Consider the following 68,930-nt stretch of genomic DNA (forward strand, 5'->3'; position numbering starts at 1 on the left):
TTTTTTTTTCCTCGCGAACATAAAAATAACCATCATTGGAGACTGGTGATTGACAGATAAATTGGTCTCGATAAAGGCCAAAGAAGACATTCTGCTCCTGCAGGAATATTTCCCTTTAAGGGCTCACATAAAGCAGGGGACTTAAAACGGAATGAGGAATAAATTCTGTGGGGGAGCGAGTCGATGACTTTTCTCTTCGAATTTGGAAAATCCGGAGTCCCTTGACAAACTGCCCCCATCATATTTTTATTTTAAAGCCTTTCCTATTTTTCGAGAGGGAAATCCTCTGCAAGGCTACAAGGGCAGCCTTGTGCATTATTTTTTTTATTTTTTAAATTTTTTCTCGAGCCCTGTGAATTGAGGTGCAGGATTTTATCCTGGCTCAGCTGAGGGGGTAAGTTTGGAGGGGCTGGGGGGGGTGTCTCCTGACAGCATCACTCCTTCTTGCCTGTTTATCCCTGAATCTGCCTTAATCTCTTTTCTCCTCCTGCTCGCATTTCCCATCCAACTTACTGAGGAGGTGGGGGGGGGGGGGGAGGGAATAAAAAAAAATTGAAGAGGTTTCTGCCGTGTCCGTCCGTGGGACTTGCACAGACTGTAGAGAACGGCTGTCACTGGTGAATGCTGCATCACTGGAGACACCCTGCCCACCCCCCTTGCCTGCCTGCCTCTCCCAGGGAGGAACCCCCATCGCTTTCTGAGCCCACACTTTTTCTTCTTCTTGCAAATTTTGACCATTTCCCTCCATGTCCCCCTGCCAGCCCTAGAAAACCCGAGGTGATGGAGAGCCCTGGAGAACCCAGACTCAAAAATCCATATTTTTGTGGGGTTCGGTTTCTAAAAAAACCCATGAGAGATTAGTTTTGGTTAGGTATCTTAATTTTTTTTTTTTTCTTCCAGAGAAATCGCCTAACTCCCTTCTTTCAGACTCCAATGGGCGTGAGCTATTTACCTACCTGTCTTTCCTTACAAAGGAAAGGTTATTCTCTCAAAATGCAGGCAGGCTATCACCGATTTTTTAACGCTCCCAACTTCTTCAATCGATTTGGTGCAAAAAGAAAAGTTTCCCGGCGTTAACAAAAAACAAAAAAACAAAAAAAAAAAAAAGAGAGAAAAAAAATAAGAAGAATCATGTGCCCAACACATTGTTGCTTCCTCCTGATACGCAAAAGCTCTCTCATCCTCAGCTATGTAGCTGAAACTCAGTCCTACGGTTTTATTTAATGAACGACACATTTATGAACAATCAAATGATCCTCGTAAAAATTTTATTGAAGGACATAAAAACATCCACGACTACTTGCCGAATAATGCAGCCTTTCACTGCAAAAGCTCAGTCTTTCCTCTTTTTTTTTTTTTTTTTTTTTTTTGGGGGGGGGGGTGTGTGGTGGCATTATTATTTCCCCCTCCTCTTTTCAAAGATGCTCCTCGTACTATACATTATTTTTTTTTCCCCCCTCCTGAAGACATTTATTTCTTAAAGCAGGACTAGATGTGCCTGTGCCCCACAGATTTCTCAGCTGCTGAGCAGCCTGACGATGAGACAGCGCTGCAAAAGATGACAAAAGCCCCCTTTGCTTTTAGGTTAAAAGCTTCCCCCCCCCCCCCCCCCCCCCCAGCTCCTTTCTCCAAGTGGGGAACCCACCTCCACCACACTTCTCCCCTCTCCCCTTCCCACCGATATTCAATTTAATGTATCCATTAGAGGCTAGAAGCTGCAGAAGCAAAGGACAGAGACAAATTACGTCAAGAAATAGTTCCTGGACTACCTTCCACAATTACCTTCCACCTTCCTCAGCACCAGGGCAAATCTCCCCCCCCCCAACCCACGGGCAGAGCATCCCCGGGCTGAGGACCGGCCGAGCCTCCCTCCTCCCCATCTCCGCCCCATTTCCATCAGTTTTAGGAAAAGCCGGGTCGCGTTATTAAAAAAAAAAAAAAAAAAAAAAAAAAAAAAAAAAAGGGAAAAAAAAAAAAAAAAAGACCTGCGGATTGATCCACGCTATATTTTTGGGTAAATACAATCACGTGAGGGCGGGCAGCCAATGGCACACTGGGAAAGGCTGAAAAAATAATTACCTGCCCTGATTGTTCTATGAGAAGATAAAAAGTACACATACAGTTCATACAATAATCTTATGAATGTAAAAGAGGGGGGAACCATGTCGGCTTCTGGCCCCATAAGCAACTACTATGTTGACTCCTTGATAAGCCACGAAAACGAAGAGCTCTTGGCCTCCAGGTTCCCCAGCACTGCCTCCCACCCGGCTGCTGCCCGACCGTCAGGATTAGTCCCGGACTGTGCCGACTTTCCGTCCTGCAGTTTCGCCCCCAAGCCGGCCGTTTTTACCACCTCCTGGGCTCCCGTCCACTCCCAATCCTCCGTGGGCTACCACCCCTACGCTCCCCAGGCACCCGTGGGGGCCGAGCCCAGGTACATGCGGACTTGGCTGGAGCCCCTCGCCGGGGCCGTCTCCTTCCCGGCCTTCGCCCCCGGTGCTCGCCCCTACGGCCTGAAGCCCGACGCCTTTCCCGGGCGACGGGCGGAGTGTGGCCCCGCCGACGGCCGCGGCTACGCGGACTACATGTACGCGGCTCCGGGGGAGCTGAGAGACAGAGCAGCGCAGACAATTCCTTCCCCGGAGTCCGAAGCCATCGCTTCCAGCAAACACAAAGAAGAAAAGCACGAATTAGACCCTAGTAAGTCGAAGTCATTCTTGTTTACGACCGGGGAGGCATTACGGCTTCCAGGACCCTACTCAATAAAATGAAATTACCTTAGAGAGCCCGACCCTAAAACTCCAGATACGCAGGAAGATCTGGGGGTTTGAGCGAGTCCGCCTAGCAGAGCCGGAGAGCGAATATCTGTACTTTGTTTTGGGCTCTTTAGTCTTTCTTTCTTCCTTTCTCCCCCCCTCCCTTTTCTTTTTTCTTTTTTCTTTCTTTTTTTTTTTTTTTTTTTTTTTTTTTTTTGCGAGGGCGGGGGGGACTGTTGGCTTCTTTGATCAAATATTCATCACCTTCCACCGGGGGGAATTAAAAAAAAAAAAAATAAAAAAAAAAATAGAGAAGGAGAGTGCGTGTGTGAGAGGGAGCGAGAGGGGGGTAGGCAGAGGGAGAAGCCTCTTCGCTTTCAAATATTTCCACTTTCAAAGAACAAGGAAGAGTTGTAGCTGGCTGGAAATGAACGTATTGATGTGGGGTTTTTTTGGGGGGGAGGGGAAAGGAATATCTCTGGGTAAATGCAGAGGTGTCTCTTTATCTATTTTAAAAATCAATAAAAGCTCCACCGGTGCAATTATTCATAAAATGCTCCAACACGTGGGAATAAATGAAAAGGTGGGTGCCCTGGGCGGGGGGCCGGGGTGTGTGTGTGTGTGTGTAGGGGAGAAGGAAGGAGGAAAATTGGAATTGTAAAGGCATAAACTAAGTGTGTGGAGGTAGCTGAGGGCAAAAGGCAGCGAGCGCAGGACATTGGACCATACACTTGAAGAAACATCTTCTGCAGCCCAAGTGAGAGAGGGAGGGGGGGGAGAAACTCAAAAAAAAACCCCCCAAAACCAACCCCAGCCCAGCCATCAGGAAACCTTGAGCATTGGTTCAAGGAGTCAGGTAACCGCCACCATCACCCTCACCTCCAGCCTGCAGCGCAGGGAGCCTGGACCCCAGCTCTGCAGAGGGGACCAGCTCCTGGGGGGATGCAGGCAGGAGGTCAGCTCAGCTCCCGGAATTTAAAAAAAACCAACCAAACAACAACAACAAAAACCCCCAACCAAAAAAACCCCCAACCCCAAACCCAACCCAACCCACCCAACCCAACCCCTCCATGCCAAACCCTCTCGGAGAGGAGCTCAGCATCCGCGGGGGATGATGCGAGTGCACCCGCCGGGGTACCGCACACCCCCGCAACCCCTCGGCCGTGCCCTGGGTTTGGTGGGACACCCCCCCCCCAACCTCCTCGGCCTAAGATGTGGGTGATTTCCGAGCGATAAAGCTGGGTGACAGCAGATGGGGAGCACCTTGGTGCCTCGGTATCTCCCTCTCTATCTGGAAAGGCGCTCACACCTCTATTTATGACAGGCGGGCTGGTGCCAGGCACCCTCGTGATAAAAATAAGTCGAGGAATCAGGGGGCGAAAGTCTCCTTTTGCTGGCAGGCAGCTGCCTAAAACGGGCAGAAGGGGAAAAAAACCCTTCTCCCAAGGAAGGGAGCGATGGGTTTGCTCCCCTGACCAAGCTGTGGCAGCAGCGGGGAAGGTCTTTTAGGCTAGGGGAGGGAGAGGGGGGAAAAAAAAAAAAAAAAAAAAAAAAAAAACCAATTTCTGGGAGCCAGTGGGACATCTCGAGTGTCATCCTTAAGATATTAAAAAAACAAACTCGACTTTCCAGGTCTGGGAAAGCTTCTAGGGAAAGTATTGGAGAGCTGAGGTTGTAAAAAGAGTTTATGGGCCTATGAAATGGTGGGAATTTTGACTTTTTATGACTATGTTCTTAGATTACTGCTAGTAGCAGTCATGTGGATAATTATTATTTTAAACCCATTGCTACAGTTTTATTTACTGAAACTTTTATGTGAGAACAGCAGCAAAAGAGAAGGAAATGACCCCTCCAAAATAAACAGATTAAACTCTTCTGAAGGTCACTTAAAATATTTAGGTAAGATCTGCTAATTAAACAGGTTTCTTTCTATAGATACACCAGGGCGTGGAGGGAGGGAGGGAAGAAAGGCCAGCTGTATACATTGACTTTTTTTTACCCCCCCCAAAAATATAAAAATCTTCTTTCTCAGACAATCCCGTCGCAAATTGGATTCATGCGCGCTCCACGAGGAAGAAAAGATGTCCTTACACAAAGTATCAGACCCTGGAACTGGAAAAAGAGTTTTTATTCAATATGTACCTTACACGGGACCGGAGGTACGAAGTAGCCAGAGTCCTTAATCTCACTGAACGCCAAGTCAAAATCTGGTTTCAGAACAGGCGAATGAAAATGAAGAAAATGAATAAAGAAAAAACCGATAAAGAACAGCAATAAAGTTGGCAAAGTCCAGTCAATGAGAAACGAGGGTGGAGAGGAAAAAAAAAAAAAAAAAAAAAAGAGGAAAAAAAAAAAAGAAAGAAAAAAAAGAGGCTGTTTTTGGGGGTTGAAATGTTTCTGACTTTGAATGTGCGGATGAATGTTTAGCATTATAGGCAAACACAGCAAGCGTTTTGGGACACGAGTCTTTTCTAAAATGCAACTAAATAAAAGAAAGATGTTTGGGGGGTTTGTTTTCTCTTCCTTTCTTCTTCCTTGTTTTTTATTTTGTCCTCCTCAGAAAACAAACACAAGAAGTACTTGAATTTTTTTTTTTTAGTATTTTATTTCATAAATTAAACTTATCCAGTATTTTTATTTTTTAATTCCGCGAGCTCGTGAGTGAATATTTTGTACAAAAGAGAGGAAAAAGAGAAAAAAAAAAAAAAAAAAAAGACTGAAGGGAATATGGCTCAATGATGTTCTGTCATGGTGTTGAACGTTTCTGCTGTACTTATTTGTGTATTTTATTCTCGTCTCAGAACCGTTCTGTAATATTGTTATGTTCGCTATTGTAGAGCAGCTCTATGTAAATATACCTAACGTCACGGGAAAAAAAAAAAAAAAAAAAAAAAGAAAAAAAAAAAAAGAAAAGAAAAAACCCACAGTATGTAGGTGTCTTTTTATTTAAAGCCCTTTGCAGAGGAACAATCCCGGGGCTTTGCCAGGCGGTGCCGGTGCCGGTGCCGGTGCCGCAGCCTCGGCGGGGCGGACCCGAGCATCCCCCGCAGCCGGAGGAGAGCGGAGATTTCTGCTTCCTTCCCCAGCACTTTGCTATTTCAGAGTACCATAATAAAAAGGCGCTGAGGTAAGGGTTATATGTGCCATCAATTTTTAGATTGGGATAATTAATTGTACTAATTTATGACCCCAGGCAATCGAAGGATATGTAAAAAGACTAAATATGGATGCTGGGAATAGAGGAGCTGGCAAAGGCATCCGCTCTCTGCCATCCACTCAGGGGGAGTTTCTGCCTTATCGATGGCTTGCCAAAACTTGGAGGGTTGCTGGAAGTGCTGCTTCTCGCAAGGCAGCCCAGAAGGAGGGGGAAAAAAAAGAAAAATAAAAAATGTCTGGGTTGGAGAAGGGCTGGGGGGAAAGAGAGAGCAGGGGAATAAAGAAATAAATGTGTGCTGGCGATGTGGCAGCCTGCAAATTTTCGGGTTAAAAGAAAAAAAAAAAAAAAAAAAAAGGCAGACACCCCCCCCCCCCCCCCCTTAGCCCTACACGGGGTAGATTATTTAAAAAAAACAAAAAAAAACCAACACCAAAACAAAACAGGGGGGGAAAAAAAAGGGTTGTTGGTTGCGGAAAGGTCAAACCCCACGGTCCTGCCAGGGGAGATGGGTCTGGTGCTGCGGTGGCTTGTGCAGAGGCGAGAAACCAGGGAGCCGGGGGTAGCAATGGCTCCTTCCCTGGGCGCTTTCCAGGCTGCTGAATGAGAAACAAGAGGCAGGAGATTGTATAAAAAATGAGCAGCGAGGGATGTTTAATCATAAAAACTTGTTATAGGTCCCTTTCTTTAATGAAATGAGTGGAGCAGCGTTTTAATCTTTCTAATCAAAACCAGATCAGGCGAGCGAGATACGTTTGTCGCCCTCGTCCCAGTTCCTCCGAAATAAAAAAATCTGGAAGCGATTACTTCTGCTGATCTCATAAAATATTGCTCTTTAATATTTCTTGCTGAAGCATTTGGAGGTTTCTTTTCCTTCCCCTGATTTGGGTCCTCGCTTTTAAAGCGGGGTCTCTTTTTGTCACCGGAGGGGGACAGGCGCACCGCGGTCTATCAGCGGAGACATCCCTGGAACAGGGGAAGCTAAAAAGCCCTTTTACAATCCCAGTTTTGTGCTAGCTCTGTTTGGAGGAAAAAAAAAAACAACACAAAAACAACAAAACCTTAACGAGCGCAATGAAATGGTCAGGTTAGAAAACATTTTAGCAGAGCAAAAGATTTATGGACCAAAAAAAAAAAAAAAAAAAAAGAAGAAGAAGAAGAAGGGGGAAATCTTTCTACCTAAGTCATGTCAATTCATTATTTTTTTTTGAAATTATTATTATTATTTTGTCTCCCGTCTGCTTCTCTCCCTTCATTCATCCCTCCTCAAATAAAGGATAAAATCCTGCGGGGTCGGGAAGCGGCTCGCCCACGTCCTCTTCGCGAGAGGAGAGAAATCATCCCCGTTTTATCATTATTAATTAAGAGGAAAAAAAGACGGGGGTGGGGGGGGAAGAACCCGATCATCATTTGGACAGGACTTTGGAGGCAGTTTCGGACCCGGCTCTCTGGAGGGGCTTGTCAGGAGCGTTTAGCGATGTTGAAAAGACATGATGTATGGAAGTTCATCTTGGCCCCCCTTTCATTCAAGCGGATCTCATTTCCAGTGCGACCACAGCCTGTTCCCTCCCCCCCCCCGACCCCCCCCCTTCCCTCTCCAGCTCCCCCCCCCCCACCCCAGCCCCTCTCCCTCCCTCCCCAGCCCCTCTCCCTCCCTGCCGCAGTCATCCCTCCGGCCAGACCCCCCATTAGAGCCGGCGGGCAGCGCAGGAGATGCCCCTTTGTCTCCACCGAGCTGCTGGTTGGGGTTTTCTTTTGTTGGTGGTGGGTTGGGTTGGGTTAAAATCCTGCCGCAGTTTTAGTTCATGTGCAAGGCCCCCGGTATCCTCAAACATCCCCCCCCCTCCTCCCCGTCCCCCGGTGAAGGGTTACACCAGTTATAAAATGCCATTTGGCCCTGCTGGGAGGCTGCGCTGGTGCGGCTCAGCCATTGAATTTCTCCTCCACAGCAGCCAGCGCAGGAAAAAAAAACAAAAAACCCACCCCAGTGTGGCTCAAAATAAATAATAATAATTTAAAAAAAAATAAAAAATAATAATATGCGGCTCGCACCCAGCAGCACACCCTGTGGCCAGCCTTTCCCCGGATTAATGTATCAAAATGCTCCAATTTCGGCATTCTTTGACATATGGCGCGTGTGTGCAGACGCATACTGATACAGCTATTGTGTGCCGGCGCTTGTGAACATGCACATGTGTTTCTGCCCGGGGAGAGATGCGCTTAAAACCCTCGGAGATAAATATATAGATATATAGAGAGGCATGTATATAAGGTTCTGGGGGTGGATTTCTTTATTTTTTTTTTTTTTTCCCCTTCGGGTGCGTGTGTGGGGTGTGTGTGCCTGGTTTCAAATCTGCCCTTTTGTAAGGCACACAAAACCGACAGGACCTTCCAGCTGTCCATAGGTACATTTCCGCAGCCAAAAAAATGCCACTTTTACAACTCTGTTTGTCTCCCTGCTATGCGGGGCTGAATAGGACCGAACAAAACAGGACCCTAGATCTGGCTAGACGTCTGGCTTTAATTGCTTTATGGTTTAAATAAGGTGGGTGCTCTTCTCTTTGAAACCGGATTATTGGAATGTTTTGTCTACAAGCTACAAACAACAGACCCCCCTCGGATGAGGGGAGGTTTAAAAAAAAAAAAAAAAAAAAGAGAAAAAAAAAAGAAAATCAAACCCCAACTCCAAGCCAAAACTGATAAAAGCTTGGGGGGGGTGGGGAGGTAGGGAAGGGGGTGGGTGGGTGGGGGGGGTGGCACATCTGGTGGGTTTGTTTGGTCCTGCGAGCGTGTGCTGCTTTTTTTGTTGTTATTTTTATGGGTGAGAAAAGAGGGAAATGGGGGGGGGGGGGGGGGGGGGGAAGGAGGGGGGGGAGCGGGGGAAGGAATGGTTTTTTTTTCCAAAAATCCTGCCCGCGCTGGAGTGTTTATGGAGGGGGTGGCCGCACCGCGCTGCTGGAGGGTCGCCGCAGCCCCCCCCCCCCCTTTCCCCCCTTATCGGTTATAACGCGCAGCCCGGTAATCCGCGGGGGCCGGTCCATCCATATATCCCCCCCCCAAAAAAAGCCCGAGGCGCAGCGCCCCGGCACGGCCGCGAGATGGCGCTGTTGCCCAATGTTAGCGCGGAGCCGCGCGCAGCGGGGAGCGCCCCGCACCCGCGGCACCCCCCGCGCCCGCGGAAGAGGCTCCGCGCCCGGGGATGGAAAAAGGAGGGAGGGGGGTGGTCGCGGAGCTGCCTAGCTTCACCCCACCACCACCACCACCCAGCACCATGCTGACCCCCCCCACCTCTCCCGCCGCGAAATAGTTTTTTTTTTTTTTTAATATATTTTTTCCCGCGGGGAGCGCGGAGCAGCGCTCGGGGCTGACATCTGACGGCGCGGGGAGCGCATAAATGCATAAAAATGCTTGCACAGAGAAATTGCCTGTTTTGAAGTGGTTATGGGTTTGTTGGTTTTTTTTTTTTCCCCTCTCTTTCTTTCTCTTTATTTACGCACGTCACGTATCTCTCCAAAGCCTCCTCATTTTGGGGTGGGGAAGGAGGGAATGACATTTTTCAGTGAAGGTCAGGGCAAAGGGAGAAGGGGGGGGGGCGCCCCAGGAATAAAATAAACTCCGGGAGGGTACAATGAAACACCTAAAAGTACAATACAACCACACCGATAAAGCTACATTCAAGCGCATGCACCCGCAGGACGCATCACCCCCCACCCATCCCCACACCTAAACACGGCCAAAACAGTAAAGACAAAGAGCAGCACTTTCCCCAGACACTAAATGTCAAGATATTTTCCTTCAAAAGAAGCAGGCGATTGCATATATCTTATTTCATGAAATCTAGAAGAGGGTGCTGGGTCTTTTCTTTCGCAGCCGCTGAAGGCAAATATTTATTTCCCAGCCTAAGGTACGATTCTAAAAGACTTGCTGCACCTTTGCTTACTGCATCCAGGGATAATGATTGGAAAAACGCAGCCGCTTTTCCCAATCCCAGCCCGAACTGCCCAGATCCGAGAACTTTAAATTATTTTTTTTATTATTTTTTTTTTTTTTTTTCACTTTAATTTGCAAGGCTGCCTCTATTGCAATGGGCAGGCACTGGGATTTTAAAAACAGAAATGCTATTGATTAGAGGAGGAAAACGAGCACCTCGACTATTAGCTGTTAATTAAGGAGCCTCTGTCCCTAGTTGCTCTTTTCTTCATTTTTTTGGGGGGGTTGTTTCTCTAGGGAATGGGTAATCTGGGGAAGGGGGGATGAGGTGGGTGAGTTCTCCTGTAAAAATGAAAATGCTCATCGTGCCGTCCTTGAGATTATGCGGGTATAAAGACTATTTCTTCACAGCAACCGTAGCTTGATTTTTAAAAATATTTTCACAATAGGCGATGGAAAAAATCAGTGTTTTCCTGCCTAGTTCATTGTCTGCTTACGGGGAGGAAAAGCCCACCACATGTAGCCTTTCTAAATGGAAAAATACACGCTCCATGTATGAAAATCTAATAAAGGTGGACTGGGTGACTACTGGGTGTTTTCCTCTTCTTGGGAAGGTGTCTGAAAAAAAAAAAAAGAAAAAAATTTAAAAATACAGTTTGAACCTCACCAGAGGTTTGAGCCACCCTACGCCTCAAAAAAAATCGAGAATGTGCCTCTTACTGGATAGAAAAACACACCTCAAAACAGCTTGGCGAGCGTAGCTGAAACGATATTTTTCTCCTTCTACACTTGAAATCGGTGAGAATCACCCAGGTCTGTTCTGAAAATAATTAGGCTGCTGCTTTTTTTTTTTTTTTTTTTTTTTTTTTTTTTGGGGGGGGTGTGTGTGTGTGTGAAAGAACACGAGGGAAAGATTTGAAGGTCTGGAGACTTTGGAGGGAAACACGGGGACTGTTAATAAAATTGTGTCATTTAGGGGGTTTGATATTTTTTTTTTGCGGCTCTACAGAAAACATTCATTTGCGAAGTGTTGGTGTCGTATCCCCCTTCCCCCCGAAAAATTAACACGAATTCCGGTGATCTGATGTGATATTATTATTATTATTTTTTTTTTAATGAGTTGAGTTCCTTCATCCAGTCGTAAAAATGAAGTGTCCGAAGTGAAAGGTTGCAGAGAGTGGTCACTTACAGCGCAAAAAGTGGGGGCGAGGGGCACAAATACCACTTGCGACAGGAAAAAAACGGGAAAAGCGCTATGTTGGAGAGCGAAACAATACAAATAAAGGTCGATGGTTATTTTTTACAGGCATGCACAAACGGGAGTACATACTTTCTGTCTCACTTTGCCTCTCTCTCACCCAAAGTAGCTCTCTTTAAGCAATGGTCTACTTTATTCCCTTGGAAGAACGCTTCCCTGTTATTTCCAGCCGTGGATTTTCAGTGGTCGGTTTGAAAGGAAGCAAGGGAGGGAGGGGAGAAAAATAAATAATTCCCCATAATTTTCTGCCTTTATTTTCTTTAAAGAAGGACAGCAAGAAGCAGCCAATCAATACGGAGACGCTTCCCTCGCCCGCTCGCTCCCGTTTTGCTTTTGTTTGCTTGTTTGATTCCGATCTTCCAACCACCATCACCACAATAACAACAACACACGCGCACCCCCCCCCCAAAAAAAAAAAAAAGGGAGGAAAAAAAAAAAACCCACAACAAAAAAAAGGAGGAAATCTGGGCTCAGCGACTCCAAACACACCAGAACCCCCCTTCTCTTGCTGCCCCCCTCTAGGTGGGACTGAGCCCACCCTCGCAGCCCCCCCCCCCCCTTTCCCCGAACCCCAACACAATGACACCAACAACACCGGGGCACCCCCCATCATCCTTCCTGGCAAACGGGGGATCCCATGGGGAGGGCGGGGGCGATGCTGAGCACTAGAATAAGCTCACCCCGATTTTTTTTTTTTTTTTTTTTTTTTTTTTTGGGGGGAGGGGAAGGGGGGGGTGTGCGATGGGGAGGGCAAGGGGGGTGCTGCTTGGGCTCCCTTTACCTGTTGAGGTTACCTAGGCTGACCTCCCAGCGCATGTATTTGCTGCCATCAGTGAAGAGGCTGCTGCTGGGAAAAAAAAAAAAAAAAAGGGGGGGGGGGGGTGTTGGATATTAATGCGCACCTTCACCCTCCTCCACGCATTAGGTGTGGGTGCCCCCCCCCCCCCCCCTCTCCGGAGGGTTGTGTGTGTCTGTGTCCCCCGGCATACACCACCTTCCCTCCATTTCCCTCCCCCCCCCTCCCCGCCCTGCGCCCCCCCCCCCAAAAAAAAAAAAAAAAAAAAAAAAAAGCGCCCCAAAACGCTGTCATTTGGCTGGCAGGCTGTCTCAGCGTGGCGGAGGGATGTGTACATATCGCGTGTGAGGGGAGAGAGGAGGGAAAAAAAAAAAAAAAAAAAAAAAGAAGAAGGAAAAAAAAAAAAAAAAAGCCACACCACCGGGATTTTGAGGAATTTGCCTGTGGTGTTAAAGGGAAGGAGCAGAGTTACAGAGAAATTGAGAGAGAGAGCTCTACCTACCGACAGATTACAAGAGAAGTCAAGAGCACCGAGAACCAACCGTACAGACACACAGAGGCACCATGAAACGCCTTTGAGATCGCATTAAAAAAAAAAAAAAAGCCACTAAAAAGCAGGACTTGAGACAGTCCAGGGACAATCTCGCACTAATCTAGAATTAAAGCCGTCTTTTTTTTTTTTTTTTAAAAGCTTTTTTTTCTCCTTTTTTTTTTTTTTTTTTTTTTTTTTTTTTTTTGCATGCGAGGGTCATGAGTTCCTACTTTGTAAATCCTCTCTTTTCCAAGTACAAAGGCGGTGAATCGCTGGAGCCAACTTACTACGACTGCAGATTTCCACAAAGTGTTAGCAGGAGCCATGCTCTCGTGTATGGTCCGGGCACTACTGCTCCCACCTTCCAGCACCCTTCACACCACGTCCAAGAGTTTTTCCACCACGGAACCTCCAGCATCTCCAACTCTGGATACCAGCAAAACCCATGCGCCTTGGCGTGTCACGGAGACGCTTCTAAATTCTATGGATATGAAGCTCTACCGAGGCAATCGCTTTATGGTGCTCAGCAAGAGACGACTGTTGTACAATATCCTGACTGTAAATCGTCTTCCAACAGTAACTCTAGCGAGGGACAAGGGCATTTAAATCAAAATTCGTCTCCCAGTCTCATGTTCCCATGGATGAGACCTCACGGTTAGGACCTTTTTTTCCTCCTCCTTGAATGTTTTCCTTTATTTTTTTCTCTCTTTCTCTCTCTCTCTCTCTCTCTCTCCCCTCTCTCTGTCTGTCTGTCTATCTCTATATATATATGTATGCATATACAAGCACAAACATATGTATAGATATATAAACATGCACATACACACGTATGCATACATATATATATACGTAAAAATATAAATATAAGAGGCATAGACGTAAAATATGAAAGAAATGAGCAGTTTTGTGCTAATGTTTCTTCTTTTTAGGAAGACCTTTGAAAGCAAACAAGACAGCAGTTACTAGAGAGCCAGCAAGGTGATTCCCTGCAAAAGGCTTAAATCACAATAAAGTAAAACTTGTTTTTTATTGCTTGCCTTGAGGATAGGCAATAAGATACAGCTCCCACGAGGTTATTTGCATGTTGATAATACACTGCTCTTTAAAATGTCATATAGCCTTTCATAACCGCTTGGAGATGAAGCCTGAAAGGTGGGAACTTGTATAAGTATTACTAATACTTTACATCTGTTTCTTAAAGCCTAGAGATAAAAGTTTAAACAGAAAAGGAAACTTAGCTCAGAGCTATGGGGTGGGGTGGAGGAGAACAGTCTGCTGTCCTGGGTTTTTTTTTTAAAAAAAAAAAAAAAAAAGGGGGTGGGAAATTCAAAATAATTTCGGCTGAATGGAACTTTGCTCATGTGAAGTCCAGATAATTGCACAGAAACCGAAATACTTCAAAGTACAAGTTTCCCCCACCTAAGGACCAAGGTTGTCTAGAAGCCTTGTTAATTCAAAACATGTGAAGGTTAGTGTTAATTTTAAGGACAATCAGAGGCCCAAAGTTTTCCCCTCTACCCCCACCAAAATTTTAACCACAGGGAAAAAAAGGAAAATAGAAAGGAGTTCTGGCTAATGTAGAGAGGATGTGGCCCAGAGGCTGGGAGATAGACGCAGAGGAAAACACGTTATTTATCTAAGCTTTGACCTAGAGGTAGTCTCAAGGATGCAATCATTTCAAACTGGAGCGTTTTTTTCTTTCTTTTTTTTTTTTTCTTTCAAATACATTGTTTTTCTCATCAAGAAAGGACCGTGCAGAAGGAAGTGCAGGGGCTGAGCTGCACATACCTCAGTCCTCTTTCTCTGTCTCTTTTTTTTTTTTTTTGGCTATTGCTGCAAACGTCCATCTCGAATTGTTTTAAATACAATCTCTGTGTTTGCACAGGCAAATAACCATCTCTGTCTGTGTGTGCTTTACAGACACAGACCCCTAACCGAAAGGACAGGGAGAGGGGATTGAATAGAAAACTCAGATTCTCAGGGTGGAAATATTAGCAAATAGGAGGACCCTCTATTTTGGGGAACAACATTTGGAAAAGGAATCAAGAGTTGGGCATTTTGAGGAAAAGAAAGAAAGACAGAGAGAGAAAGAAAGAGAGAGAATCAGAGAAAGAAGGAAGGAAGGAAGGAAGGAAGGAAGGAAGGAAGGAAGGAAGGAAGGAAGGAAGGAAGGAAGGAAAGAAAGAAAAGAAAGAAGGAAAACAGGAAAGAAAAGAGAGGAAGGAAAGAAAAGAAAGAGAAGGAGGAAAGAAAGAGAAGGAAGAAAGAAAGAAGGAAAGAAAAAGGCATGGGGAGAAGGAGGAAGGCTAGAGAGGTTTTTCTGGTGAACAATGCACCTTTCATAGGAAAATATATATTTTTTAATAAAATGGAGCTGCCCATCAGGACTCACCATCCAGAATCACCTTTTAGGAAACTGGAAAGGTCTCTTTTGTGAATGAGCTTGACACACACCTCCCTGCACCCAGCCAAGCAGCCAGAGCTGAACACTCCCCAGGAAGAGCCAGGGAAGGGCAGCTGGCTCTCAGTATTAACAGCAATATCAGCCCTATGATTATTAATAATAACCCAGCGACTTGCTTTTAGTGCCTTTAATATGCAAAGGGTTGAAAGGGACTTTTTTTTTTTTCTTTTTTTCTTTTTTTCTTTTTGGGGGTGGTGGTGGTAGCAGTTTCTCTAGGAAAATTGAGGCGAGGGGAACTGGGGGGTTGGGGTGGTGGGGTGGGGGAGAGCAAGAACCTCCAAAGAAGGGAGAATTAAGAAGTTATTTGATGTTTGTGTCCTACAGCTCCCGGAAGACGCAGTGGCAGACAAACTTACAGCCGGTACCAGACCCTGGAGTTAGAAAAGGAGTTCCTCTTCAACCCGTATTTGACACGGAAGCGGCGGATTGAGGTCTCTCACGCCCTGGGACTGACCGAGAGACAAGTGAAGATCTGGTTCCAGAACAGGAGGATGAAGTGGAAAAAAGAAAACAATAAAGATAAGCTGCCGGGGGCCAGGGACGAGGAGAAAACGGAAGAAGAAGGGAATGAAGAAGAGGAAAAAGAAGAGGAGGAAAAAGAAGAAAGCAAGGACTGAGTTCTCAGCCCCTTGAAGTCTCGTTTTATGGCAGATGATAAATCGAGATGTTTACGACGGTCATTTGCTTTTATAGAGTATAGAATGGAGAGGCTCACACAGCAGTAACTACCTGTCAAACAGTTGTAGCCTTTTTTATTGTCATAGAAACTTCCCCTAGTTTTTTTCCTCCTCCTTTTTTTTTTTTTTTTAATAGCTGAGTTTTTAGTTCAATAAATACATAGTTGGCTTGACTGCAAGTGCAGAGAAAAAAAAAAAAAAATTAAATGATCCAGCAAAGCAAACCCACCCCCAACCCAGAGCAGCCCTAAACCAAGCCTGGAAGCAAATGTCACTGCTCGTCCCTTGCTACCTCCGCTCCTGCCTGCGAAGCTGCACACACACGGATGGGTGCAGAATATGTATTTATTTGAACAACTTTGACTTTGCCTTTTTTTTAAAAAAAAAAAAAAAAAAAAAAAAAAGCTTGGTTTTGCCTCTCCCGAATGACCCTAGGGGAAATGCGAGGGTGCTTCCAGCTTCCTTAGCTTGTTTGTGTAGTGTCTGTCTATCTGTGGAGATCTCCATTCCTACCAGCCATTTATCAATTCCCTCGGAGGGGCCATTCCTGCAGCCCCTGCCAGATAAGAAGAGGAGCTTGGAGGGTGAGCATACCTGGTAGCGCCCGCAAACACACGCACCCCCCCAAGAGACACCCCCGCAGCCCCCCATTTCTATAGGATTGAGGCTTGTATATACCTTGATAGGCCAAAATACGCAACCCACCCCCTTCCTTATTTCTATAGGCGCTGTTTACCCTTTGCCTGTGTGAGCACTCGAAATTCTTCATGTACTACCTAAAGGGAAAACCTGCAATAATTATCAAATCTATTATCAACAAGGGGCTTACGTATCCTAAATTTTACCTGGTCAGAATTTATTTAAGAGAGAGAGAGAGCTGTGTTTTTGCCCTGATGCAAGCTACTAAGTAGCATAAAATAATAATAAAAATACAATAAAAAAACCCACCCCAACCAACCTTGTATTGTACTTTATCACTACCTATAGAAGGAGTCATGCTTTGAAAGTATTTGTAATGCGGTTTTATTGTCGTTTGTTGCTGCTTATTTTCTTGGAAAAAAAAAATAATAAAAAAAAAATCCCAACAACTGAAACTGCCTAGTTGAGAACGCACAGTATTGTATTATTTTATTGTGCTTATAAAGTAGTGTAGAACTAAATTGCACTGAATGTATAGTTATCTATTTGTCTTGACTTATCTGTTAATGCAACATGCTCGAAACAAAAAAAAAAAAAAAATCGTCATTTGTTTTATGTAAAAGCATAGTTCTGCGTGTTCAAACTCTGAATGTAGCAATTACCGCCAGAAAAAGAAAAAGAAAAAGAAAAAAAAAAAAAACACATTTCTGGACACCGTGGATTTGTATTGTATACGTGAGACATTACGTAAATAATAATAATTATAATTATAATAATAATAATAAAAGATTTTAAAAGGACTGCGTTGCCTACAGTGCTATGTCTGTATTTAAAAGCACCCACACTTACACATCCTTCAGAGTGGGCTCTGACTAATACTTCATCCTTCAAATCATCTTTGGCAGGCTTCAAAAACCAAGGCTCATCTTTATTTGGGAGGAAATCAGAACATCTTGGCTCAACCATCAGCAGCGGAGGTGGATCGGGCAGGGGGAGGATTCCCCCTCCTGCCTCCCTGGCCGGAGCCTGAGCCGGGTATTTCACTGCTGCAATGGCAAATGCTCATTAAAAATGGCAATGGTGCTGCTAATTGTCTGACTGAAGCTTGTAGGTCCGCCAAAAAAATAATAATAAAATAAAATATTGCAATGACTCCAGCACTGTTAAGTCTTTCTTTGCTACGGGAAAGGTTTCTTGGTGGGGTGGGAAGGAGGGGGGGAATAAAGTGCATCAAGGGCGTGCGGTTGGATTTTTACTTCTCCCAGCTGGGAAATGCCATTTGAGAGGTCTGGAAAGTGCAAAACCCTGGTCCTGCCTGGCTCTGAGGTCCAGAAAAACCCCTCTCCTTGCTCGGGCTGGGCCGGCAATCAGGGAAAAGCCGTTTTTTCCCCCATTCCTGGGTACAATCCGGTGCTCGCAGGCGATCGTTAGCGAGAGATTGAGAGGCTGGAGAGGCGTTAGGTGTGCGTTAAAACCTGCTTGGACCCCGCGGTAGAGGGCTGGACTCTGGGGCAACACAGTTCCCGATAGGAAAACTGCACGAAATACGGGGGGGGGGGGGGGGGGGAACAAAAAAGAAAAAAAAAAGTAGTTGGCAAGAAAGCAATTTATTTATTTATATTCCCCCCCTCCCCAGGCTCAAAGTGCCTTTTACTCTCCCCTCAAATTCATAGTTTCTTCCCCATGGATACCATCCCTAACGTAACACACCCTATTATTATTATTATTATTATTATTATTATTATTATTATTATTATTATTATTATCATTATAATATGTTATTACATTTTATTATATTTTACTGTATTTTCAGCAAAACCCGGCGGTAATGCCTTCATCTCTCTCTCCTGCTTCTCGGATGGGAGATGAACTTTCTAAGTATTTCTCTTACCACCAGCCTCATTTCGTTGAACGAGGTCTATTGATCTGTAAAACCGGGTCTATCTCTCTCTCTCTTTTTTTTTTTTTTTCCCCCCTCCTGCTGATAAATGGACTACATCATCTAGAGCCCAGGGATGCAGAAGTAGACGGGATGTTTACCCAGATATTGTAGATAAGGAAGCACAAGGCTCCTCACACGCAGCCTGATGCTCTGAGCTATGTCTGGAGGCTCCTCTGTGGGCTTCAGACATTCTTAACCCAAAACCCACCAAGCTTAAAGGATTTAAATGCCTCAGGGCTTGAAATTGCTGGATTCTGCCCTGGAGGGCTGGGGGGGGTGGGAAAAAAAAAAAAAAAAGAAAAAAAAAAAGAAAAAAAAGAGAAATACCGAAGTTGTGCGGCGCGCAGGAAAAAGGGACTCGGGTGGGTGCAGCCACATCCACTTCTTCACCCCTTTTTCACCCCATATTCGCAGCGCGGGTCGCACCCCCCTGTAATGCCAGTGCGAAATGGAGCTGGGGGGGGGGGGGAGAAATCCACCGCAAATGGCATCAGTGGGGTCGGATCCTGCCCGCGGATGGGGCTGAGCGTCTGCGTGTGCAACGCGTGTGCGCAGCTCCCGTGGGTGCCCACTCCCGAATTGCACAAAATACCGATACAGGCAGATTTGCCCTCGCTGTAGAGCCTGTAATATCCTCGTTAACCGGCGTTAATCTCCCAAGAAATACATAAAACCCCCCAATAAGGTTTATTCTAGACTTTTCCATGTCGAGGGCAGGCGCGGAAGGTAAGCAGTTTTATTAGTCATAAACCAGAGTGGTTTATTCTAACACAGCTTTTTTCTTGGGGGATATTTATCCAGCGTTTACAGCAAGGGATTTATTTTTATTTTCCTCCCCCTCGTTGACTATCATAGGCTGGATGTGTGCTCATTCATTCCAGCGATGAAAAAATCCGCAGAAATCAGTGAAAATAAAATATTTTCTCTTATGTTACTTAAAAAAAAAAAAAAAAAAAAATCGCGATAAAGGCTTTGCATGGAAAACATCCTCCCAAGGAGGGGGGAAGGAGAGGGAGAACTTATCAAAGTGTTTAAAAATAATAATAATAAAAAAAAAAGAAGCTGCATCCGCACTCTATCCATCATATTTAAACCTACAAATCTAAGTAGTTTTATCCGAACGAATACTACAGAATGACATTTATCTATCAAAAGGGTCTGGAGTTAAATTATTGAAACTACAGCCGCAGCAGTTCGTTTTGGGGTAAATGTTTATGTTCTGTAGTCAACACAAGAGTGTCGCATCTTCAGATGACATCCAGTTATTTCTGTAATCACTCCATCATTTCAAGAGAAAAAGAGAAGAGACCATTTTATGGGGGAAAGTAATTTGAAAGAAGATTCGCTCTCCACAAAGTGGCTTATTCAGAAATGATCATAGCTTCGGTATTACTGAAATTAGACTCATCTACCCGCCTGAAGTAAGAAATATCGTCCTATTCCAGGCTTTTTATTAGCCAATCAAATTTCCTTTGGATCTCCATTTGTGATTTGTGAAAAATATAATTCCTCGAAAAGCTGAGTTTGAGCATATTGCTTATTTTCCCTTAATTTATTATTCTAATCACAGCCGCCGCCGTGCCATAATGCAGCCATTAGGCGAAAAAATTCGTTTAGATTTTATACTCCGAAATGGGCACGGATTATATTTGAGAGACAACGAATTTCTCGGGCATTAAATTTTTTTTTTGCGCGGATGGAGGCGAGGAAGGAGGGAGGGGAGAAAGATGCGCGGGGGCGGAGGTGGGGGAAACTTTGTGAGCCAGACTTGTTCAAAAAAAAGACAATTCTGCCCCATTTTTTTTTTTTTTTAAAGCTCATCCTATTTTTGCCTCCCAGATTTACACACCCCCCCCTCAAATTCACAGCTCTTTTATCCTTCCCCCCCCCCTCCCCGAAAATACCGTCGCTAATTTGGGGAGAAGGGAGCCGGTTTTATAGAGGGGAGGGTTGATGGAAGGAGCGAAACGATCGTCCGAAAAATCTTCCTTAGGAAATGTGCGCCCAGGTTACTTTCTGCCTGCCAGGATCAAAATTTCCTCTTCACATTATGGAATTTATTATCTTGTCTGCTCTCTGGAAAATGGGATCTCCATTGTGCTCGGGAAGCTGTTGTGGTCGTAGTTTCCCCCCTCGTAACTTTTAACTACCTGTTATAAAATTTATTGGTGGTTTGTAAAGTGAATAAAGTAATTTCCCTTCCATCCGGTTGTATTACAACCTTTGTGTTGTTTGGGCAGACAGACACGCATCCAGCCAGGGGGAGAAAAAATAAATAAATTAAAGAGGCAAAGAGTGAGACTCCCCCTTTCGCACCCCCCCCCCCTTTTTTTTATTTTCCTCAATTAAAATTAAATTAAGGCGCGGAAATACCTGGGAAAAAAAAATAAATAATGGTGCTGTCCCTTGAAATGTGCGGGTACAGGGAGAAATGGGTAGGAAAAAATTGCGGGAAAACATTTTATCTTCCTAATTTTTCTGGCTGCAGGAGTGCTGTGCGTGCATGGCCCTGGGAGCTTAAATTTGGGGTTGCAGGGTGGGGAGGGGGAAAAAAAAAATTAAAAAAAATATATATATCTCTTTCTATAAGGAGAAGAGGAGCAGAAAGGCGGCTCCTTGCAGGGTTTTAATGTGGAGGAGCCCATCTGAGCAGGCTGGGCTTTGCGGTTGCCTATTTACACCAGTTTGTGGTTCGCGTGGTGCCTCCAAAGCAGGCCTCTACACGGCAAAAAAATGTCGCTCCCTTTCCAAATCAATATTTCCCAGCCGTCTACACCGACCACCCCCCCCCTCCCGCCCATGGCTTGGGGAAAAAAAAAAAAAAAAAAAAAAAAAAAGAAAAGAAAAGAAAAGAAAAGGAAAGGAAAAATCAAAGGGCTAAAAAAAAAATAATATAATTCCGCCTTTTATCAAGTATCGCATCCCCGACACCGTGGCTTGGTAAAACAAAAGGCTGGGGGGCTTGCTGGAGGAAAAATAACATAGGGAAAAAAAAAAGATTTAAGTCCTTTAAAAACATGTATGTAGGTGTCCCAACAGTAAATCATAAAGCTGGGTGGGTTTAGGGAATTTAGTAAAGGGGATGCAAGAGTTTCTGGGTCAATACCGTGCCTTTGGCTCAAGTTTTGGGTGGAATTTGGGCAGTTCCAGGTGCCCCCCGGGGTTGGATTGGGCAGACGGGGCTCTGCGGGTTGCGCAGGGTTGGAGGGGGGGGGAGAATGAGGAGGGATTTTTTGGGGGGACACACACAGGTTTTTTGCCCTGGAAAGGTTTCATTTGCAGCAGACACACCCTTTGCAGCGATGGTCTGGGAGGGAAATCCGGGGTGGTCAGAAATAACCATTTTCCCTATTTTTTTCCTCGAGCATATTGTCCTGTATTATTAATTAACTGCTTTTAAAATTAACATGCGCTCATCATTTAATGTATTTATTTGTCAAATCCAGTGTGCTCCATTTTTTTCCTCCACTGCCTTTCTTCCTCGATGTTTTCCTATTCCCCCCCCCAATTAATTACCATCACAGAGACTAATAACGCCCAGCGCTAAAGGCCAAATCTCCTTAGTTTAAAAAAAAAAAAAAAAAAGCTGAGAATTAACCCGAGCAGCTAATAATCATCAAATTAACCCGAATCTATCTTTAAAAGAAGAAGAAGAAAAAAAATCCGCCCTCCTTTCTATTAACGCGGTGGCTAAAAAGATAAAAAAAAGGGGGGGGGCAGTGGAAGGGGGGGGGGGCGTAGAGGGGAAAAAAAAAAAATAATCCTAATATTAAAGCAGAATTGTATAAACATGGCGACAGACGAGAGCATTTGCACTCGTCACAAAAAAATGCAACGCATTCCTGGTTGTTTGCAGAAAATTTACAGCTGAGCAATAAAAGTTTACGACTGAATCACAAGTTGGATTGGCCACAGGAAGTCATGTGGACTCCATCCATGAACGTGAACTTTTTATTGTGGTTTCTCTTATGACTCTTTCGCAGTAGTCTTTCCTTTAACAGTCCAAGCAGTGCCAGGGGTAGGATGGTATTTTTCCCCCCCTTAATTATTAGCGTGATGATGATGATGATTTTTTTTTTTGGCTAAAAAAAAAAAAATAATATAATCTAATTTTTTTTTTTTTTTTTTTTTTTTTTTTACCCCCCCTCCCTCGTCTCCTTGGGGTTGGAATTCTTGGTTGCTTTGGGCATTTTGGCATTAATGAGTTTACTGCTGCGTCTGGTCGCCGCCTCCTATTCCCCACCCCTAGGGGCAAAACGCAATGCATTTCCTTTGCAGGATGCGATGATGAGGGGGCACAAGCAGTTGTAAATACCTTTTTTTTTTTTTTTTTTAAGCCCAAAAAAAACCCCAGAGAGAGACAGATTCCTCCTTCAGCTTCCCCCATCCCTTGCCCAACCAGAGAAGAACTGTTTTGCTTTTGTTTCCATCTTTTTTTCCCCCCCTTTTTTTTTTTCCCCTCTTTTTTTTTTTTTAATTTTTTTTTTTTTTTTAATGTTTCTGTGGAGCTGAGCTGCAGCGTCAGTGGATCAGAAAGAGGGAGAGACAGAGAAAAAAGAGAGAGAGAGTGAGAGAGAGGGAGAGGGGGAGACAGGAGCCTCTGGTAAGTGTTCCCTTATTGGTTAAAATGTGTAACTAATGATCCATAGCCCGGGTGTTAAGGATAATGATGCATCGTTGTGCGAGCGAGGGGTGTAGCTTGGATATGAGGGAAAGCTGGTGCGGGGCGGCAGAAATGCAGTTAATTCTGGGGGGGTGGGGGGGTGGGGGTGGTGTGGAAAAAAAAAAAAAAAAAAAAGGATTTGCTATTGCTGATGTCATATTCGGGGTGCGGGGAGGCAGGTCGGGGGGCGCCGGGGGATGGGGAAGGGGGGGGGGTGTGTGTTGGGGGGGGGGCGCGTTGGATGGAGAGGGGAAGAAGAAAAAAAAAAATAAAAATACATATAGATGGAAAAATTAATCCTCCTAACTTTTCCTTAAAAAAATAAAAAAAAGGGGGGGGAAGCGCATGCGCGGAGGGGCCGGCCCGGCGCAACCCGGGTGGGGCGTCCAAGGCTGCTGGTAGTGCCGTATTTAATGAGCTGCGCGCTTAATTGTGTGCGCGAGGCCCGGCCTTGCACGCCCATTCTCCCCCCCTTCCCCCCCGCAATAACCACCCCCCCCTCCAATAACCACCCCCCCCAATAACCACCACCCCCCCATCCCTTCCCCCCCCACACCCCAATCCCTGGGGCCGCCGGCCGCGGCCTGCGCCTCTTCCGCGGGGTTGCGCGGTTCGTTCCCGGGGCAATAATTAATATTAAGCGCGAGGTGATTAACAATCAACTCTTTGTATCCCAAGAGCTTCTTCTTTTTATTCGGGTTTTTTTTGCAACCGGGTCGGGTGTAAAGTTCTCCGGAAAAGGGGCTTGCATTGAATTCTGTTGAATTTTATGGAATTTTATGGAATTTCCTTGAATTTCCCCCCTTCCAAAAGGAGCAATTGAAACAAACTCCATGTAGTAAAAAATTAATAACAACAATAACTTACAGGAGCGCTCTGGTTTTCCTGCGAAGTGGTTAACACCATGTTGGCTTTTATATTTTATTTGCATGCAAGTCCCTCCCCTTTCCCTTTTTTTTTTTTTTTATTTTTTATTTTTTTTCCCCTTTCCTCCAGCAACTTTAATTCAGGTTTAACGGGTGAGATTTAAAGCGTGACCCTTCCCCTGCTAACCTCCCCATCTACCTATCCATCCACCTACCTCCCCACCTATCCATCCATCATCTAATCTTATCTATCTCCCTGTATATACCGGTGCCGTGTAAAGAGATATATATATATGTATATAATGCAGTGACTTCATTTCCTCTCGAGGTTGTATTTCTTCTCCTTTCTTGAGAAATCCTCCGTGGTTTTAATAATAATGATAATAAGGAGCGTGTGTACGAGCAGAGATTTGCTGCTGGTGATGCCAGCCTGTGCACGTATAGGGCTGGATGTATACATATATAGGGGCGGACATTAAATAAACCCTCTGGGGGGATGGGTGGCAGAGGCGATGACAATTTTCTGGCTTATTATAAGCGATTTTGGGGGTTTCCCCAGTGTGTGGTCAGCGGGGCCGTCTGAGGGAGGGGGGATTTTAGGGAGGAAAAGGGGGAGCTGGAGGCCGGGGGTCTCCTCGCTTTCTGCCTTGCTGCTTTTTTTTTTTTTGTGTGTGTGTGTGTGTGTGTGGTTGTTGTTTTCTGGTGGTTTTTAAATAAAAATGGCCTCCTCGATTTTAATTTCCAGCGGGCGCTGGCAGAGATTAATTAGCGAAAGCGGTTTGTTAAGTTCTGGGCTGGGTTCTGGTGGCGGTGTGTTAAATTTAATTAGGGGGAAAGAAAGAAAAAAAAAAAAAAAAAGATATGGGGATATGAGGGGGGAGGGAAAAAAAAAAAAAAAAAAAAAGGCCAAGTTGCCCAAGTTGGTTTCCTTTTTCTTTTGAGAAATCTGGTAAATCCTTGCGCCTGCCTTTGGGGCTGGAAATTATCGGCTGAACAAAACCGAGGGCAGCGATTCCCTTTTCCCTGCAAAGGGAATTGTTTCATTTGGGTTTTGCCTTTGAGACAACACGCGTTTCCCCCATTTATTTTTATTTTCCAGGCATGAAATAAATAGAAGGTTCGGGGATGGGATACGGGGGGGGGGGGTGGAAAAGAGGGGAAAAAGACGGTTTTGCCTTCGTTTTGTTCGCTGGGAAAATCCCGTGGTGTGGAGGCTCTGCCTGGACCGCGGCTAGTCGTAAAGACATTTTATGAGCAAACAATGAGTGTTTATTGGAACCACATGATTACAGAAATGGGATCTTTTATTGTTTTCAGACTGAAATCCGTCTGCTCTCCCTCCCCGAGCCCCGGGTCCCCGCTCCCCGGGCTGGCTCCCGTTACCGCCGGGATGCTCCCACCGCCGCCCCGCATTAAACCTCCTTCCGCCAGGCCTGGAACCCCCCCAAACCAACTTTAAAATAGATTGATTTTCTTTTTTTTTTTTTTTTTTTTTCCCTTGACGTATTGACATCCTTCAGACACTCGCAATGCTGCGAAACATTTTTAGGCTGTAGTGCTGGAATAACGGAATGATTTATATTCTCCGAGGTTTGGTGGTTTGGTTTTTTTGTTTTGTTTTGTTGTTTTTGTTTTTTTAATCCCAGTTTTAAACCCGAGGAAATAAATTGCTGCTTGTATCTGTAACATCAGGGATTATAGGAAAATTGCCACGTGTTATTGACATGGACTTTCAGGAAATAATACATTTTCTTCGACAGATGTAGTCGGTGGAGGGAAAAAAAAAAAAAAAAAGAAGAAGAAATCAGGATCCTACAGAAATGTTTAAATGGAAATTCCGCTGTCCCAAATGCTTCCTAATTTATTTATAGGGGCGTTTTATTCCGACGTGTTGAGTAGGAGCGTATGAAGGACGTAAATACAATCTGTGCAACAAGAGGAATTTACATTTTATTTGAAGGCGTACACATTTTGCACATATACACCCGACCATAAACCCATTTGATACGATCTTCCCCGCGCGTGGGCGTTTATCTCAGCTTCTATAAAAGCGTGTTACGATCAAATATATATAAATACAGAGCGTGAACCTGTGGGTGGTTTATTATGCCAAATCCGCCGTGTTGTAAGAGCCTGGAAAAACTCTGTAACTACAAAGAAATGATTAGAAAAAAGCGATTTCCCAACTTGTCGTGTGAAGGAATTTCGGTTTGGGGAACGAATTAACCAAACCCACCAGAAATAATATATGATATATATTAGCAAACGACACCGGCGTTAGGTGGGAGCGATGAACGTGGTGATGCTCAGATCGATTTGCGATGGGGGGTCCGTATCTTTGTAGTTATTTCCCCAATAAATGAATTATTTTTTTGGGGGGGTGGGGGGGGGTTTAAGTGCTTGTATTTCTAGCCAGAGCTTTGTGCAGCAAAGGAGTTTGTGGGGGGTTTTTTTTTTTTGGTGGTGGTTTGTGGTTGTTGGTTTTTTTTTTTTTTTCTTCGAGAGAAATTTGCGGAGCTCGGCGTGCGGAGGAGAAGAAAAGGCGAGGGGAGATTAAAAAATTAGTCATAGAGGAGGAAACACGCTTTGGGGAAAGATGATGCGTAACATTGGGGGATCAAGAATTTTATTTTTGGAGGAGATAGTTGGGGATCTTGTTACTATTGTTGGCGGGCGCTTAATCCCTGCAGCTTGCCCTCTCCGGAGGGAAAAAAAAAAAGGAGAAAAAAGAGTGAAAAAAATTTTCAATTTTCAGTGTTAGTGTTTGAGTTTAGGGCTAAAAAAACCTCCAACAACAGTTTAAAAAAAAAAAGGCCTTTACCCATCGGGTTTGAAGTGGCAGCGGGGAGTTGAAGTGTAGACTCGGGAATTGGGAGGCAAAGCGAGAAAATCGGGGTAGAAGCACCCCAAAATTTGAAGAGGGTGATTTTTGGGGGGGGGGGGGGCTAAGGGGGGGGTGTGTGACCTCCAGCCTCGGAGGGGGAAAAAGACGCTGGGGAGGAGGAAGGCGAAAAGCAGACCGTCTTCCCCCCCCCCCCCCCTTTTTCTCCCCAGACACAAACACAATAAAAGGCAGAAATCCCCGAAATTGCGGGTGTCTGGACGCAGTCTGCAGGGGACAGGCTGCTCGGGTCGCCTTTGTCGCATGGGGACACACCTTGCTGTAAAAGTCTTTGTCCCCAGACTAAAGACCCCGCGTTTCAATGGGGGGCGGGGAGGGGGAAAATAAAAAAAAAAAAAAAGGGGGGGGGGCCGGGGAGACTGGGAGCAAGGCAAAAAAAAAAAAAAAAGAAAAAAAAGAAAAAAGAAAACCCACTTAAAAAACCAACAAAAAAGCCTAACACCCACCCACCCCCCCCTAAAATCACCCGCCAGACAAGGTCCAGGGGGACGGGGGTTTGTCCCACAGGTGGGGCCCCCCCGTCTCCTCCTCCCCCCCCCCCCCCCCCCTTTTTGAGTGTTTAAATTTCTCCCGTTTTTGTTTACTTGTTTTGTATACTGCCACCAAGTGACAGAAACTTGCAATTTTTTGCAATTTGGTGCCTTTCCGCTTCCCCCCCCCCCCCCCCCCCAGCCCGTCTGTGTGTGTAATTGCGGGGGGGGGGGGTGGGTGGGGGGAGACGGGTTGGGGAGGGGGGAGAGGACCCCCCCCCCCCCCCCCCCAATTGGGAGAGGGCGGAAAGCCCTGCCAAGGCTTCTCCTGCCATAAAAAAAAAAAAAAAAAAGGGAAAAAGAAAAAAAAAACCAAAAATCACTTTGCAAAGAAGTTTTAGTACCTTTAACATTGAGACCTGTGTCCCCCCCCCAGGCCCCCTCCCACCCAAAAACTTCCCCAAGTTTCCCAAAACCATTTGAAACTCCTCACTTTCTGCTAATTCAAGACAGTTTGGGGGGGTTTTTTTGGTTGTTTTTTTTTTTTTTCTTTTATTCCTTTCGTTCCGTGTTACCGGGGTTTAAATCATCCCCACGTACGTGAACTCATAAAAATAGATAAGGCATGTCAACTCGGGAACGGTATTTTCCCCCTGAAAATATGAGTGTATTTAAGCAAATCCTGAAATATTAAATTGTTGCTCGATTAAAGACGATGTAAATGTATAAATTCAACAAAGTGCTCAAGAGGTTGTCTCCAAATATATAGTTTAATTCTGCCTAAGTGATCGCCTCTAAAAAAAACCATCATTAAGGCAACTATTATTGTTTCCTGAATTATTTTTTTTTTTTCCGAGCCACCTATGATTAAATTCCTGCCTTCATATCTGTAAAGAATAAAGGATAAAACTGCCTATAGTTAATGACAACAATTTTTCACTCCTGAGTTATCCTGGCAGAACGTAATAACATCCCACTCCTTTTTTATTTTTAATCTCTACACCCAACAGAAGTAATTGCACCTCTGCATATATGTACCTATAGATAGCCATATAGACACACACGTCTGTGCAGCAAAATGTCGCCTTTTATAATTTTACGCCATAAAGTCTTGCCCGCGACGAGTGTGACGTCATGAGCGCCACTGTTTGGGTGTTGGGTTTGGTTTTTTTTTTAATTTTAGGGATTTTAGGGAATATTTCCACTCCATCAGGAAAACAGACCCACTTTTTTTTTTTTTTTTTTAATATTAATTAAAAGCTGGAAGGCAGATTTATTTTTCTTTTTTCCGGGGAAGTTGCTACCTGCTACCTGAGCAGGTTTTACCCCGGTTTTAGGGCAAAAAAAAGTATTTCCCCGGATCCGGTTGAATTAAAACCCCCCGTTTATCCCCACTTTTAGCCAAGGAACCACCAGGAATGTTTCCTCAGCCGCCAGACACCTCCCTATAAACAAAGCACCACTCCGCGATTTCACATCCCCTAAAATATGAGGCTTTTTTTTTTTTTTTTTCTCCCTTTTTTGGGGGGTTCCCCTTCTAGCGCTGATGAGATTTATTCCGAAGTGCATTTATTCAGCAAGTTTAATTTAATGAGGGTGTTTTGCAGGGGAAGGGGGGGGTTCTCCCCCTGCTTTTTTTTAGCTGCTGTTAACTTTTTGCAACGTGGTTACTTGGTAATTTAAGACCCAGCGAAGTCCCGTTTCCGCGGGGAGATTTCGGTGCTGCCTTCTTTTGTTGGGCTGAGATTCGCCAATAAATCTGGGAAGGAGAAAAATAATGAAATAAATCACACCACCACCACCACCACCCCCCCTTATTAAAAAAGAATATTGGAGAATTCAAAGCCTCCTCCCGTCGCCATATCCACGCGGGGTAAAAATCTAAAGAAACGCTGAAAAGTGTCAGAAAGCGCTTTCAAGCCTCGACAGAAAGAAGAGGGATAAATTTCAGAAGTAGGAACAGATTAATTTCTCTTCCCCACACACCTCCCGGTTTCCTGGTTAGCAGACATGTGTTTTGACAATTGCCAGAATTCTCTCTCTCCTCTTTTTTTTTTTTTTTTTTTTTTTTTTTACCTTCCAACCCCTGGAAACGTGTGCAGCAACTGAGAGGTTTTGCAAAGGAGAAAACGCTTTCGGGGCCCCCCCCCCATTATTATTATTATTTTTATTTTTTTTTTTTCCGGCGCTGTGCGGTGCAACTTGAAGGGACTTGCCCTGAACTTTTAGTGCACTTTCCTAAAGCAACAAGAGAATAAAATAAAGGCAACAAGAACACGTTTAAGGCCATTTCCCTCCACCATGCTGGGGGAGAAAAAAAAAAAAAGAAAGAAAGAAAAAGAAAAAAAAAAGAAAAAAGAAAGAAAAAAAGAAAAAATCAATAGGAAAAAGCAAAGAAATTACTCGTCTGGGCAACTCTACGGGCGATGCACGGGGTGGTAAATACTCTTTTTCATTCACCTAGAGCGAAAAAAAGGGTTTTGCGGAGGTTTGCATTGAAAAAAATACCAGAAACGGCGCTGGTTGTATTTTTTCCAGCCCTTCTTAGAAAGATATGGGGGGGAAATGGGTGTTTTCGCTAATTAGGGCTCTGAGCATCTTGGTGCAGAAGATGCCTTTTAATTAGGAAATAAAGCTCCTAAATAGGCCACCCTCTTCCAAACGCGGTGTCTGCAGCGCCGGAATAAAACTTTAAATACTCTATGAAGCTCTGAATAGAAGTATTCAGGGGAAGGAGAGATTTCATCTTCTTCTTCTTCTTTTTTTTTTTTTTTTTTTTTTTTTAATTAAGAGCTGCCCAGACTCTGACTCCGAGGTTGTAATTACAGAGAATAGAGACGGCTCCAAAACAATGCGAGCCATTTCAGGCTGGGGAAGAGGTAAATAAACCTCCACATAAACCTCCAAGAATTTGTTGTTGTTATCCTGTTGCCCCCCTTTTTTTGGGGGGGTGGTGGTGGTGTGCGTGTGTTGTTATCTCTATTTTATTTGTTATTATTTTTTTTTAAGCGTTATTTACAGCAAAAAGCAATATTTGCCTAGGAAAACCCTGTTGTAAAGAGCAGGAATAAATTCCCAGCGAAAGACCCAAATAAATAATTAGGACTCACGTGTGCCATAAATGTCAAGTTAAAAAAAAAAAAAAAAAAAAGCCAAAGGGGAAGGGGGGGGGGGGCAGCCAGAGAGCCCAGATACAAGGTGAAATCAGTTTAAATAAAAAGGCTTTTAATGGCATCGCTTGTATTTACCTCTAAGAGCTTCGAGTATTTAATCAAATGTGAGCGCGCAGCCTTATGGCCAGATGTCAGTGGTGTGCGTGGGTGTGCGTGTGCCTTACACACGCATAGGTGTGGGCATTGGGGGGCTGTGATAAGACTAAGGGTGCTTCCCCCCTTGGTGCATCCCAAAAGAGACATTTTTGCAGCAGTTTACAGCAAAAAACATCCTCACGCTGCTTGAATAATTTTAATTTTTATGTGGGCGTGTGGGGGTGGCATATAGTGACCGAGCACCTCCCAACCCCCGACCACAACACGCGTGGGTGGGTGGGGGTGGCCTGGCTCTTGCCCCACGCTGGGATCAACCCTAAGTAGGCAACGTGGCTGGAAAGAAAGGCTCAAACACCCCCCCACCCCCCCAAAAAACACACACATCCCCCCCCCCAACCCAGAGCTGCTGCAGGGCTGGGCTGCATCTCGCTGCCAGTAGCGGTATCTTCAGGGAGGGGAAAGGGGGGGGGGGACACACCGATTTGGATTTGTTTCCTTTCAGTAATTACTGAGGGATAGAAAACACATGTGTTGGGATTGCATTTTTTTTTTTAAGCCTTTTTTTTTTTTTTTTTTTTTTTTTCCTAAATCAGTTCATCAATTCGCTAATTATAGCTGGGAGGGTGGGGGGAGGAAATCTCCCGACACATATTTTTTCTTTCTATTCCCCCCCCCCCTCCCCGCTCTGTGTGAACATCAGTGGGGGGAGAAAAAAAAAAAGGGGGGGGGGAATATAGCTTATGAGTGGTGAATGTTATTTCAGATTTCTATGGGCGCTTTTCTTTTCTGGGAACAAAGAGCAACTCCTATTAAAGAGCTACTCGAAGACTTGTACATATTTCTACTGCTGTGTAGCACTTTTAATAAAACATCTGTTCTTGCTTCTGCTGATGAGTTTACATAATTGTTTGCAGACCAATTTAACCAGAAAGCGCCCCACATATTCCCTCTGCATGTTTTCATGGGGGAAAAAATAAATACCTTTTTGGTAGTGACATATCTTGATGAAATACTTTCGAGAAATCCCCAAACTGCTAGAAAATATCAATGGGGGGTAAAAAAAAAAAAATAAAAAAAAATCCAGTGCATTCAAAACGTGAGACTGAGGAATTGCAATGAGTAAAACATACTTTAATGATGCCTCATTTGTATTTACAGGAGCTTTTTGGGGTGGTTGTGCCCTATTTTTTTTTCACCCCCTCCTCTTTCTCTCCTTTTTCTCCCCAGAAACCTGATTTTTAACGTGGGGAGAGGATCCTATTTTAAGTTTCTTTACGGCAGCTGGTTTCTGTTCACTATAAATCGACCAGACTTTTAAGACTTGCCCTCTGTTTAGAGAAGTAATAAAACACTTAACTTTCTCGACTCCTAGTCACACGGTTATCACACAGGTCTCCGCTACAACAGCCCCGAGCACCTATACAAAAAAAAAAAAAAAAAAAAAAAAAGAGAAAAAAAAAAAGGAGAGGGGAAGCAAAAAAATAAAAATTTTTAAAAAATTAAAAAGAAAAAAATAACCCCCTAGAAGGAGTCTTTCCAGAACTCCTCCAAACTTTGGCAAGGTTGGCGTGGGTATAAATGCCCTTCCATAGGTGCAACTCCCCACGTCAATCTGCCCTAGCAAAGGTCCAACCCATCCAGCTGTAGCTACTTTTAATTTACTCGCCAAATTACATCGGGCTGTAAGCAATACATAAGGTAAGACAACACGCCAATAACTGTAAAGCCTTCATCCATCCATCTCTCCCTCCAGTCCATTTGTTGGACCTTTGCAACAATTTAATATCTGGAAGCAGCTTGCATGGGCAGTGGTGGTTTCCAAAGTAACCCTGCCCTGAAAGGACTTGGGTTCAGAGGAGATGTGCCCATGGCTAATAATATTTGCAACACAGCCCTGGCTCTCCAGATCTGTCCAGCTGAGAGTGCCTCTGGCTGGGGGTTTAACAGCTCAGCAGAAGGCGGAAAAAAAAAAAAAAAAATTAAAAAACCCCTACTAATACCCCCAGTTAATCGCATTTCTTTCCTAGTTTCTTTATTTTCACCTCTTTCTTTGAACCTAGAAATCCCCGGGCAGGCTTTGGGGAAAGGCGAGAGGGAGAAAAAGGAAACGAAAGGAAACTGAAGTTCGCTTTTTTGGGGGGAAAAAGCCTGTAAATCTTCCCCCTGTACATGAGTCTTATATCTGTACCAGGCTGGCTCCAAGTTGGGCAGCCTTAGGTGGGAGCCAGGCTGCGCTCCCTAACAAGGTACATATGCTAAATAAGATGGTGCACACTTCCAGCTATCTCCTTTTTGGTTAGAAACTTTATTTTTTCCCCTAGTGACACTCAGGGGAAGCCTTAACGTTATAGAAGATGAATACACGAGCTTTTTTTTTTTCAGTTGTAGTCTCGTTTATGGTTTTATTGCTACCATTGATTACTTTGCTTTGTTACACAGAGGAAAAAGAGCATAAAATCCGTTGGCATCCGGGTTCCTGTTATAGCTGGGGAAAAAAATATACACACACACCCCCAACCCTTCTTTGTCAGCTAAAATCTTTTAGGGATACATCGCTAAAAAAAAGGAATTCAGTCTATAGATTGAGCGCAAGACAAACAAATACTCTTAGTTTTGAATTTCAGTGTGCACCCACAAACCTTGCTCTCCCCAGCCCCCCGCACCCTCACATTTAAAATAAAAACGTGGACACGATGGAGGGTTTTTTTATTTAAAAAAAAGCCAACACAGAGGAGGCCAGGGTTTCCCTGCCATAATTGAATTTTTAAATAGCAAGCCACCAGAATGATAAAGATACCTCGCAATATTTACAGATCAGCAGGTATGTTTTACATTTAAGGGGCAATTTATGGCTCTAGATTGAAATTAAAATGAGATTAGCTGTCTTCATTTCAATTAGTTCTAGGTGCAATCTACCCAGAGAAGATAGAATATAATCCCCCCTTTCATCTAACTAAATATTTGCAATAGAAGTTTCCCAATCAGTTGTAAATATCTGCAACTATAAATTGCTGCAGACACAAACACGAGGTTGCGTCCCCAGCCCAGGCTCCCCATTGCTCTCCATTAAAAACAGAAATCCTCATTTTTTTTTTTTTTTTTTTTTTTTTTTGCTGTTGTTGTAGTTGTTGTTGCAAATGTAAATATCCTCCAGCATTGAAAATTAACAGGGAAACGTTTGAGGGGAGAAATGTCAAAGTAGAGGAGAAATCTAACTTCCAGGCTAACGTGAGTTTGCAATGTTGGGTGTTGCTTTTCTGGATGTCTTTTTTTTTTTTTCCCCCCTCCCCAAGACATACTTTGGGAAGGTTCTGAAACACGTTATCAATTCAGAAGTCGCCATGTTTTCCCCCCTCTCTTTATGTAATATTTTCTCATCAGGAGCACAACCATTTGATTCCATAATATTGACCAATGCTACATGAGAACAAGAAGGGAAAAAAAAAAAAAAAAAAAAGGAGGGTAATTTATGGCTTAATATTCTGTGGACATCTGAGATTTATTACTGTGAATTCTGAGCTATTTTATTACAAGATAATAAGCCAACATTTCTAAAAAAAACCCCCAAAATAAAAACAAAAACAAACCAAAACACAGGCAACACAATGCACAGACACACAGACGGTGCTTCCAAACCTCAGTGCCCATTAGCAGCAAAGGGGGGTGGGGGGGGGGGGTGGGGGGGAAAGGAAAAGTTAAGCCTGGCTTAAGAAATTTGTACACCCCCCCCCCCCCCCCCCCCACCCCCCCCCCCCCCCCCACCCCCCCCACCCCCCCCACCCCCCCCCCCCCCAGCCCAGCTGCCTCCCCAGGCAGGACCCCCAGCCCTGCTCCCCTCCCCACCGCATCCTCCCCATCTCCCGGCACCCCGGGGGTGCTGGGGGGGTTTTGGGGGTGCAGGACTTACTTTCCATGCCCACTTAGTTTCAACTAGGGAATCAACAGAAGCAAAAGCAATTTTTTCCCTTTTTGACACCCGCCTCCCCATTGGCTCCCCCCGGGTCAGCTGACTTTGTCATTTTGTCTGTCCTGGAGCAGAGCCTTCCCTATAACAATCTAGTTCAGACTACAAACTGGAGACAGAAATAAATATTAAAGAAATCACACAGCCAGGTATAGAGGACGATATGAATTCCTATTTTACAAACCCATCTTTATCCTGCCATCTAACCAGTGGCCAAGAGGTGCTTCCCAACGTAGCCCTCAATTCAACTGCCTATGACCCTGTCAGGCATTTTTCTACTTATGGAGCAGCCGTTGCTCAAAACCGGATTTATTCTTCTCCTTTTTATTCACCGCAAGATAATGTTGTGTTTAGCTCCAGCCGAGGACCTTATGACTATGGATCTAATGCTTTTTACCAAGAAAAAGACATGCTTTCTAGCTGCAGGCAAAATTCTATGGGACATAATACACAGACATCAATCGCACAGGATTTTACCAGTGACCAAAACAGGAACACTTCGCAAGAACAAAAAACTAGCATTCAAATATACCCATGGATGCAGCGTATGAACTCCCACAGTGGTAAGTTTTACAGCTCGGAGATATAAATTAAATAAACTGAACCATCTTTACGACCTTCTCCCTAGCAGAACAGGCTGAGCGACTTTTTATGGCCCCATAAAAACAATAATATAGCTCCTTCACAGTTGCAGCTACAGGCCTTTTATTTGTTAAGTTGTTGCAAGCAAATATGGCTTGTTATGCTCTTTCTAATTAAAAGACTTCGAGAGTGTAAAATATCTATAATAAAGTGCAGCGAGCTCTGCTCGGGAGTTAAGCACAAAATATTACCGGGGTAAAAATAAGTTTTAATGACGGGTGCGGGAAGTGCGCGGTGGCGGGTTCCCCGCACGAAGAGGGGCCGGGGGAAGCTCCCACTTCCCCCCCCCCCCCGCCCCCCTCCCGGCTCCCCCAAATCCTCCAATTGGCAGAAATAATGTGGGAAAAAGAAAAGGAGGGGGGGGGCGGGGAGGGCGGGGAGCAGCATCCCGGGAGAAAATGACCCGGGAGAAAATGCTGCGTGCACAGGGTTCCTTTAATAAAAAATCTAAAAAAAAAAAAAAAAAAAATAATTTTTTTTTTTTTTTCGGGAGGGGGGGTGCCGGGGAAGGGGGCAGGCGGCCGCGGCCGGAGGTGGGGGGGGGGGGGGGGGGGAGGAGGAGCGCGGGGTTGCGCGGGGGCGGAGGGGTTGCGCGGGTGCGGGTGGTGGGGTTTTTTTTTTTCTTTCACACCCCCCCCCCTCCTCCCTTCTTCCTCGTTCTACCGGGCTGACGATTTTTAGTCTGTTTTGTCTCGGCATCCCTAGGAGTGGGCTACGGGGCCGACCGCCGGCGGGGCCGCCAGATTTATTCCCGTTATCAAACCTTGGAGCTGGAGAAGGAATTTCACTTCAACCGGTACCTGACCCGGCGGAGGCGGATCGAAATCGCCAACGCTCTCTGCCTGACGGAACGACAGATTAAAATCTGGTTCCAAAATCGAAGGATGAAATGGAAAAAAGAAAGTAATTTGAGTTCAACCCTCTCCGGGGCGGGAGGGGGGGCCGCCGCCGCTGCCGCCGACAGCTTGGCCAAGGAGGAAAAGCGAGAAGAGACAGAGGAGGAGAAGCAGAAGGAGTGAAAAAGTGACAGCTCGGCGGCAGGACCCCCCCCCCCCGACCCCCCTTCCACCTCCCCCCCCCCCCCCCCGTATTTATCACTGGCACAATGTTTGGCTACGTAAAAAAAAAAACAAAAAAATTAATAATGATGGGGGGGGTTTAAAAAATATGGTCTAATGTGGACATCCCCTCCCCACCGCTACACAGCCCCCCCCTCCCCCCGTTCTCCCCGGTGACCCCCCCACCCCGCACACACATCTCCGCCATCTCCTATTTATCTAACTCGGGATAAGACTGTTTCCAGCCGCACACTCCCCCCCTCCTCCTCCTCCTCCTTCTCCTCCCCATCCCTCCGCCTCCCCCCCCCCCAAAAAAAAAAAAAAAATTGGGCATCCACCCTCCGCTGTGCCGGGTCGGACTCTGCCCAACCGCTTCTCCTCTCCCCAGCCAGAGCAATTCTTCCTCCCCTGGTGAAAAATCTGATTTCCCTGAGAAAGCTCCTTCCACCTAAATATAGCATTTCCAAGAGCATCCTCCTTGTATTTAAGCAGATACCTGGGCTCATCACTGCATACTACAAACTGTGACAGTTTCTGTGTGAATATTTTTAACTGTGTTTGTGGTACCTGTATTTATATTTATGTTTAGCACTGTAATGTTCCACAGTATAAAGTGAATGGAGTTCTATAGCAGTAGAAAAGGAAAAATAAAAATAAAAATCTTGTGTTACACCCTCTCATGTATAAAGGTCATGTCCAGAGGACTATGTTGAGTATTTAATAAAAACTGAATATTATTTTTAAAGTTTATAGAATGGCCTCTGAGCTTCAGTTGAAACCTTTCGTGTTGATAACAGCCTGTTAGAAAGTTCACTTATCTTCTGTGTGTTGTTCCTGAAAATCAGCTCCCTCTCTCCTTTTTCTCCCTCCTTCGTACCTCTCTCATTCGAGAGTATTCCAAAAAAAAAAAAAAAAAAAAAAGGTGGGAAAAAAAATTTACATTTTGCTTTGTCTCCTTGAATTAGTCTTGTTACTGTATTGTTCGGTGGCATCAGGAATCTATGCCATACCTCTCGCTTCATGATTAAAAATGGATTTCCAAAGTTCAAAACAGTATATATTTCTTATTGCACCCTCCTTCAGTCAAATACCAGGTCAAAGGTTCTGCTTCTTTTTTATTATTATTTTGATTTAATTTGAGCTCTACACAGCTGAGAATCCCCCAGCTCTGCGGAAGAACCCACTCCCCCCCCCCCCCCGACTCTATTTCGACCCAATAAACCTTTCCAGGGAGGGGGGGGAGTCACTTTTATCCAGAAACTCATCCTTAGGAGAACGGAAATTGTGGATATAACGCTGGGAAACAAACCCTGCTGCTGTGGATCGCAGGCTCGGATAACTCATTGAAGGCTGGATTAAAAAAAAACCTGCATTTTTCTCGCCTCTTTGTCACTACTCTGATATTTGCTGCCCTGTTCAGTGGGTAGCACTTAGCCAGGGATGATATTGCCCTGGAAGCAGCTTAGTCCCCTTCGAGTTTTTTAATGAAACAACCAAGATTTCGTGTTAAGTGACCATAACCAGGAGAAAAAAAAAAGGGGGGGAAAAAAAAAAAATGCAGCCTGGGGAGTTTCTTTCAACTCATCCTTTGCTCGTCTCCAGCCTGGAATGTGCAGGCGAATTTTGCAAGGCGCAGGAAAGACGGGGGAAAAAAAAAAAAAATAAAAAAAAAAATCTCTCTTAAAACGAAAGAAAACAAGCAAACAGCAGCAAGAAGCAGAAGCCAAGGGCGTTTTGCAAGAGGGTAACGACCTGACCAGGGAACAGGAGGCTCCCTGGGTGTAAACCGGTTTGAATTTAAAAAAAAAAAAAAAAAAAAGAAAAAAGAAAAAAAAGAAAAAAAAAGAAGAAAAAAAAAGGACAAAAAAAGAAAACCAAACAAAAACCAAACCCAAACACATATCCACAACCACACATATATAATTCAGCGCCTATAGAGAGAATGAAGGCGATATGTAACACCCAGCGCATTCAAGGCATTCTCTGGCTGTTGAATGGAGACGGAATAGAAAGAAAACGTGCTCAGGTCTGCAAGGCAAAGCTGGACGGGGGGGGGGGGGAAACTCGGAGCTGCCCGTCTCCCACCGCATCCCCCCCCTCCCTCCCTCTCCTTGCTCCGGAGCAGAAGGGAGGGCTGGAAATTCAGATTTGAAGGTATTTATTTCCCCTTCGCCGTGCCCTTTGAAGAGAGGGGCTGGTTTCTCCAGCGAGCAGCAGACAAGGAAGATCCAGGCTTCTGCCAGCAATAAATTGCAAGGGGGTGGGTGGTGGGGGGGGGAAAGGTAACAGGAATGTAAACTTTGGCGCATTGGAGGAGCTTATATGAGAGGAGCAACCCCTGCAGAACGCTCAGGAGCTTCCCCGACCGCCACCGCTCCCAAAAAACCTCGGAAAACAACGCGGGGAATGTGCTTGTTTCCACCTAGCCAGCAAATCGTCGTGCAATTAAAAAAAAAAAAAAAAAAAAAAAAGGAAATTAAAAATGATGCGGAGGTAATGCGCTGCTGCGAGCTTTCATTCCTGGTTGCACCCAGCGAAAAGAGAAAGAAAAAGAAAAAACCCCACCCAAACCCCAACAAACAAGGGGGTTTTTTTTCCCCCCTACCCGCGCAGCTGCGATTTGAGGAAGGAAGGAGAAAAAAAAAAAAAAAATGCGCGCAAGAATAAAAAGGAAAAAACCAATTTTTTTTTTGAAAATCGCGGAGCAGTGCGCGGAGGGAGCTCGGACGCAGCTCTGCGCGCTGCACCCCCCCCCCCCCCCCCCCCCCCCCCCCCCTCCTCCTCCTCCTCCTCCTCCTCGTCCTTCCCCCCCCCACCTTCCCTCCCTTCCCTTTCCCCCCCCCTCCTCCGCGGGGGGCGGTGCGGTGCGGTACGCGGCGGGGCGCGGAAGGGTTGTGCGCTGCCGCGGAGCAGCGCTAGGTGCCGCTGCCGCCTCGCCGTCCCGCGGCGCGCTCCGCCCGCGCTCCCCCGCGCACCCCCGGCGCTTTCCGCGGGCGCCCATCAATAACCCACCCCGGGGTCATCAAGGCAAATTGATGAGTGGCCGGCGCCGTCACGTGACGCCACTTAAATATCCCATATTTGGGCAGGGCATATAGGGGGAAAAAAAGAAAGAAGAATCCCCACCTATAAATTCTGCACTTTAGGAGGAACAAAACGCGGCCCCCCCACCCCCACCCCCAACCCCCCCACCCCCCGACTTCTACCAACCCCCCCACCCCGTCCCAATCCCTGAACTTCAAAGGGCCACAAATCACCCTAATCAAAGCGGTTGCAAAAAAAAGGGGAAAAAAAGAAAAAAGAAAGAAAAAAAAAAAAGGGGGGGGGAAGAAAAAAAAAGAGAAGGAAAAAGAAAGAAGGAAAAAAAAGAAAGAAGAAAAAAGAAGGGAAAAAAAGAGGGGAAAAAAAGGAAAAAGAATCCCCCTCCCCAAATTTTCTTTTTCCCCCCCTTTTTTAATTTTTTTTTTTTTTCTTCTCCTTCCCCTCCTCCGCCATGAGTTCTTACGTCGCCAATTCGTTTTATAAGCAAAGTCCCCCCGTTCCTGCCTATGCCATGCAAAGTTATGGAAATTATGGAAGTGTGCCTGAGGTTCAGTCACCCAGGTACCGCTACAGTGGCTTGGATCTAAGCATCACCCTCCCCTCCTCCGGGGCTACCAACTCCCTCAGCGGCTTGGACATGTCTGCAACCCCCCGAGCTAACCCCGAGCGACCTTCCTGCACGGTCATGGGTTCTTCAGGGCATCCTTTAGCCAGAGAGGAGCAAGCATCCCTAAATCCCGGGATTTACAGTCAGAAGAGTGTTAACACGACGCTGGAGGAGAGATCTAAGAGCTCGGGTGAAATCAAAGCTGAGCCCGTGCAAACAGCACAACAAGGAGGACCACAACTGCAGCAGCAACAACCTCCACAAATTTACCCCTGGATGACCAAACTACACATGAGCCATGGTAAAACTTTCACTTCTTGATTTTTTTTTTTTTTTGTTTCACAGGTTTTTTTTTTTTTTTTTTTTTTTTTTTTTTGCCTTGGGTTTTTATAGGCCATACGGGGCAAATAATAAAAAACCTGAGGTCGTAAATTTTACGACTAAGGCATCAATTGCTCGTAAAACTGTCCACTAAAAGGCTTAGAGGCTATATACGCCCAAATTTATGACAGCATAATTGGATCATAGAAACAAAACGTGTATAAAAGGCAATATTCCATTTTTTTGGGAAGGGGGGGTTAAAAATAACTTGAAATACACATGTTCTTTGAGGATGAGCTTTAAAAAAAAAAAAAAAAAAAAGCCACCAGAAGCGAAGGTGGAGGGAAAGCGTGGAGAGCTTTTCCCTCTCCACCTTCCCAGGGCTGAGAAGGGGGGGAAAAAAAGAGACAAGATCCCCAAGAAAAGATATTTTCCTCCTTTGTACACTTCCTTATTGTCCGAGAGGAAACAGGTTCACTTCTGGCTCATCTACATGCGTTTGATCTGGGCTTTAGAAAGGAAGGGGGGGACTTGGGGGGCTGAAGGTGTTGGGAAATGAAAGATTTCAGGCTACTTCACTCCCTTGCGTGCCCACAAGCGCCAGCAAACTTCTGTATATTCTAGATTTGTAACCGGGTTTTAGCATTTCAAAAAAAAAAAAAATTAATAAAAAATTTTAAAATCTATCCAGAATTGCTTTGGCTTTTCATGCAGTGTCTTCCCTTTTATTTTTTTTTTTTTTATTTTTTATTTTTTTTTCCCCCCCCAGAAACGGATGGTAAACGCTCCCGAACCAGCTACACCCGCTACCAAACTCTGGAACTAGAGAAAGAATTTCATTTTAACAGATACCTGACCCGGCGGAGGCGCATTGAGATCGCCAACAACCTCTGCCTGAACGAGAGACAAATCAAAATCTGGTTTCAAAACCGGAGGATGAAGTGGAAGAAAGATTCCAAGTTGAAAAGCAAAGAGGCTCTTTAGGTGGGATTGCAAGAGATGGGGGGGGGAATCCCCTGCTTGGTTTGGGTTTTGGTTTGGGTTTTTTTTTTCTTTTCCATCACTTCTGGTGGAAGCTACCTTGAGGAAACTTTGATTTTTGGGGTGGGGAGGGAGGGAGCTGCTGGATGGACTCTGGTCCGTACCCTCACAAATCCCTCAGACAAAGGAGATCTCTTATTAGTATGCAAAAAAAAAAAAAAAAAAAAAAAAAAAAAAATCAACCCCGCTGTTAGCTTCATGCAAAAATTTAGTGTATCGCTCTTTAGGTTGTTACTAAGTGTCCTAACCTGTGCGCTCTTTGGGGGAAAAATTTGCCAGATTTAAAAAAAAAAAAAAAAGGAAACAACACCAGAAAGGCTTAAAAAAAAAAAAAAAAAAAAAAATCCGCAGGGTGGCTGGGTCATGTCTTATCAGCTCTAAAAATCGCAATATTCGTAGGGAAAAATGCAAAAAAAAAAAAAAAAAAGAGCTGGCGAAGAAGGAAAAAGGAAAATAAGGGGGAAATAAACCCCAAAGCCAGTAAGTTTTGTGAAGTCCCAACCTCGCTCTCTGCTCGCCCTGATGGGAGAAGGAAATTACTGATTGCTGGGAATTGCCCAGGAAAGATGCTCTGGCACCTCCGCTTTGGCTCTCTCAAGTCGCAAAAAAAAAAGAAAAAAAAAAGAAAAAAAAAGATATTACCCCTCGTTGAGACTCAGAAACCCCTAAAATCTACTTATAAAACCCCGGAGAGGAGCCGGGGGGGGGGGGGGGTCCCTGGTGTGTGTTTGCGTGTTTCGTTGGGACTCGGATGGCATCATTTTATTATTATTTGCATATAAAAGAAATGAATAGACTTGTGGGGAACACCGTTTTGCGCGGCTCCTCCGAAATCTCCGGGCAGGAAAGTGCAGCATGGGAGGTGGGGGAGGGAGAAATAGCCTCTGGACTTAATATTATTGTGTATTTATTTGTTGCGTAATTAATGTAGATTTGCTAAATGCTAAGATATATATTAAAAAAAAAAAAAAAAGTCAAGGCGAACCCCAATTTGTACATCTCTGTCTAAATTCAATCCGCTGCAGTAACTTCTTTTATTTCCTCCCCCCCCCCAATGATGTACTCGGTATATTTATTAGTTGTCATTTCGTCTGCGAAAAGGCGATGAAACTTCTATTTTGTCATATGGAATAAACAGTAAATAATCCAAAAGTTGGCGCGCCGGGCAGATATTTCTGTGCTCCTTCCCCGCCTTGGAGCAGCTTTCTGCTCCTCTGCTACTTTGGCAAAGTATTGGTTTTGAAAATATTAGTATTTATTTGAAAATAACAGATTTCGGGAGGGATGAAGGGATGCTTTAGGCTTAGAGTATCCTTCTCCCCCTCCCTGGAAGAGGTACGTGCTGCTTTTCCTATTTCCCAGAGCATGGGGAAGGGGGGAAAAAAGAGCTTTTTTAATTTAGTGATTAAGCGCTGGCTGGGCCCTGAGGAAGGTGAACCGCTCCCTGTCCCACCTCGGACTTTTTTATCTTTATTTCTCTCAGGCTTTTCATTCCAGACTGGTGTCCTCGCCTGGCAGATGGCATTTTAATAGGAATATCGAATTAAAATTACCTTCTCTCTCTGTCTCTCTCCTCCCCCCCCCCCCCCCCCTTTCTTCTCTCCCTAATGTATAGTCGGGATTAAATGATTTTGCCCCAAAATCTCGCAGCCGCTGCCTCTTGCTGCAGGTTGGGCAGCACCTGGACGCGGGAAGGAGGTCCCAGTGCCTGACTGGAGGTGACTGGGATGGGGATTGGGGGGGGGGGGAGGCTGTCTGGGCAGGTGGGGGGCTCCAGGCCCTGCTGTACCCCCCCCCCCCAAAGGGGAGCAGCCCCCAGGGAGGCTGTGGGGGGAAGGGGGGCTGCCCCGCCTTCTTGGCTTTTAAATATATATATAGAGAGATTGCCTTTTAAAAAATATCTTTATATATATTATTTTCTGTCTCTGTGAAGGTGGAGGGGCCTAACGCAGAACACATGGGCTCTGCCTCTGGGGTGAAAACACGCCTTCCATAGGGTGTCCATACATCCCGGAGCCTAACACTTGGGTCCATATGGACTTCTATATACCTACAGCCATATGGCACAGGCGCGGGGCTGAGAAAAAAATACTTCGTGGCGGGTCTATACGTACCTCCCCACGTGCTTTCCACCCACGGAGACGTAGGACGGGTGCAAACCTTCCCCACCTCCCCCCCCACCACTTCCCAAACCCACTCGTGCACCGCCGAGAGGTGCGTGCACAACGTCTATACGTGTGCCGGCGTATTTGCATAGAGCTCAACCTATATTTTCCCAGGCAGATGGCTCCGCTGTGCACCCAGACACGCACACGCAGGGTGACTCCTCCTGTGTCTTGCCAGCTATTTACGGGCGAAAACAAATGCTGGGAGAAGCCAATAAGCTCCATAAAACTTTATAGGATTTCCTTTACACATGGGAAACAACGGAACAATTTCCTGAACCTGCAAAACAAAAGTTTCCTCCAGCAGCGGCTCTGGCTGCCTTTAGGGGTACAATTAGCACAGCGTGCTCAAACGGGGCATCTCCTCATCTCCGAGGGCTTTGATTTGAATTCTTATTATTTTATTTGATGGGTTGTTATTCGTGGATGTTGGGTTCTGGTTATTTGGCGGGTTGCGAGCTGCAGAGAGATTTAATTTTACTGTCGTTTAACAGTCAGTGGATAAAAATATTTTCTTTTTCTTTTTTTTTTTTTTTTTTTTTCTCGCTTCTCCCGTCTCGACTGTCATTTTCCCGTCGGTTTGGAGTGAAATACTGCAGAGCCAAGCCAGGCTCGCCTCGCACATTTATTTGCTGCCTATATGAGTGGCTCCCCCACTCTTGGGGCCTGGGGTGATTTCAGGGAGGCTGAGAGGGCTCGGTAGCGATTCAGATAATCTCCTTTTTCTTTTTCTTTTCTTTCCTTTTTTTTTTTTTTACCCTCCCCGGTTTTTATTTTTTCCCCATGCTGTGTAAATCTATTGACTGGTTGCTCAGGCACAAAACCCTCTTGGCGTGTACTGGTAATTGCTCGTTATTCCGTTCAATTTTCTCTTAAGCAATGTCTTCCCCTCGCTCTCACCGGTATTATTGCAGCGTCTCTGGGTTATTATTTTTTATTCTGATTACATTTCGCACTCTAACAACACCTTTTTCCCTCTCCTTTTTAACCGGGAAGCTGTCAAAGCAGCTGGAGTTTGTCAAGGCAAGGGTTAACCAGCTCCTAGACCACGCGTGTTTTATCTGCGAGAGCAGGGGAGGAAAAAACACCCCCAAACCCTCCCCCCCAAAAAAACCCCACTTTAAATTTCAAACTTTCGCATTTCCACCCTGCGGAGCGGAGTGCGGCTACTTATGATTAATTATTGGCTTCTCCTGCCCCGGGAAGGGGGGGAGAGGGGGGTCGGGGGGGGGGGGGTCTCTGCACCCCTCATCCCTCTTTTCTTTAAGGGACATTTTTCTGGGGACTGGTGGGTATTTGGTGGATGTTGTTTGGTGCTGTCTGGAAGAGATTTGCTTTTTTATTTCCCCTCTCGGCTGCTCAATCCCTTCCCAAAGACTCAAGAAGGAAATAGAAAAGGACTTACCTTGCCCCGTCATCCGTGTCAACCCCGTGAGAACTTAAAATGGCCCAAAAACAACAAACAAACCAAAGTTCCAAAATTTTTTTTATATATATATAAATCCAGGACTTGTTTTGTTTTGGTTTTTTTTTTTTTTTTTAAAAAAAACCCAAACAAAGCTCTTTTAGTTTCACCGAGAACATGAGAACATTAGCAGAAATACTCATGGCTTCTATGTGAATTTAGTAGTTTAAAACTTTTGAAGGTTATTTATGTGGATGGCCCTAAGCAAAAGCCCTGAATGGCTCTCAGGGAGCACGTGATGTCATTAAACTAAGTTTTATGGTTTGGGGGAGCTGACAAACCCACAATATATTTACATCATATATAATCTTAACTGTCCACCATCGCAGCTGCTAGAGCTGTTTAATGCTGGGACAGTGGGACAAGGCGCTTAGTGCGGAGCGCGGCGGCTGCGGGGCTCCTGGAGCAGCATCTCCCCGGCCACCCCAGTAAGTTTTTCTTCTTCTTCTTCTTCTTCCTAAATGTCATCATCTTCTTCTTTTTTTTCTTCTTCTTCTTCTTCTTTTTTTTTTTCTTTCTTAAAAAAAAAAAAAAAGTATTTTAGTTATTGAAAAATTTTCACATCTCTAGGAATTGCGAAACGTTTTGTAAATTGCCTTCCTTGCGTGGGAAAGGGGGTGGGGGATGTGGGGGTTTTGGGGGGGGGGGGCGTGTTAGAGCTGGAATGTGAGTTTTGTAAAGGGGAGAGCTGCAGGCAAGGATCTTATCTGGCAGGAATCTCAGCTTTCCCCCCCCCCTCCTCCTCCCCGCATCCCCAGGGCTGCTGGAGAGGAGATAAGGCCAAAGCAGGTCTATATATTACTGGTTCGGCAGGCAGGACCCCCCCTTCCCCATCAGCCCCCCCCTTCCCGGTCCAGCCTGAAGGCAGGCTGTGCGCATCCCTAAAGTTTCAACCCCATCCCTGAGTTTGAAGGGGGGCGGGGGGGGGGGAATTTATTTGTGTTTGGGGGGAGAGTTGGGCTTTGCAAAGAGAGGAGGGGAAAGGGAAAGACGCTCAAAACAAAAAAAACACAAAAAAAAAAAAAAGGAAGGGGGAAAGAAAAGGGGGGGGGGGGGAAATTATAAGTAGTGCCAAGGAGCGCGGAGGAAGCGGCCGCGCTGGGAGGGGCGGGGGCGGGCGGGACCGGCGCAGGTGTGCGGAGGGAGGGTCGCTCCATGCGCGGCCCCACGGCACCCGTGGGAGAGGCCCACGCGGGGGGGGAAGATGCTCTGTGAAGAGGGTGGACACACCACACACCCCCCCCCCCGTTGCTCACAGGGGGTGTTTGGTGAAGCGGGGGTTGTCACGCGTGGGGGGGGTGGGTCATGCGTGGGGCAAGGCCGTCTCGCAGGTCTGCGTGGCAGCTGAGGCTGGGGGAGTCTCTTCCGGGGACCCCTTGGGGTGCTGGGATGCCCCCCACCCCGGGGGGCCCTTTGGGGTCAAACCTCCCTGAGGAGCCCAGGGCGGGGGCGGGGGGGGGCAATAGGGAGGGGGTGCAACCTGCTGGGAACCAGGGTGGGGGGAGAGGTGGCCTCGCTCCCTGGCTCCCACCCGGGGTACCCCCCAAGAGGAGTGGGTCCCACAGAAAACAATGGGGCACCCCTTCCCCACCCCCTGCCAGACAATGGCTGGGCCTGTGTTGTTCTCCGGGGGAGGGGGGGGGGCCATGCTCAGCTCCGTGTGTTCCCCCCCACGGCGAGACCTCGTCCTGGTGTTATCCCAGGCCTGGTACTTAGGGGGGATGCATTATTGGGGGGGGGGGGCACATGTGGGGGGGACGACAGAGCAGAGGCCGCAGGTTCCCACCGTGACACGAGTTGTCTGGAGGGGTGTTCACCTGGGGGTACCCACACATGCCCACGCACACCCCCACGCAAGCACACCCGCGTGTGCGTGCGCACGCAGGCAAACACGAACGCGTGCACACGTGTGTGTGCACAGGCAGGCGTGCAGTGCATGCACGTGGGCACACATGTGCATACATGCAAGTGTGCAAATGCACACACAGGTGCACACCTATGCCAGCACATGTGTGGGCATGCAAATGCACGCTCATACGTACGCACACACATGCACACACATGCTCACAAGGGCATGCACACGCCCTGTCACAAGTGTACGTGCACACACAAGGCCTTGCACGCACACAAACGCACACACACGAATCCCATACACCACGTGCACAACCTCCCTCATGGGCTTTGGGGGGGCTCTGTGGGTGCTGGAGGGGACTCTGCGGGTGCTGAGGGGGGGCTCTGTGGGTGCTGGAGGGGACTCTGCGGGTGCTGAGGGGGGGCTCTGTGGGTGCTGGAGGGGACTCTGAGGGTGCTGAGGGGGGGCTCTGTGGGTGCTGGAGGGGACTCTGCGGGTGCTGAGGGGGGGCTCTGTGGGTGCTAAGCCTCTCCCAGCAGCTCCCTTGCATGGATGGGGACCCTCTTTGCAGCCAGGGCTGGACCCCCCCTCCATCCCTGGGGACCACTGCTCCCACCCAGGCTGCTCGGGGAGCAGGGGGGCAGCCAGGCCTTTGGGGAAAGGATGGAGTAAGAGGCAGGGACATGACAAAACACCCGGGAACCCCCAAATCTTTTCCTTCCCAGAGCCCTCTGAGGGCTCAATTCCCCCCCAAAAAGCAGGGAGCAGCCCTGGGGCACCCCCCCTGGGATGTGTGGTCCTTTTGGGGCACCCAGGAAGGATTTTAACCCTGTTCCCCAAGTGCCTTATCCCGGACTCTCATTTGGGGGTGTCACGCAGGGGCTGAGCCCTCCTGGGGGGAGTGGTTCGCTGTCCCAGAGGGTCTCGGTGAGGTCAGAGGGTGAGTTTCAGAGATTTTGGGGGGGGCTGCTCTTCTGCAGAGGTCTTGTGAGTCCCCCCCAGCCCTTGCCGCCCCCTTTTTGCACCCCCTTTTTTGCACCCACCAGGGCCACGGGCTGCACAAACCAATGCGGAGGTGTATTTGGGGAGGGGCAGGGGGCGGGTTTTAGTCTCTATCATGAAGATGAAGATTAATTTTTCCTCCTAATCCCACTGGGAAGGTGGATCCTCCCCCCCCCCCCCCCCCGGGCAGATCTACCTACCTGAGCCCTATGCAGCAATGGGGATCTATAGGGGTCTATAGGGCTCCATAGGGCTCTATAGGGCTCCATCGCTGGGGGGGTGGGGGGGGTGGGTGTGCCCTGAGCATGCCATCTTCGAGGATATATCAAAAACTAGCGTAAAAAAAAAAAAAAATCAGTATTGTCTTTACAACCCCCGAGCAGCGTGATGTCCCCACGGGTGTGGGACAAGGCCACTGTCCCCAGCTCCGGGCTCTCCGGAGGGGTGGTCCTGGGGTCTCAGCATCCTTTTCTCGCCCCCCCTCCCCTCCTCCCACCGGGACGTTGCAGGTTCTGCTCCGACCTGGCTGGGTGCTGCGGGCTTGAAAAGGGGAAAAAAAAATGCTAAAAATGAGAGTTCTTCCCTTTATTTAGCGGTCGTTAGTGGTGGGAAAAGATGCTAGGGAAAAAAAAAACAAACAACAAACAACCAAAACGGAGCCAAAAAATCGGGCAGCTCCAAGACTGGGGAGGTGGGAACACGCAGAAGTTGGGGGGTACCCTGGAGCCACTGATTCCCCCCCCTCACCACCCCACAACCCACGGAAAATCCTTGCGAGGCTCGTTTTAAAAAAATGTGCTCAGGGATAACACCAAAGTCGCTCAAAACCTGGAAGCATCCAAAGGGAAGAGGGGATTTAGGGGGGGGGAGCGGTACCCCCAGCTTCACCAGGAACCACCAGAGCTTATCGGGGGGAAAAGGGGATGCTCTCCCACGCGTGTCGAGGCTGACTGTGGTAGAAACGCGGGGGCGTTCCCGGATTTGAGGAGAAAAAGAAAGTTTTTTGTGTCCGACGTGAAACTCGGCTCTTTCTTTCCCCTGCGACCTCTCATTTCCCACCTCTTCCTCCCGGTGATGGATGGGGGGGGGGTCATTAAAAATAAATGCCGGCTTGGAGACATTTCTTCCGGATATTTTGAGTTTTCCCTTAAATATCATTTAATTTGAGTTTAGATGCTGCTCGCGTTGGCATATGCGACCGGGAAGAGTTTCCAGTCGTCTTTTGTGTGAATTACGGGATTAAAAAAAAAAAAACCAACCCAAAAAACTAGTGTTCATAAGAAATCCCCCTTTATAGTAACAAGCAAAATGATTTTCTGCATAATTGGACAGGAGAAAAAAAAAATAAAGGGCGGAGAATGACTCCGGGGAATATAATTTCCTCGTATCTAGCCGGGTGCTGGAAAAAAAAAAAAAAGGGTTATTGGAAGGTGGGTGAGAGGACGGAGGAAATCCGGCTGAAATAGGTGTAGCCCGATGTTTGCATCCCATCATCTGGGGTTTTTTCTTTTCTCCCCGAGGTGGGGAAGAGAGTTTCTAAACATTATCTTCCATTTTCCCCCTGCCCATTCCCCAGCAGCCAGGCTGCGGAGCCCGCCTGTCCCTACAGATCCTATTGATGGATTGATTTTATTGATTTATTATCCACTCCTCAAAGCGCGTTTCTATCAAATGATGTTTTGATCTGGGTTTTCCCGGTCAAGAGTTGAATCCCGACTTATCGATTTATATTTTTCCTCTTTTTTTTTTTGGGGGGGTGTGTGTGTGTGTGTGTGGGAGTGTTGTATTTGCGATTTTTCTCTTGCCTGGCAGACACCACCCCTTTTCCCAGCAGGGAATATCCATCCTCCTCAACCACTTTCCCTGCTTTTAGGAAGGAAAAGACGAAAGAAAATAAACACCCCAATTACTTTCGCTCCGGAAACGTCCTTTATACCTCTTTATCCCAACCCTTATCTTCTCCTTACCCAAAAAAGGGTCAAAGCAACATCGTTTTAGCCAGACAGCAAATAAACCCCACCTTTATTTCCTCCTATATACAATTTATTCCTCCTTTTCTTCCTGCTTGGGCTGTATCTATGGACATATTTCTATTATACTCAGCTATAGGCACCGCTATACTCTGCTGTACCAGTATGGATATACATACGCGCTGTCTTTAGGCTGCAGAGCTCGGGCTGTGCCCGTGTGCGCACACAGACACACACGCTTGTGTAAACAGACACCGATATATTTAAATGTTTTCTTGGCACTTAGCGGATTCCTCTGATTCCCTCTCAGCAGTAAAATAATCACCAGGGAAGGGAGAGCGGCTACTGTTGACCTCTGGTATTTATCCGCGTCCAGGGCAGGATTTGAGAGTTTGGTGGAGTTTGGGGGAGAGGAGCTGCTTTAAAAAAATGGAACTTTCTTTCCTGTAGGTTTAAGAAAAATAAATAAATATAACTGGGAGGGAGTCAGCAGTATGTAAGACTGATTTTTTTTAATTTTTTTTTTTAATTTTTTTTTTCAAGACACCAGCTCCCCCCTCCCTCCGTTCCCCCCGCTCCCAGCCGGGGGTGGCCGGGGGCAGGAGGCTCGGGGGGGGGGGGGGCGGTGGCCGGGGGGGGGTGTGGGGGTGTGGGGGTGTGTGAACGCAGCAATAGGGGTTTGCTGGGACAGCCCTGACCCGCCAGCCCCCCAAAACCCCGGCTAACCACACCGGGGATCTCTTCTGCCAGGTTGGGGGTGTTGGCGAATACACCTCGATCCCTGATTTAATTTCTTCTGCTTTTCTTCCTCTTCTGCCTCTTTTCTGCCTATTTTTTTCCTTCCTTCCTTCCTTCCTTCCTTCCTTCCTTCCTTCCTTCCTTCCTTCCTTCCTTCCTTCCTTCCTTCCTTCCTTCCTTCCTTCCTTCCTTCCTTCCTTCCTTCCTTCCTTCCTTCCTTCCTTCCTTCCCCCTTTCCCTCCATCTCTTTTTCTTTCCCTATTTCTCATTCTCTGTCTTTCGAAACACCTCGCCTTTCTTTCTCCCTTCTCCCTCTTATCCTCCACCCCCCCGCTGCCTCACCCCCTCAAACTTTGCTTTTCCACCCCAAAACGAAGGCACCTCACTGGAAGCTCCCCGCCCCCCCGAAAGCCCGAGCACCCCCTTGGCAAAATCCAGCACCTGGGCGATTTTTCCACCCCTATTTCTCCTCCTTCACTCATTCCCGTGTTTATTTTCAAGGCCTTTCCCCCCTCCCTTCCAGCAGATTCGTCCTCGGTATGGACCTTTGGGGGGACATCGAGCTTTGGGGGGGGGGGGGACACACAGCTTGGGAGGGGGGGGGCATACAAATTTGGGGGACACACAGCTTCTGCAAAGCTCAAACCCTCCTCTCCTTTGGGGAGAGCTGGGGACCGTCCCTCTGTTAGAGCCCCCATTAGGGGTTTGCAGGATGAGCTTGATGAGTTTCCGTAATTAATAACGAGGTAGCTCGTGTGTCCTCTCCCCTGGTCCCATCTTCCCCCCCCCCCCCCCTCGCTCCTCTCCTCTGCACCCTTCGCTGGGATCCAGCATCCAGCAGAACAGCGCACTTCACCAAAATGCCCCCGAAATTTGGGATCTGAGCAAATTCAGCTCACTCCCCCCCCCCCCCAAAAAAAAAAGAGAGCCACCTCGGTGCGTGCAACCCACCCGGGTGCTGAGAGAGATTTTTGGGGAGCAATGAGAGGATTTCTCTGGGAGGGGAGTGTGCTGAGCATCCCCCCTCTCCCTTTCCCCACTGGGGAGTTTTTTCTCCCTCTGGAGCACACGGGTGGGATTTTTTTTGGGGGGAAAAAAGGTCACTTGAGTGCTTGACCTTCTACGTATCCACGCGTGTCCTGCGCAAACAAAAATCCCTCTTTCCTGCTATTTTCCTTTCTCTCCTTTCCGAGAGGGGCAGAATAAAGCCCGTTTGCGTGTTGGAAAAGGGGGAAATATTTACCTGCAGACTCAAGCTGACACTTTACATCTGTGTCTGCTCCTCTTCGGTACCTGGCTCTTGTCGCAATTAATTCTCTATAATATTGTGGCGAAATAGAAAGCTTTAAAAAATAGGCTGGGGCTGGAGTGGCTGGGTCATGTGTAAGGGGAGAAGTGGAGTATGAACAAACCTATATTTTATGGGAGGCTTTCAGCGTGCTGCACGAACGCCTAATTCTTCACTCAAGCCCCAAACGCGATGTTTCAAGTCAGATCTGGGGCTTAAAAGAAGATTTTGGGGAGCTGCGGTTTGCACGACCCCTCTTAGGCTGGTCCTTGCAGCGACCCTCACCGTGTCCTCCGGCCGAGGGGTTGCTTTCCCCTTCTTTTCCCTTTTTTCCCACCCCCCCCTAAAAAAAATCAGCTCACCTTTCCCAGCAAACCTAAAGGACCGGGAGCACCTTTAACGTTGGGAAAAGGCGATTTTTTTCCCAAAAAAACCCTTTACGACCTAGGCAAGCGGGCCGTGATTTTTTTTTTTTTTTTTTTTTTTTCTTCCAGGGAAGCAGCCGATTTCTTATCAGGTCGGGATTGATGCTGGCGGCCTGCTTCTCTATATCATCCCCGCGGCTCCTCTTGTTCCAGCCCGGCTCCTTTTGCTCCCGGGGCCGTGAGTGATGGCTCCCGCAGCTCCCCATGCCGCCGGAATCCTAATGGCCCCGCCGAGGAGGGGGGAAACCCTCTCTCCCCATTTTCCTAACAGAAAATTTTAGGGAGACACCCCCCCCCCCCAAAAAAAAAAAAAAAAAAACAAAAAACCAACGCCACCCAGGGCTCGCTGTTCCTCAGCCCCTCTTGCTGGAGGCCCCCGCGGAAGCCACGAAACGTTTTATTAAAAGGTTTTGATGGATTCGCCTTGGGGATTAACTAAGATAATAGTTTATTGCACTGCGAAAGATTAAACTGAAAGTACCCTAGTGAAAAAAAATAAATAAACATTAAAGGGAGCGGGGAGAGCCTTTCCTAGCGTTAAACACCCCTTGTTTCCCACCCTAACAAGGGTCCCCCGGGCTCCAGGGTGTCCGCGCCGCCTTTCCCGGGACGTTATTATTATTATTATTATTATTATTATTATTATTATTGCAATTATTATTAAGATTTAACTACATGTGATGGCTCGGCGAAGCGGTTCGCCAGGCTCCAGGCTGCGGGTGAGGAGAGGACATCCCTCCCCATCCCTAACCCCCCCGAGGGGGGGGGTATCCTGGGGGAGTAGAATCCCTCCTGGGGAAAGCCCAATTTCCCTGCCTGGCTGCGAGCTGTCAGGGCTGGGGGTGCGCACATGGGCGCGGAGCTGCGCGCATCTGGGTCGCGTCGGGTTTAAAAAGCGTGTTTACACATCGAGCGGGTTTAAAACACGGCCCGAAAAGCGATAAAATCAGGACTTTAAATCATCCTGCCCTTCATCCCATCACTTCCACATCTGCGAGGCTGGAGATCTGCCCTCCATGTGATGCTGCCTGGCCCCACAGGGGCAGGACCCCCACCCTCCTGTGTCACTCCCCACGCGTGTCGCCCGCCTCTCCATCCTTCTCACCCCACTTTTCATTGACCTGCATCCAGAGGAAGGGATACCCGAGTATTTTAATAACAGCGGGGTATTGATCCGAGCTTTCAGCAGCCTCCAAGGTGCATCGACGAGGGCTGGGTGTCTCAGAGATGTGTTTGCTCAGAGCAACGCAGCCATTTGAACACCGAGGCAGGAAAAAAAAAGAGAGATTTCGGCGTGGCTTTTTTGGCTGTTTTTTGCTCAAAAAGTGCTGGGTCGCGTCCCCGGAGGCAGCACCCCCGGGATTGATTTTTAATTGCGAAGGGGGTTACAAAGGGATGAGCCCAGTCTGGTGAAAACTGGGCTTCGTCTTCGCTTGGGAGGACTCTAAATGTAGGGAAAACAGAGAGGTTTTGCTTATTTTATCCCCTTCGAGCCCGTTTTGGTGCCAGGCCGGGCCTCTGCATCCCTGCAAGTGAAGGCTGAGCCACGTTTCCTCTGCGGCAACCGCGGGTCAGGGCTCCCCCCTCCCAAAATTCCCCTGTATAACCCCCCCCCCCCCCCCCAGCTGGGGCTGGATGAACTTTCAGGGGAAAAAAAAACAAACCCCCCAAAACAACTGAATTTTTATCCTCTGTCCCTACACAGAAACTTCCCCCCACCCTTCTCCCCGGCCCAAGCCATCAAGAAGGACTCAGGATTATGGAGCCCAGAAGTGGATTTGCAACCCGAGGCTGTCTGAGGAAGGAGGCTGGGGAGAGGGAAGGGGGGGGGGAATGATGTAAATTATTAATATTGTCATCCCGGAGGAAGATTTCCACGGGATGAGAGCAGTAAGTACCACTCAAGCAGAAGCTCTCTCCAACAAGAGGGATCAGCCTCAAGTTTGTATATGTTTCCATCCCATACAATAACAGCTATAGATCTGCTAATGGGCTCGCTGCAGCCCCTGGACACTTTCTCCTGCAACTTTCACTTCCCCCCTCCCTTGCCAAAAACACGCCCTTTCCCCAATACAAGCCCAATGTTTTCTTTTCAACTTAACCCAGGGTTCAGCAATTATCCGGTGGGTCAGTATAAGTCGTCTTTGTCTACGAAAAGTCAAGGAGAAACCGCAGCTCCTGTATATATATCACTTAAAAGCATCCTCCAGCTGAGTCCACCTCTGCCTTTCGGACACCCCCTCCCCCCTCAAATAACCCCCTTCTCTCGCAATTCAAATAAATATTTTAAGCCTAAAAGAATGGATCTGAAGGAAGGAAAAGGGAGCAAACCCTCCCCAAGGCCAACAAACCAGGGAAGAGCCCAGATGTGGTCACATGAACCAGGGCGACCCAGCACCCAAATAAAAACCCGGGGAAGAAAACGAGTGTGAGGGTTATTGCTCAGCTCCAATTCCGAGCGGCTCTTGAAGGGGTTGGTTTGCTGAGGAGCAGAGCTGGAGGAGAAAGCTGGGTCTGCCCGGTCCTGCTTAAACCGCTGGAGAAGTTGGAGAGGAGAGAAGGGATAACTTGGTTACTGATGCCTTTGATTTATTGGAAACAAAACCTTTCAAAAAAAAAAAAAAAAAAAAGGAAAAAAGGAAAAGAAAGGAAGAAGGGAAAAAAAGAGGAAAAAAGGAAAGAGGAAAAGTGGAAAGGGAAAAAAGAAAAAAGGAAAAAGGAAAAAGAAATAAGAGAAAAAAGAAAAAAAATCAGATTTTTTTTTTTTAAAGTATTTTTCCTACCAGGCAGCAAGTTTTACTCTTACTGGGCTCCCCTCTCCACCGAGTCCCGAGGAGTTCCCAGGCTGAAGCACCAGTGCCAATAAAATTATAAATAAAATAGCGGATATTTCTAACACAGACAAACCTCGGCTCAGAGGGGGCTTCGCTCAAACCAGATTATTTTTATTTTTTCCACACCCACCCCCCACCCCTCTTTTGGAAGAGGCAGAGAGGGGCAGAGCAGGAGGTGAGAGGAACAAAAACCAACAATTTCTCCAGCATAAAAATGAAACATCAAATTAGTTTGCCTCTGGGCTTCATTTTTCCCCTTCTACATTATAACTAGTTATTGAACTCGCTAGAAGATCTAAAGGCCATTTGTGAGGAGAGAAATTTCAATGGAGTTCCCCCATCAATAACTCCTTGGCAGTGACCTATTGGATCAAGTCAAACAGTTGAGGTGAAATTCAGGTCACGCTGTCTAACCAATATTAAAATGCGCCCACTTTTTAAAAAGCCACTTTCAACGAGATTTGAAGAAAATTGAATTCCTGGGTGGGGTGAGAAGGGGAGGGGGGGGTGGTGGAGGGACGGATGGTGAAGCTGGTTTGCATATTTTATTTTATTTTTTGTAATTCTTTCGCGAACGAGAGGGATTCATCTTTAATACGTTAAAATGAAGGGATAAATATTTACATTATTAGTTTCTTTGAGACGAAAGAGGTTCAAAAGAAAAATGTGAAGGCTAGGACTTTGGGTGACAGGCTTTGCTTATTAAAATCGTTTTAGGCCGATTCATTACTTTTACTGACAACAGATTTAAGAAAAAAATCAATTAAACATTTGCATATTTCTTTGCATAAATTAGACCTTGTCTATTTGCATTAGGAAGGGACAAAAAGAAAAGGTCTTCTTTGCATTTACTGCTTTCAAGTTGGTAGGAAAAAAATTAAAATTTAATTAATTACGTGTCATTGCCTATGGCAGACAGAACCCAACTATTCAAAAATACATATACACACACACACACACACACAAACACAGAGGTTTTTAGTTCTCCTATCACTAATTGTGCAATAATCACCTCAAAACAAGCTCGGAATAAAACTCCACTCCAAAACAGATTCCCACCTCCCGCATCTCAAGGAGGCAGAGTTCAGCCACCGCGAGCTTTTACCCCGCTTTTCCTATTATTATTAAACACGGGATAACAAACCCCCAGTAGATAGGTACTTCATTTTTTTCTGGAAAGCACAGATTGCTAATGGGCTGAGGTACAGGTTACCAAACGGTCAGTATGGTAATAGCCAACACAATGAATCCGGAGAGACAATGCATACTTATTTTTCTTCAGTACTGTCAAAAAGGCGCTTTGTACTTAAAATTTTCCCCGCGATGGTAACCAGATCTATATTTCGCAGCCCTTATCCTAGGTAGGAGAAGGAAATAAAGCCAAAAAATGAGATTTTTAATATTTTTTTTCCTTTTTTTTTTTCCCCCTCCCTCTCTGCCGAGGTGCTGCGTTTCTCTGGGTTTTGTCCCTCCCAAAGTGTTTCTCGCCACGGTTGTGCTGGTGGGGGGACGAGGGATGGAGAGCGGTGGGAGGGCTGCTTTATAGACAAAAGAGCCAGATTCTTGTACAACTATTCTTCACACGTCCCTGCAGACTTATTTTACAGAGGGGGAAAAAAAAAAAGGAGAGGGGGGGGATTAAATAAATAAAAAATCCAAACACTTCAGCAAGAGGCACAGCTCTAAACTCCATTAAAAAGCAAAAGGGGGGGGGGACATTAATCTACAAGTAGTAAAAAGGGGGAAATAAGATTTTTTGGGTGCATTTGTAAGACATTCAGGGGATTTTTTTTTTTGGTGTGCACTTGTAAGAAATTCGAGGGCAGACACCCCCCACCCCCCAACACACAGAGGGGATGAAGGGAGACGGGGAAGAGAGTATGAAGAAGCGAATCCTCAAAAATAGATATATTTGGGTGGGAATCGGGGGTGCAGACGGTGCAAATAAAGTTGCGTTTCCCCCTTGAGAAAGCGAGAGAGTCCAGAGCCGCCCAGTTTGTGACCTTCACGCCTTGAATTTTTTAATGCTTTGATTCCTGCCGTTTTGTTTGGTGCTTTATTTTCCTTTTTTTTTTTTTTTAATTTTTTTTTTTTTTTTTAACCATCCAGCATAGTCTTAAGACAACTACCTGTGGATATTTATTTATTCTGCTGGCGCTTATTGAAAACCATATATTCAGAGAGGGGGGGGGTAAGGATGTGCGTAGGCAAAAATTACTTTATTAACTCTCCATCTTTATTCAATATTCCCTCAGCCTTGGAATAAAGTTGTTGCATCAGTCTGAACTATAAATGTCAAAGCCCTGCATGAGTCTGAGGTGTTTGGGCAGAATGAAGTATAGCTGGAGAAAAGGAATTTATTGGATATATTTAAATCAATGTTTTGGGTTCCGGAATACATTTCTATTCATGTCTTTTCCCCCCAAGCTCGCAGCTCCCATCCCCCCTTCATTCCCTATCCCCGAAACCTTTCTGGGAAGAGCAAGGATTTTACCTTATATAGGTGTGTGTATATATATATATAGGCGTTTCTATATGTAATTCCGGGATTTACAACTTTAGGAAGGAGCAGGCTCTGCCAGCAATTAGCCAAGCCCTGCAAATCAGCGGCCAATACCCCCCCCCCCAAAAAAAAAAAAAAAGAAAAAAAAAAGCCAAATAAAGCGAGAAAACGCCTCAGTCCATGTCCCGGTGCCCAAATAGATGCGGAGCTGGTGGCCGAGGGGGGCCCAGCCCCCCCTTTTACCCCCCCAACCCTCCCCGTCGCCTATATGTACCCTGTAGACTCGAATTTGTGTGAGCGTCTCCCAGTCACAAATTCGTCTCTAGGGGAATATATGGACGATGCCAGAGCCTTGGAAAGTTCTGCTTTCCTTTAATTGCAGCGCTCCTAATTAAATCCTCAAACCCTGCTGATGTCATTTTCTAAAGGTAGTTTATTCAAAGTGCGAAAGCGGCGGTTGCTGTTTGCCAGGGCTTGTTAACAATAATAATAATAAAAATATATTTAAAAAAAAAAAAAAGGTAAAAAAAGCGAAATCACGGCGATGATTGGGGTGTGTGTGTGGGTGATAATAATCAAAATAAAATCCCATTATTACTTTTCATCTCCAGAAGAAACAGCAGCCACCGCAAACACAACTCTCAGCCAAGAGCACAAAGAGCCCCGACCATTTCGCAGTGACTGATTTATGGCGTTTTACAACCCCATAAAAAGCTGTAACAACCAGCCAAAAGCCTTCGACACCGCTGGCACATTTAGTCTAATAAATAAAACATAAACAGTTAACTTTATGTGTCACTTTTATTGTTATCAAGTAAAATATGGCAATGCCCTGCAAGCTATGATTTTCAACTATAATTGTTATCAAGCACAAGGAGGGAATACCCCACCTCCCTCCTCTGCCCCTCTCTTTAGGGCGAGATGGAGATTAAAATAAAATAATTAAAAAAAAAAAAAAAGCTTTAACTGAGGGAGCTAAAACCCTCCCAAAATGTTGACATCCCTTTGCAGCTCCCCGACCTGCGCCGGGGAGGTGGGAGCCATTTTTAACGCATCCCTCCAGTTTTGCCCCCAAAATAATAAATATATGTATTATATATACAGCAGAGCTTGAGCACGGGGAGGTCAATGCTTAAAGCAAGGGCCAAGCGGCCTGGGAGCGGTGCACACGCGTGGGTGGTGCACACGCGTGGACGTGTCACCCAGTGGGTGTGTTACCTGCAGCACCCAGGGCCGAGGGAAAAGCAGGGTGCTGCCTCCCCCCCCCCCCCAAAAAAAAGGCCGGGGGTAAGGACAGCCAGGGTAGTTTGGGGACCAAGGAGGGGGGGGGTGTGTGTGTGGGGGTCCCCGCTGCCTGCGGGGGGGTGGGCAGCCCCAGCCTCGCCCTGCCCGTGCCGCTGGTTGCAGGCAGGGGAGGGCAACCCTCGCTGCCTGTGATTTAAGGCAGGGTCAGTACCGGACCTGCACACCCGCCTCTATCTTCCAGGTAACTGTCCCCCAGTGTCGTGCCCCCCCCAAAAAAAGGTGCTGACGGTGTGTAACCCTCTCCACTCCGGCATGGGGGGGGTCTGGGCTGCGGGGGACACTCCCCCCCCCCCGGGCGGTGTCCCCAACCTGCCCTGTCCCCTCCCCAGCTTTGGGGGGGGGGGGGGGGGGGATATGGAGATGGGGGTTGCCCGAGGTAGAGTTTGGGGGGGGGTCTGAAGGGTCACTGCAGCTCGGGGGAGGGAGAGCACACTCACATTCCCGCACTCACACTCACACTCAGACACTCACACTCACACCAACGGCGGGGGGGGGGTGTGTGTGTGTGTGATTGTGCTCATTGTTCCCAGCTCGGATCGCGGGGGGGACGCCCCGGTGCCCCCCAATATCCCCATTCACACTCACCCTCACCCTTACACACTCACCCCAACACCCTCACCCCCCCACCAAGGGGGGGGGTCCCCCCCATTGTGTGCCTGTACCCCCCCCCACCCCACCCCAACAGCCGAGGGGGTGGGGATGGACCCCAGGACCAACCACCCCGCACCGAAGCGCATCTCCCCGCGCACCCACTCCCACTCCCACGTCCTCCCCCCCCAATTTGGGTACATTTTGCAGAAGCTTTTGGTTCCTTATCCGGGGACTGGGCTGGCGGGTGTGATTGGCCGGGGATGTCACATGGTGAAAGTAACTTTACGGGGTCGCCAGCTAGTAGGAGGGCTTTATGGAGCAGAAAAACGACAAAGCGAGAAAAATTATTTTCCACTCCAGAAATTAATGATCATGAGCTCTTATTTGATGGACTCTAACTACATCGATCCGAAATTTCCTCCATGCGAGGAATATTCGCAAAATAATTACATCCCAGACCACAGTCCGGAATATTATAGCCGGACAAGGGAGTCCAGCTACCAGCATCACCATCAAGAGCTGTACCCAGTGCCACGACCCTCCTTCCCCGACCGCCCGTTCAGCTGCGGGGGTCTCCAAGCTCCCGGCAACCCGGCCGCGCTCCAAAGGGGACACGGGCAAACTCCAGGAGGCCAACACCTCTCAGAGAAAGCACAGCAGCTCTGCGAGCAGGCTGCTCTATCCACCTCCTCCACTACTCCTTCCCCAGCCCCTCCAGCCTGCAACCAGCCAAACCCCGACCATCCCAACAGCACAGCTTCCAAACAGCCCATAGTCTATCCCTGGATGAAAAAAATCCACGTCAGTACTGGTATGCAACTTTTATTTTCCTCTTCTGTCTCTCCGCTCTCTTATTTTCACACCATGCTCGCTCCCTCTCGCCTCTCTCTCTCTCTCTCTCTTTTTTTTTTTATTTCCTTCCCTTCCATGAGAGTCTTTGGGTTAGCACAATTGAACTGGATTTACGACTCCGAATGGGTAATTACACCCACCATAAATTTTATAGCCGAGCTACTGTGGGCAGCCTTAGCCATGTGGCTCGTTCTGTTATGTATGTGTGAAACTCCGAAAGCTTTGTAAGGGGTGCATAAATAATTCAGTCTTTTGAGCCAGGGAAACCCCTTCCTATTAGAATAGAAACTCTTGAGCTGCCCAAAGTTCTTTATTACCTATTTAGCCTATTACTTCCCCCCCCCCACCCCGGCTCCTCCAGTCGCCTCTCCCGACCCTCTCTCCATCCACGCTGATTTTCCTTGTGTGTTTTTTTTTTTTTTTTGTGTTTTGTTTGTTTGTTTTTTTTCTCCTTTCCTTTCTTTTTTTGTGGTTTTTTTTTTTGGTTTTTTTTTTTTTTTTTTTCCTTCCCCTCCTTTCCAGTGAATCCCAATTACAATGGAGGCGAACCCAAGAGATCCAGGACAGCCTACACCAGGCAGCAGGTTTTGGAGCTGGAGAAGGAGTTTCACTATAACAGGTACCTGACCCGGCGGCGACGCATCGAGATCGCCCACTCGCTTTGCCTCTCCGAGCGACAGATCAAAATCTGGTTTCAGAACAGGAGGATGAAATGGAAAAAAGACCACAGGCTGCCTAACACCAAAGTACGGGCAGCAACGGCAGCGGTTGCCAGCGCTTCAACCGCCCCCGCCGCCCCGGCGAACACGGCCGCGGGCGAGGAGCTGCCCTCCGCCACCGCGCAGGACCCGCGCACGGAGGATATCACCAGGTTATAAACACCCCCAGACCCGCACACAAATGACTCTGGATTATTTATAGAATCTAATATATATATATATATATATTTTGGTTCTTCCCCCCCCCTTCCCCTTTCCCTTGTAGTTTTCCTTTTATTATAATAATAATAATTATTATTATTTTTTTTTTCCTGTGCGTATAAAAAACAATGGGTCTCCCCCAAGACCACGGGCTTTAGATGCATGTCAGATAGCATGAGGCCAGGTGTCTGTACCTGCAGGGTTTTTTTAACGCCATTTCAGGGTTTTATTTATTTTTTAAAGCTGGGGGATGGGGAGGGAGGGCAGGGTGGGGGGAGGAAGAGGTAAATGTTCTGTTGGGTGAAATTAATGAAGAAATGATAATATTGACGGCAAAAAAAACCAAACAGACAAACAAAAAAAGGCGAATGTAGGTATTTCCCCCCCCCCTGCATTACAAATGCACAATGAGCGAAGGAGCTATGAAGTTCTTTTGTAGCAATGTGGAAAAAAAAAGCTTAAAAAAAATCACTATTTGGGGCGAAAAAAAAAAAAGGCAAACAAAAAGCAGCTACGAAACAGCACACGAGGGTGGACGAGTCTTTGCTGAGAAATTGAGAAGAAAAAAGGGGAGTGAGAGAGAGAAAGAGTGACATATTTAAAAAATAAAAGCAGCAGAAGGTTTTAAAAAGTCAGTAGCTAGGGTTTTTTGTCGTGGTTATTTGTGTTTTTGGACTGATTTTACATGATCATTGTAAACTTGCAATAAAGAGTTTTAGTGTGTATGTGAAAGTCCCAGTGTTCAATAAACCAGTCAGTGTGAATTAGTTTTACTTTTATGTCTGGTGACTTATTTTATCCCCACATCTCCCCGCAAACCCGCCCCAAAATAATAATAATAAGGATAATAAAATGCTGGGACGATGTGCAATGGATCCCATGTGCACCAGTTACTGCTTAAGTTAAGTTTAAGCAAACCTAAAGATAACTCTCAACTCCAGATTTTTATGACATCACGACGTGGCCAGTGACTTTAAATCTCGGACCCTCCCAACCTGTAAATATGGGGGGGGGGGAGAGAGAAATCTGGTTTTCAGACAAGTGCTGTGGATTGGGCTTAGTTTCCAGTCATGCCTCTTTATTTTCTTTCCACCCCGCAGAAAAATTGTCTGGTTTTAGCTCTTCTACCTGCTTTGAACTTTTTTTCCGCCTGCTTTTTTTTTTTTTTTTTTAATTAATTATTATTATTATTATTGTTGTTATTATTTTCTCTCGCTGTCGTGGCGCGCTTGTGTTGACTCGTTCAAGCCAAGAGGTCATATTGAATTTTGCCAGGCAATGAAAAGGCTGTTAAATAATAATAATAATAATAATAATAACAATAACAATAATGAGAATAATGGTAGTAATAGTGCTAATAACTGTAATTCATTGCTCCTGGCCTTTGGAGGCAGCCTGCAAATTGGCAGCAGTGGGGGGATTTTAGGGAAAAACCTGGGTGTCGTGTGTGTCCCCCCCCAAGTACAGGGTGTCTGTGCTTCCCTGGCGGGGCAGGGAAGGGGGGTGCATGGGTGGGGGGGGCTGGAGCTGAGCCCCCCTCTCCTTTTTTTAATTTTTTTTTTTTTTAGGCCTTGGCTTTGGGAAGTTTGCTGCTTAAAAATCCCAGTGGCAGGGGGCTGGGAGAGGGAGGCCTGCTGCAAATGTCCCCCCAAAGCCCTGGGACCCTGAGTTATAGGAGAGGAGGCTTTGCGAGCATCTTTATTTAGGTTTTCTTCTTCTTTTTTTGTTGTTTCCTCTCTCTCTCCAACATCGATTTGAGCTGTCATTAAACAAATCGTGGTCTCCAACCCCTTTGTGATAGCTGGGGACGCAGGTCTGGAGAGGGAGAAGGTTATCATTTATCCTGGGGAGTTTATATGTAAAGCTCATCAGATTTTTTTTTTTTTCTTTTTTTTTAATTCCCTTTCACGTCCTGCTTTAGTGATATTAATATAAGGACGAGGCTGGAAAGGTAAAACATATCGACAAACCACGTAACCATTACTCCGCTTTAAACATTTCCTCCACAGAGCAGGGAAAGGTGTTGGGAGACAGTTGGGATTTTGGCTTTTTCCAAAGGAAGATCCCAGCCTACACAGCTGAGGCGGGGAAGCCAAATAAAACCCAGCCCTAGAAAAATAAAATAAAATCAGAAAGCGATCAGTAAACAGCACCCAAGGCTCGACCCATCCCGTGTAGGTTTCAATCTTTTTAATATCCTCTTACATAGGCAAGAAATCAAAGCAAAGAGGGGGAAAATAGGGGGGAGAAAGGCACCAAGGAGGGGAGAAAAGGAGGTTTAATGCAGGAAAAAGCAGAAATCCCCAGGTGCTGGGAAGTGGGTGCTCCCCCAGTGTCACAAAGTTGAGGCAGGGCAGCACCCCAAATCTCCTCGGGGGGTGCGAAGCAGAGCTGGGCATTGCACCGCTGCAGGCTGGGCTGGAGCCAGGAGGAGGAGGAGGAGGAGGAGGAGGAGGAGGAGGGTGGGGAGGAAGAAGCATCGCTCCAAGTTGGATTTCTCCCTCTTTTATTTTGGGAGGGGGAATACTGGACTTTGGAGTTGTGGGTTGGGTTTTTTTTTTGTTAGCTGGGGGGGTGTGGGGGTGTTGTACCCCCTCCTTCCCCAGGCTGGGTGTATCCCGTGGAGGGGTGTGCGTCCTGGAGATGATAGCACCCAGGGGTGGCAGGTCCCTTGGGTGCCAGGGACATCAAGCAGGGGTGGGCTACTGCCTGCTGCCCACAGCAGGGTCCTCAGCGCTCAGCCTTGGCCGTGACACAACCGGGGCTACGGAGGGAGACTAGAAATGCACGGGGGGAAGAGAAATAAGAGAAAAAAGGGAAATAAAGGAGGAAGGGAAGGGAAGTAAAGGGGGGAAAGGGGGGAAAAAATAGGGAAAAAAAGAGGAAAATAAAAAAGAGGAAAATAAAAAAGGGGGAAAGGAAAAAAAAGGAGAAAAAAAAGGGGGAAAATGGCTGTTCCTGCTGCAAACAGCCCGAACCACGGTCCCTTTTTAGCCTCTTGACGCCTCCATGTAGAGAGGCTGAAAGAAAACTTTATTGAAGTTCGGGTAAACGGCAAAAGCGGGTTCATGGAAAGGCCAACTTTTCTATCCCAGCAGCTCTATTGGAGGCGAGCAAGCTGACCCCGGAGCCCTCCTGACCCGCTGCCTCTCCCAACGTTGTACCTTCTGTGTCTGCGGACATAGATTTAGAGGCACCATCGCTGTTTAGAGGCTTTGTAGGTTTTACCATAGTAATGGGGTGTATGGGGAGGAGGAAAGGGGGGGGGGGGGAGCTGGGGCAGATGCGATGCGTGTTATGGTATTGTTTCCTCGCCAAAATAACCCGGGAGAAAAGGGGAGAGAAGGGTGAAGTGGCGGCCAAACTTCTCTCCCCTCTTTTCCTTCAGAGATGCTTCAACCTCCCGGCTGGTCCAGGAGTGCTCCCAGCCACGTAAGTAACCCCCCATTTCAGAAACAAAGAATAAAAAATAATTAAAATGTTTTAAAAAGAATAATAAATAATGAAAATAATTTTTATATATATATATAAACCTAACCGAAAGCAGAGCAAAAGAGGAGCCCTTGAAAGTTTGAGAGGTGTGGGGATGAAAATCAGGATGTAAATGGGAGTGATGATGCGGGGAGGGGGGGGGCAGAGATTTGGTTATGGGCAGCGATGCAAAATAACCCCGGATTTCTGCAGCGGAAAGGAGCTACGGGACAGACGGACAGACAGACAGACACCCAGACAGCTACAGGGATGGAGGGAGGGATGGAGGGAAGGCTTTAAGGAAGAAATGCTCCCCCAAGGCAGCAGAGCTTGCTCATCCCTGGGCTATATGTCCCAGACCTGGCCCTGGCACCTATAGATGTGGCTGCAGGAGGTGCCCCCCCCCCCGGGTGCTGCATTGTTCAGTGCTCGGATAATTCGCTTTACTTTGATTATTGGGCTATAAAACTCCCAGCAACAACGTGTTTCTGGAGGCTCAAATTAACATCTGAGGCCAGGGCTTTTTTTTTTTTTTTTTTTTTTTACCCCCTCTTTTATGTTCTTCGAGTCCAATTTGTTTTGAAGTTCCTGATAAGTTTTTACCGGTTCCTTTCGCAGCTCGGTCTTTATTTTTTGTTGTTTTTTATATTTTTTTCCCCTCTTCCCTTTAACTAGCTTCGCTAAGGACTCGGGTTTTAAGAGGGCTGCAAAGTCGTTTTACGAAGGGTTTAACTGGCAATAAAAAAGAATGGGGGGGGGGGGGGGGAAAGGGTGAGGAAGTCTTTGTACGCAGAGCCTGCGAGGAGTGGTAACCCCTCTTAAATTTACATCAGCAGGCTGAGAAAATTAGCTTCCTGTATTGCCTGTTAGAAGGGAGAAAAAAAAAAAAAAAAAGGAAAATAACAGCTCCAGAGATGCTTTGGGGAGATAACTGCAGGCAGACCAGGGTCCTCAGCAGCCTCAGTTTTCTGAGAACTTTTTTATTTTATTTTTTATGCAGTGGAAATACATTATTCCCCCCTCCTTTTTTTTTTCTTTTTTTTTTTTTCCCTGTTGCCCCAGGGCTCTCCTGTTGAGCGGGGGGTTTAGCTCGCAGTTAACACGGCATTACGGGTCCTTCCAGCAATTTCCTTCAACCCCTCTTAGGTTGAAAATGTTCCTCTCCGGCGTTAATTGGAATTAAAAGCCAAAACACGCACCCGGGGTTAAACGAGTGAGTTACTGGTTCGCCCCAGACCTGACAGCACCTCCAACGTGCAACTTTTATTTATTGTGCTCTCGTATATCATTATCCAGAGATATAGTTTTATGTACTTCCTAATCTGTCGCTGTGATTAATTTTGATGGGCAAAGTACCAAACTAAACATTTTGGGATTTTTTTTTTTTTTTTTTTTTTTTGAAGTGAAAGACTCGGATTTCCTTTCCAAACAACCAGCAGCCGCCGTGGGGATGCTGCTAACAATTTTCAAATATCACCTTTCCCTGCTTGTTTGGGTGTTTGCATCAGATTCTTCTATTTTATTTTTTTTTTTTTCGGGGGAAAAAAGGCATCTTGGTGATGTTTTTTGGGGGAATTTTTCCTTCCCTGGAAAATAGATGTGTATGGGACAAGCTCCAGGCTTCTGGAGTGAGCAAAATAAATAATAGGTAAATATATAAATCATCCCTTTCTGTGTAGGGAATTAAATACTGCTTTGTAAATGATTAACTTTTTCCTCCCATGTCTTAATTAACATTTTTCCTTGCTCTCTAATCCAACATATGTATCGCATAATTTCCCGAGCCACGTAATGGATAAGCTGGGATGCAGCAGAGGGGAGAGGTGGGACTGCTCCCTGCCTCAGCAGGAATATTTAGCTGCATCCCCCAAAGAAAAGTTGGGTTTGAAAAATATTTTTGGTTTTGCCTTCTTTTCGGGGAGTTTGCTGCCCCGATGACACTTTTTGATCCCTTGCCCTTCCTCCGAGGAAGAGGATGGGGCTTCCCCCCCCCCCCCCCCCCCCCCGCTCAGGAGTACCCGGGGTAAATAATAAAGAATAAACTCTTATTTCTCCCGTCGGGGATATCAGGAGGTTTTGAGCAAGGGATTTCTCCAAACTTCATCTGGTTTTATTTATTTATTTATCATCCCCCCCCCCCCCATTTATTTCCACTGTCCAGCTTCGGGTCTGGCTGCCTTTTCTGACAGCTGTCACTCAAAGCCAGTCCCATCCCTGGGGGGGTCCTGCTGCCCCCTCCCGCCTTATTCCGGGGACATTCAGAGCAGAAAAGGACCCAAATCACCTTTTGCTTGGCAGGGACCCTCAATCTGGGGGGAAAAACCAGCAAAATATCCCGAAAGGGAAGGAGCGGCGCCTCCAATAAAAAGCGATCTGTAGCAAATCCCCCCCCTGCGACCATAAAATACCAATTTTTAGCACCGAAAAGGCACATAGTGGAAGGTGGGAAACGAGAGGTAATTTATGGCCAGGGCATCCCGCTCCCCCCCCCCCCCAAAATCTTCTCCCCTCGCCAAGATGCTGCTGCGACTCCACCTTGACCCCCCCCCCCCCCAGCTCCATCCCTCCTCTGCCCTCTCCTTAGGAGCCCCTTTCCATTTATTCCCAATTAATTCCCTGATTATGCAATCAGAAACTTAAACAAGCTGAAAGTGGTTTGCGATTCGGGAATTCGAGGAGGTTTTTATTATTATTTATTTATCTTTAATGAATAAACTGGCAGATTAAACCCGCCTGCTCCCAACTGCCCCCCCCCCCCCCCCCCCGCCCCTTCAGCTCCCTGGAAATAAAACTGCAGGGAGAGGCGGAGGTGATTGCTCGTTTTCAGGCAAATTCTCCAAATACACATTTATTCCTTCCCCGAGTGGGTATTTTTAACTAAAAAGTGTGTTTCTGCGGGTGCGCTTTTAACCATGCCCAGCCATGCACATACCCGGCGCATATGGATTTATTTATAGGGACCGCTGAGCCAGTATGGGCAGGCAGAGAGAGCCGGCGAGATGCATTTATAATTATAATTTATAATTATCCCCCGCTTTTATAGGGACAATTAGAGGCACACAAGGCAGAACTGCAAACGGAGATGCCTGGGGAGGGATAAAAGCAGGGACATCCACGCGTGTCCCTGCGCATCACCCAGGTACATACCAACACGCGTGTATCTGCGCAGGACTAACCACCACAACTCTTTTATTTATCACCGTTAATTTTAAATACCTCCAAGCTGCTTCATCCTCGCTTAAAACCTCACGCTACCCCCCAGCGTTTGAATACCCCTCCCCTGCAGGCTCCTTATTTTATTCCTATTTATCCCTATTCCCATCCCCAGGTTGATTTTTGGAGGAGGGTCCTTTTGCAAAGGATGAGAGATAAAAAAAAGGAAAAAAAAAAAAAAAATTTCACTAAACCCCTGAAATCCTCCCAGCCCCATCCCAGGTTCCTTGAAGTGCCTCTAAATATTTAAAGAAGAGCCCATAAAGTGTTTACGTCCAGGTTGGCTCTGCATTAGCTGGGTCATGACCCCAGCTTTGGACAGAGGGACAAAAGGGACTTTTTTTTTTTTTTTTTTTTTTTGGGGGGGTGGCGGGGGGAAGCTGGGGTGGCCACAATCTCCCGGGAACCCGCAGGTTCAGCTGATGGTGTGGCCCCAAAAATCCGAGGGCAGGAAGGGATTGGGGGTAATTGAACCCATTGGGTGGGGTTTTTTTTTTATATATATATAATTTTTATAATTTTTTCAAAAATTTTTTTTTTAATTGTACCCAGCTTGTGATCTAGCTGGAGAGGGGCAGGGTGAGCAGGGGGCGGCCGGCTGGGGGTAAAATCAAATACAGCCGCAGGCTACTCCTGGGAGGTTTAAAAACCCCCTCGACACCCCCCCCCCCCCCCCCAAAAAAAAAAAGCTAATTTCGGAGGAGGAAAAGGGCTCATCCTCCTTCCCCGGGCTCGGGGGGGATTTTAATTGCAGCTGGAAAATGGGTTTATTACCCGTCCCGGAGCGGGGCTTTGCCCCCCCCCCCCCCTTTCCCCCCTCTCCCATCTCTTTTAACTTTACTTTGCTCTTTGCAAACTTATTTTAGGAGAGATGCGAAACTGAGTCTGAAAAAGCTTTATTTAACCCCGTCTGGATTAGGAAAAAAAAAAAAAAAATTAAAAATACCCAAACAGCGCTGGGACGGGCCTTGGCTGCACCGAGCAAGTTTGATTTTGATAATAATAATATTTATATATTGAGTTTAATGCCTGGGGAGGGGGGAGACAGTCGATATTTTCCCGCTTGGGGTTAAAAAAAATCGCTTCAGCACTTCAAAAGCATCTTTAATTATTAGAAATATTTATTAGCAATAATACGCGGGGCATTTACCGCTAATGGGTACCAGCATTTGCGGAGATGTAATTGCGCAGAGACCTAATTAGACATGCATTTGTGTAATTTGTGCAGCTATAAATAGGGTTTCGCGTCCGTGCATGTGCGCGTATGTCGCGATACTCGCCAATATACACAGAAAAAAACTTTTTTCTTCCATCCTCGGACCCTGAATCCAGCTGCCCCGCAC

General features: G+C 46.5%; 5 protein-coding genes across 6 annotated transcripts; all 5 read left to right on the forward strand.

Moving 5' to 3' along the window:
* The first annotated feature begins 1,941 nt into the window (after positions 1 to 1,941).
* On the forward strand, positions 1,942 to 5,371 carry HOXC9 (homeobox C9). Its single transcript, XM_075737678.1, has 2 exons — positions 1,942 to 2,700; positions 4,789 to 5,371. The coding sequence occupies exons 1-2, from the start codon at positions 2,139 to 2,141 to the stop codon at positions 5,031 to 5,033; spliced, it is 807 nt and encodes a 268-aa protein (XP_075593793.1). The 5' UTR covers positions 1,942 to 2,138; the 3' UTR covers positions 5,034 to 5,371.
* Positions 5,372 to 12,268: 6,897 nt separating this feature from the next.
* Positions 12,269 to 16,938, forward strand: HOXC8 (homeobox C8). The gene is made up of 2 exons (XM_075737674.1): positions 12,269 to 13,080; positions 15,215 to 16,938. Exons 1-2 carry the CDS (start codon positions 12,645 to 12,647, stop codon positions 15,505 to 15,507), a joined length of 729 nt encoding a protein of 242 aa, XP_075593789.1. The 5' UTR covers positions 12,269 to 12,644; the 3' UTR covers positions 15,508 to 16,938.
* Positions 16,939 to 34,103: 17,165 nt separating this feature from the next.
* HOXC6 (homeobox C6) lies at positions 34,104 to 37,828 on the forward strand. Of its 2 annotated transcripts, none has more exons than XM_075737773.1 (2): positions 34,104 to 34,845; positions 35,606 to 37,828. In XM_075737773.1, the coding sequence occupies exons 1-2, from the start codon at positions 34,446 to 34,448 to the stop codon at positions 35,941 to 35,943; spliced, it is 738 nt and encodes a 245-aa protein (XP_075593888.1). In that variant the 5' UTR covers positions 34,104 to 34,445; the 3' UTR covers positions 35,944 to 37,828. The 2 variants fall into 2 exon arrangements, with proteins under 2 accessions (XP_075593888.1, XP_075593889.1); XM_075737774.1 differs by having other exon boundaries at positions 35,630 to 37,828.
* A 1,521-nt stretch (positions 37,829 to 39,349) lies between these two features.
* On the forward strand, positions 39,350 to 40,976 carry HOXC5 (homeobox C5). The gene is made up of 2 exons (XM_075737710.1): positions 39,350 to 39,932; positions 40,722 to 40,976. Exons 1-2 carry the CDS (start codon positions 39,476 to 39,478, stop codon positions 40,934 to 40,936), a joined length of 672 nt encoding a protein of 223 aa, XP_075593825.1. The 5' UTR covers positions 39,350 to 39,475; the 3' UTR covers positions 40,937 to 40,976.
* An 18,374-nt stretch (positions 40,977 to 59,350) lies between these two features.
* Positions 59,351 to 61,667, forward strand: HOXC4 (homeobox C4). Its single transcript, XM_075737772.1, has 2 exons — positions 59,351 to 59,942; positions 60,506 to 61,667. Exons 1-2 carry the CDS (start codon positions 59,399 to 59,401, stop codon positions 60,859 to 60,861), a joined length of 900 nt encoding a protein of 299 aa, XP_075593887.1. The 5' UTR covers positions 59,351 to 59,398; the 3' UTR covers positions 60,862 to 61,667.
* Positions 61,668 to 68,930: the final 7,263 nt, after the last annotated feature.

The sequence above is a fragment of the Balearica regulorum genome, chromosome 29 (genome assembly GCF_011004875.1).
Source record: "Balearica regulorum gibbericeps isolate bBalReg1 chromosome 29, bBalReg1.pri, whole genome shotgun sequence".
NCBI classification, from domain to species: domain Eukaryota; kingdom Metazoa; phylum Chordata; class Aves; order Gruiformes; family Gruidae; genus Balearica; species Balearica regulorum.

Bases quoted from the DNA above. Each gene is read 5' to 3' on its own strand.
- HOXC9 (XM_075737678.1), top strand. From the start codon at position 2,139: ATGAATGTAAAAGAGGGGGGAACCATGTCGGCTTCTGGCCCCATAAGC. The intron at 2,701-4,788 runs GTAAGTCGAAGT...CTTCTTTCTCAG, and splicing joins AAAGCACGAATTAGACCCTA to ACAATCCCGTCGCAAATTGG.
- HOXC8 (XM_075737674.1), top strand. From the start codon at position 12,645: ATGAGTTCCTACTTTGTAAATCCTCTCTTTTCCAAGTACAAAGGCGGT. The intron at 13,081-15,214 runs GTTAGGACCTTT...TGTGTCCTACAG, and splicing joins CCCATGGATGAGACCTCACG to CTCCCGGAAGACGCAGTGGC.
- HOXC6 (XM_075737773.1), top strand. From the start codon at position 34,446: ATGAATTCCTATTTTACAAACCCATCTTTATCCTGCCATCTAACCAGT. The intron at 34,846-35,605 runs GTAAGTTTTACA...GACGATTTTTAG, and splicing joins GCGTATGAACTCCCACAGTG to TCTGTTTTGTCTCGGCATCC.
- HOXC5 (XM_075737710.1), top strand. From the start codon at position 39,476: ATGAGTTCTTACGTCGCCAATTCGTTTTATAAGCAAAGTCCCCCCGTT. The intron at 39,933-40,721 runs GTAAAACTTTCA...TTCCCCCCCCAG, and splicing joins CAAACTACACATGAGCCATG to AAACGGATGGTAAACGCTCC.
- HOXC4 (XM_075737772.1), top strand. From the start codon at position 59,399: ATGGTGAAAGTAACTTTACGGGGTCGCCAGCTAGTAGGAGGGCTTTAT. The intron at 59,943-60,505 runs GTATGCAACTTT...CCTCCTTTCCAG, and splicing joins AAAAATCCACGTCAGTACTG to TGAATCCCAATTACAATGGA.